General features: G+C 39.2%; 7 protein-coding genes across 11 annotated transcripts; 5 read left to right on the top strand and 2 right to left on the bottom strand.

Annotated features, from left to right (window-relative positions):
- The first annotated feature begins 7,178 nt into the window (after positions 1–7,178).
- On the top strand, positions 7,179–13,347 carry LOC121799870 (N6-adenosine-methyltransferase MT-A70-like). Its single transcript, XM_042199382.1, has 7 exons — positions 7,179–8,353; positions 9,087–9,185; positions 9,457–9,540; positions 9,628–9,983; positions 10,338–10,554; positions 12,153–12,232; positions 12,918–13,347. The coding sequence occupies exons 1-7, from the start codon at positions 7,307–7,309 to the stop codon at positions 13,147–13,149; spliced, it is 2,115 nt and encodes a 704-aa protein (XP_042055316.1). The 5' UTR covers positions 7,179–7,306; the 3' UTR covers positions 13,150–13,347.
- A 1,749-nt stretch (positions 13,348–15,096) lies between these two features.
- Positions 15,097–18,885, top strand: LOC121799869 (metal-nicotianamine transporter YSL3-like). 4 transcript variants are annotated; one of them, XM_042199378.1, is made up of 8 exons: positions 15,097–15,444; positions 15,872–15,961; positions 16,040–16,396; positions 16,488–16,663; positions 16,910–17,004; positions 17,097–17,231; positions 17,310–17,499; positions 17,592–18,885. In XM_042199378.1, exons 3-8 carry the CDS (start codon positions 16,042–16,044, stop codon positions 18,621–18,623), a joined length of 1,983 nt encoding a protein of 660 aa, XP_042055312.1. In that variant the 5' UTR covers positions 15,097–15,444; positions 15,872–15,961; positions 16,040–16,041; the 3' UTR covers positions 18,624–18,885. The 4 variants fall into 4 exon arrangements, with proteins under 4 accessions (XP_042055312.1, XP_042055313.1, XP_042055315.1 ...); XM_042199379.1 differs by lacking the exon at positions 15,097–15,444 and adding an exon at positions 15,722–15,740; XM_042199381.1 differs by lacking the exon at positions 15,097–15,444 and having other exon boundaries at positions 15,761–15,961; positions 16,032–16,396.
- A 3,198-nt stretch (positions 18,886–22,083) lies between these two features.
- Positions 22,084–25,638, top strand: LOC121799868 (granule-bound starch synthase 1, chloroplastic/amyloplastic-like). The gene is made up of 12 exons (XM_042199376.1): positions 22,084–22,211; positions 22,859–23,262; positions 23,330–23,428; positions 23,506–23,595; positions 23,678–23,741; positions 23,811–23,911; positions 23,995–24,354; positions 24,434–24,610; positions 24,691–24,882; positions 24,968–25,054; positions 25,119–25,247; positions 25,326–25,638. Exons 2-12 carry the CDS (start codon positions 22,873–22,875, stop codon positions 25,440–25,442), a joined length of 1,806 nt encoding a protein of 601 aa, XP_042055310.1. The 5' UTR covers positions 22,084–22,211; positions 22,859–22,872; the 3' UTR covers positions 25,443–25,638.
- A 7,164-nt stretch (positions 25,639–32,802) lies between these two features.
- Positions 32,803–35,742, top strand: LOC121799866 (glucan endo-1,3-beta-glucosidase 11-like). Its single transcript, XM_042199375.1, has 3 exons — positions 32,803–33,178; positions 33,255–34,393; positions 35,416–35,742. The coding sequence occupies exons 1-3, from the start codon at positions 33,139–33,141 to the stop codon at positions 35,476–35,478; spliced, it is 1,242 nt and encodes a 413-aa protein (XP_042055309.1). The 5' UTR covers positions 32,803–33,138; the 3' UTR covers positions 35,479–35,742.
- Positions 35,743–36,689: 947 nt separating this feature from the next.
- LOC121799865 (ubiquitin carboxyl-terminal hydrolase 10-like) lies at positions 36,690–44,698 on the bottom strand. Of its 2 annotated transcripts, XM_042199373.1 has the most exons (14): positions 44,453–44,694; positions 44,179–44,341; positions 42,896–43,153; positions 42,436–42,580; positions 41,748–41,807; positions 41,568–41,663; positions 40,348–40,728; positions 40,119–40,259; positions 39,583–39,753; positions 38,838–39,095; positions 38,598–38,746; positions 37,573–38,106; positions 37,205–37,481; positions 36,690–37,127 (listed from the first exon to the last, which is right to left on the bottom strand). In XM_042199373.1, the coding sequence occupies exons 2-14, from the start codon at positions 44,331–44,333 to the stop codon at positions 37,008–37,010; spliced, it is 2,745 nt and encodes a 914-aa protein (XP_042055307.1). In that variant the 5' UTR covers positions 44,334–44,341; positions 44,453–44,694; the 3' UTR covers positions 36,690–37,007. The 2 variants fall into 2 exon arrangements, with proteins under 2 accessions (XP_042055307.1, XP_042055308.1); XM_042199374.1 differs by having other exon boundaries at positions 37,576–38,106; positions 44,179–44,698.
- Positions 44,699–47,105: 2,407 nt separating this feature from the next.
- LOC121799864 (coatomer subunit zeta-1-like) lies at positions 47,106–49,028 on the top strand. Its single transcript, XM_042199372.1, has 6 exons — positions 47,106–47,198; positions 47,777–47,936; positions 48,022–48,169; positions 48,258–48,335; positions 48,523–48,607; positions 48,727–49,028. The coding sequence occupies exons 1-6, from the start codon at positions 47,178–47,180 to the stop codon at positions 48,784–48,786; spliced, it is 552 nt and encodes a 183-aa protein (XP_042055306.1). The 5' UTR covers positions 47,106–47,177; the 3' UTR covers positions 48,787–49,028.
- Positions 49,029–54,581: 5,553 nt separating this feature from the next.
- LOC121799863 (monocopper oxidase-like protein SKU5) lies at positions 54,582–58,501 on the bottom strand. Its single transcript, XM_042199371.1, has 9 exons — positions 58,047–58,501; positions 57,546–57,655; positions 57,176–57,446; positions 56,943–57,081; positions 56,150–56,516; positions 55,693–56,058; positions 55,503–55,581; positions 55,053–55,252; positions 54,582–54,959 (listed from the first exon to the last, which is right to left on the bottom strand). Exons 1-9 carry the CDS (start codon positions 58,185–58,187, stop codon positions 54,869–54,871), a joined length of 1,764 nt encoding a protein of 587 aa, XP_042055305.1. The 5' UTR covers positions 58,188–58,501; the 3' UTR covers positions 54,582–54,868.
- Between the last annotated feature and the right edge of the window lie 4,694 nt (positions 58,502–63,195).

Genomic DNA, 63,195 nt, shown 5'->3' with positions numbered 1-63,195 from the left:
GAAGATGACCTCTTCCTTGGGCAATACGGGATTTTAAATAGCTTTATTTTGTGTGTTAAATGAAGAGAGTAAAGTAAGAGAATGAGAACAAGATACAATGTGTTTCTATTTTTATTAATGAGTCATCTTGATTAAGATAAAAAAAAGGAAAATAAGTCATCTTTAATTGGACGGAGGGAGTAGTGTTTGTTACAATTGAATTGTCATTTACTAGCTCCATTCCGGAGTCAATGCTATTTTTTTTATTTTGTTCACACCTTGGATCTCAAATCTAGGCATATCTCAACGTTTCACCTAGTCCAACTTTCAGCTCATATTTTGTTTTATTATTCTCTAGTAGGAGTAGTAATATTTGTATTCATCAAAATAGCATAAAGAACGAAGACATTTGTGGGGAGGAAGCAGCAGATTATTGGTGGAGTACTCTGTACCATTTATCCAGAAAGTTAAAAAGTACACGTGTCCCATTTTTATTCAAACACAAGTTTTAAGAAATATATTAGTATCACGGTAAGGTGGGTTAAAAAAATTAGGCCATCTACAACGTTGTCTCTTATCCGTCTCTTAACCGTCTTTTAAATTATTATTCATGAGCCTCCTATACTTTTTTACTCCATCTCTTAACTAAGGGACGGAACCTGCAACCCTCCATCTCTTATCCGTCCCTTAACCGTCTATTAAATTAATATTCATTCAATTTCATTTTTTATTTGTATTTCTAACAAATTCAATTAATAAAAAACACACTTCATTAAATAAAATAAAAATACAATTTAAAATCCTAAAAATATACATAATTAAATTCGTAGCAAAATAAATAAAAAAAGACATAATTTAAAATATTAGAAATTAAAATGCAAATTATTGACCATAAAAATTCCACGGACGGAAGAAAGTCTTATTCAAACCATAATAGATGCGTATGAGAAAAAACAAACGTCATCGATCGCTGTTTGATGAAGTCCACGTCAGGTCATTCAACTCTGTATATTTTGATGCTCTAAATTCATTTTCATTTTTTATTTTTATTTCCAACAAATTCAATTAATAAAAACACATTTCATTAAATAAAATAAAATTACAACATTACATTCTTAAAACAATAAAACAAAACATAATTAAAAATCCTAAAAAATGAAAAATACATAATTTAATTTCTACCGGCGGCTTCCTCCCGGTTACGATGGATGTAAGTTCGGGAGCGTCTTTGGGGCTGCGCGGCTTCCTCCGCCTCCCGGCGTCGATCTTCTTCAAGTGATTCTTCCATTATTCGATGCATTTGCTCAAATGGATCCATTAGATCGATTAACTTTGAGAGAAGAATAAACGAGATGATTTGAGATGAAAATTGGAGTGGAAAGAGAGATGATTTGAGAGGATTATATGTGTGTTTGTGTGCGAAATGAGGATCAAATAGGAGTATTTATAGAGTAAAAAATAAAAAAAAATTAAAAAAAGGGAAAACGGTCGAAAACGGTAATATTATCGTTTTCGAATTTTAATTTTTTATTTATTAAATTCTATTTTTTTTAAAAAAATAATTTATTGCGTCAGCATGACGAAACCCACTCGCGGGCCGGCGAGTGGGCGTCGCACGCCACGTAGCGCAAGCGCGTGGCGAGACAGCTCGCGCGCTGTCTCGGCCTGATGCGGGTCTCGGCGGGATGGTGACGGGACGGGACACTGCAACTCGTCCCGCGCCCCGTCTTGTCACGGAGGGACGGGACTCGAGCCACCCGCGTAACGCGTTGCGGGTGGCCTTATAGAAAGATTGGGTATGCAATCCAACTCAATCGTCCAATATCCACATAGGTGGCGTTCGGTTGCCATGACTAATATCATGAGACTATCCATCTAGGATTAAGTTGTGTGATTATTTTAGTTGGAGGGGGGATGATATGACTAATTATTATGAGATTATCCATCTAGGATTAAGTTGAAGGGTTCAATCTTATGAACCAAACATGATACATATTTAATCATGAAATTTAATCTTGCCAACCGAACACCCCGTAGTGTTAACAAAGTTATATGTATTTTTTACCATAAATACATGATTCATTAATGTTAAATTGTGAATTAAGCTCTTACATTGAAAAGTCTCCGAGTAATGAACTAATCCCACAAGTTATCTACTAATAAATTAGTCAAAGTAAACTAGTAACGATTTACGATTGCTACGTTTACGTATCGAATTTAGTTTCTTCATAATTCAGTGTTTATGACTTTTTTGTGTTCGAGGGATACCAACAATTCTCCCAATTCAGAACATTTCCACGTCATAGATTCACACGAGTGTATGCGTGTGCTTTTTATAGCTATAAAATATTAGTATGACACTAAAATAAAATACTAATTTTACTATAATTGTAGATCTAGATTCCTACAAAAGATTGGTTAATTAACCTACGGAATATAGTGTGAGATAAGTGCACAATATGTGCTACGTGAAGTATGAAGATAAAACATAAACAAATAAATAAAAGCAGCTAAACAATGAAAAAAGTCTTAGAATAATTATCATTTAAATTGTAATTTTACATTAACTTCTAGTTAGTCACATAACTTTAATTTTTTTTGCAATCATCCCACAAAGGTCAAAAACGAATATGTCAAAATCAAATACTCCATGATATAATTATAACACCAATATTACGTACGCCGTTTCAATTATAACTTATAAGTATAACAATGTTGTATAGCTGTCATATCATATTGGTTTAAATTAATTTTCATCTTTGACCATTGTGGGATAACTAAAATAAATTTAAAATTTATGATTTTATATTCTAATTTTAATAATTGTTAGATTAACCAAAAATTAACAATAATTGTAATTTAAAATAACAACTGTCCCAAAAATCTTAGTAATTTGTTCGATGCTCAAACACTTGCGTCTGAAAAGTTATGGCCAGTAAAGAAAAACAATTCAGTACACATAACGTAAACATGAGCTTAACTAATTACTTAATCTCTTTATACACAAGAAATTAAAAGTCGTTTACGAGAGATAAAAGAAAACTCAATACAATTCACATCACAAAAACTCCATTTATATATAGCACAAAAGGTGAAAGCGTATCAAGAAAAGTACTAAATTGATAGCACTATGTTCTAAACTTAAATGTTTATGAATATGCCGTGTAAATTTTTAAATTTAAGAAATAAAACTTAAAATGTATTATAGCTTTGCCTTGGCTTTTGAGGCGAAATTTATGTGGTGGGAATTGTTTATTTGATACTATGAGACAATGAATAGTTATATACCATGCATTATGACAAGACGTCATTTTAATTTATTTGTGTCTAGATATGTAACAACTATTTTCAACAACGACGGTAAGAGTATTAAGTTCAATTAGAATATTCCTCAAACACCATTGTTTTCTCATATTCCACTTTTTATCCCTGCAACTTGGTTCAGATGCAACGGATTTATTCATTTATTTACTTAAATACTACTAGTAGTACTACTTATTAATGATGTTTAATTAATTAAATATGTTGTGAATCCGTATAATTAATTGGCATCGGTTATTAATTTGAAAATTAGATCAACATTTTTTTATATGAACGAGCTATATAGAATTAGAATAGTGAAGTTTGTGAAAAGATATATACAAACTAATTCTTCTAAACTTAGTTGAGAAGTTAGAATCACGACTTTTAATTCATTCAACATTTCTGCTTATTAGTTTATGGACCTTTGTTATTTTCTTATTCTTTAGTTATTAATTGTGAGATCACAATCATAATTTGATTTAATAATCATTTAGTCAGACCACAAACATAAGTCCAACATATCATAATTAATTAGATTAAATACTTCTCTGCCAAAAGGTCTCACGAATTCAAATTAATATGCATGTATATGAATAGAGGATATAACAACACCAATATTGTTCTAGAACAAAATTGGTCCTTTCAATATTCAATGCTCATATTTTCTCATAACTTTTAATCTTACTGATAAAAGAAAAAAACAGCTAGGCCAAATTCACTCTATTCGATGCTCCCCAAGTTACTCATCTTCCTGCCCCATAAAATAAATGACAGAGTTGTAACTTAAAAGAGAAAACACACATTTATATATGCAACATGCAGCTGTTGATTTTAAATATGATTTAGTTAATGTCATTGAGTGACAAATAGCCAAAACTATGATTTTAAATATGAATTTTCAGTACAATTGTTTTAATTGCTCATATTTATTTAAACGGAAAAAAGTACTGATTTAATCATGAAAACCTGTTCTTAGGGTATTAATTTATTGAGCCCAATAGAAGCCCATTTGTAGATATTACTTAGACTGATATCACATTTGTTTGGCCCACTTAACTACCTACGCCCCTAAAACAAATTTTATTCTGCATAACTTGTCCACTTCAACGATATAATCTCATTTTTAAATAATTAAACAAAAGAATACAAATCACAGTAGACGAAGTAGTATAAATTGAATTGATATTCCATTACAAATTAACAAGATATACGAACATTGGGTTAACTTTGAGACATTAGTATGCTTTGTTATTTTGGGCAAATTTTAAAACTATTTAAGTTCGCGATTATACATAGTATTACGTTCAAAGTTCATGAAAAAAATAAATTTTTAAAAAGTTTCTTATTATTAAGTGTCAATATATCTACTTATTATTATGATGAATAATTCGTATTTGAATACCATCCATCATAATAATAGTAATATAATTATATATTATTATAATTATAATTATAAATAATATAATAGTAATAAGTATAATTATTATCATAGTTATTTACTGATATTATAACAGAATTTATAATTTTAAAGTTTTTGATAAAATTTTGTTAATTAATTATTAATTTATAAAATAATAAAAATTATTATTTATTATTATATGATTCAAGATTTTAATAATTATTATTATTTTAATTATAATTGTAATTAAAGTTATTTATTATGTTGAAATTAAGCATCATTAATAATTTTAATATTTTTAATTAATAATAATCATTATAATTATATAAAATTATGTCCACTCTGTAAAGTATCTAAACTGTGAGAAATCTAAAAATAGAAAAAAGAAACTAAGAAAAGTTTAGATTCAAAATGTTAGAAAATTTTAATCTACTTACCTTGTTTTTCGGATTTTGATTTCTTTTCCATTTTTATTAAAAATTAAAATATTTACATAAATCTACAAATTAAGAAATCATATTATTTTTGTAAATAAAATTTTGACAATTAAACTAAATTACTAGTATTAATATGGAATCCATAAATAAGAGATGAAATTGCTAATGCCCTAAGGCCACCCGCAACGCGTCACGCGGGTGGCCCGTGTTTCGTTCCGCATTGACGGAATCGGGGCGGGACGCGTTGCAGCGTCTCGTCCCGTCCCCAGCCCGTCACGCAACCAGTCCCACCGCGACGAAATGCGGGACGGCTCGCCAAGCGTCGAGACGACGTGGCGCGCTCCCAAGCCATGTGTGAGGCCCACTCGCCGTCCCGCGAGTGGGCATCGTCACACTGACGCGATAATTCATTTTTTTTTAAAATTCGGATTAAAAAAAATGTTAAACGGTAATATTACCGTTAATAGAGCCGTTTTTCCCCTTTTTATTATTTTTTACTCTATTAATACTCATATTTCATCCTCATTTCGCACACAACTACACATCTACTCTTCCCAATTCATCTCTATTTCCTCTCCAATTTTCATCTAACATCTCATCACAAAATGTCCAGCGGTGGCGGCTCCGACGCGTGGGATCTCAACGCGTTCGGCGACTGGGGGAGCATGTACAATACATTGGGTGGTTCCGGTTCGTCGACGCCGGGCACCCAGGGTTCGTCGACGCCGGGGGGTACCAACCACCCAATTTTGATGTTGATGCATACGCCCGTCCCTCCGCCCCGCGGTATTCGCAGGGATTATCCCAGATTCGGGAGGATTATCCGGTTCAACCCACTCCGGAAGAAGGCCGAGGTGGGGGAGGAGGCCGAGGCGGGGGAGGCTCCAGGGCGGAGGCGGACGCGGAGGAGGAGGATCTAGGCCGGCATCCGTACGGCCCCAAAGAAACTCTGGCGGTGTACAACGCCTGGATCATCGTCTCATACGATCCCATCGTCGGGAATCAACAACCCTGGAAGTGCTTATGGGAAAAGGTCACCGAGGCCTACCACGAGATTAAGCCGAAATAGACCCGCCGCCGCACATATAAGATGCTCCGCGCTCACTTTGACCGAGTCGACAGAGAGGTCAAACGATTCTGCGCCATCTACGAGAATGAAGCGACGCAGTACCAAAGCGGAGCCACGGGAGCCGACATTCTGAGGTCGGCTTTGCGGGTCTACTTCGAAGACACCGGCAAACAATTCAAATATCTCGATGTTTGGGAGCTCGTCAGGGACGAGGAAAGGTGGGCCGGCGGTGTGCGGTCCAGCTCGTGCTCGACCTCGAAGCGCACGAAGCACATGGCGAGTGGCCAATACTCGTCTGGTGAGGGCGGTTCGGGCAGCGGGGCACAAGAGTTTTCCTCGCAGGAGGAGGAGACCCCGACAGACAATGTCGGGGGGTCCTCCCGTGGGCGCCGTCGACCGCAAGGGAGAAATGGGGCGAAGGCGGCTAGAGGGAGGAGGGGCCGAGCCGAATCAAGCCAGGCAGGCTCGGGCTCGGGGGACCCCCCAACTCCCTTATGGCCATGTACATGACCGCCACAATGGCAGGCACTTCCCGCTTTACGCCCGCCCAATATCAAGCCTGGCTTAACGGAGTTGCGTTTATGGCGGCACAACTTGGCATTCCGCCTCCTCACGGCTTCAGTGCACCTCCACCGCCTCTTCCGGGGGATGATTCGCCGGCGGAGTAGTTTTTTTATTTTCTATAAAATTATATTTTAAATTATGTCATTTTTATTTTTTTAGGATTTTAATTATGTGTGTTTTTTATTTTTTTGAATTTTAAGTTGTATTTTTATTTTATATTGTAATGTTATTTTATTTTTAATGAAGTGTGTTTTTATTAATTGAATTTGTTAGAAAAAAATAAAAAAATGAAATTGAATGAATAGTAATTTAAGAGACGATTAAGGGACGAAGGGTTACAGGTTGCGTCCCTTAATTAAAGGACGGAGTAAAAAAGTATAATGACTGCATATAGCGTTTGAAGGGACGGTACAGTGACATGGTCGTGAATGATCTAAACCCTTTTTGAGAGCGAAGAAGAATTAGCTTTTGCCATGAAAATAAAAAGAAAAGAGAACCGTCTCTGAAATTGGAAACCCTCGAGAGAAGAAGAGGCAAAGATCCATTTGTTCAACAATGGAGACTGAGGTTAGCGAAGAATCCATGACAATCATAAAGGAGATGAGGCAGCAGCTCGAATCCCGCGCCGACAGCCTCCACTCCGTCCAGCTCGACCTCATCGCCTCCCTCCAAACCACCAACCTCGTCCCCGGCCTCGTTTCTTCTCTCGACATCTCTCTCAAAGCCATCTCCTCTTTCCATCCCAACAAACCCTTTACCCCTCTTTCCCAGATTCTCCCCTCCCAGCCTCTCCCAACCAAACCCCACCCTATTTCCAAAATCCCATCAGAAAACAATCCCAAATTGTCCTCTTACGCCCCCCTTTCCCGCCCTTCGCCTAGGGCTCTAATCGAGGAGAGCGGCGGCCCTCTCTCCGTCGTCAGGTCTATGGTCGCCGTCTGTTTGCTGGAGAGGGTCCCATTCAATGCCATCGATTCGGCCACTGTGCTGAGGAAGCTCGAGAATGACTCCTCTGCTACGGTGGCCGAGAGGGCGGCGCTCCGGGAGTTGGGGGGCGAGTCGGGGCCCATTTTCGCGGTTGAGATGGCGTTGAGGTCGATGGCGGAGGACAATGGGGGTGTGGAGTTGGATGAGATTGTGGTGAGTGGCAAGTCGGGGTCGATGGTTATGAATATCGATAGGACTAGGCTGTTAAAAGAGTTGCCCGAAACGAAGCAGTTGAATGAGGGGATTTTGAATTCGAATGATGGGCAAATGGTGGGGAAGAGTGGGGAGAGTTTGATTGGTGGAGGCGGTTTTGGTGTGGGAAAAGGGATGCCGGAAGTGTGGATGCCAGGGCCTATGATGATGGGCCCAAGGAGTATGGCGATGAATATGATGGGGGTTCCCAAAGGCGTGGGGGTGCCGCCCCCTATGCAAAGACAGTCCTTGATGCTGCCCTCCCTCTCGATGAAGCCGAGGACGGAGGAGGAGGATATGAAGGATCTTGAGGCATTGATACATAAGAAGAGTTTCAAGGAAATGCAGAAGTCCAAAACTGGAGAGGAGCTTCTGGACCTCATCCACCGCCCGACTGCTAAAGAAACGGCAGTTGCTGCTAAGGTTTGTCATTTCTTAGGAGGAACTACAGTACTTATGCTTGCTTGGTTTGGTTTGGTTGTGCTCTAGGCTTGGTTGTGCTCTAGGCTTATCGTGGTTTTGAATTAGTTGACTTAGGGCAATCAATGACTTGTGATATTTTGATGAATGTCTTTGTTTTATATGTATATGTCTGTGTTTCCTTTCTATTTGAAGAGGTTTATTTGAAATCAGCCCTGATGTAGACTTTGTGTTTGTATGGGAAACTTACATCATTTGAGTCACCTTGATTTGATCTCTGATGCTCACTTGGTTCGTGTTCCATGTTTAAAATGATTATGGATTTGAAAATCGTAATCCATCTATAATGCAAACAATATCTTCTAATATTACCAACACTCATTTGGTTTGCGTACTGTGCTTATGAGTGGATCAAATTAGTTTAGAATTCACATAATAAGTTGTTATCTTTGGAAATTCATAATTTATCTGTTTGTTGATGATTAGCTAATAGTGTTCTCTGCCTAAAAAGATGAAATCCTTAGATATGCCTTTTGTTTTCTCTTCTACATAGGAAAATATGCAATACAAGCCTTGACATGGATCTGTTTGTTTGTCTTTTCATTTCGTAGACTGTATGGACGCTATGCATCAGTTGAGATTTGCAGTTGCTCTAGCTGGTTGCAATGACTTCTCATATGAATCTAATTATTTTTGGTGCTGCTGCTGTTTTTTCATTTTTATTTTATTTTATTAGTTTAAAAGCAAAGGTGGGTCTCAAGTGAAAGAGTACTGTTCGGCATTGACAAAAGAAGATTGCCGGCACCAAACTATTTCTTTCATTGCTTGTGAAAAGGTAAGTACTTCGAATGTTCTGTAGAGATTTCTCCCCTATTATTTTAGTTGATGTCAGTTTACTTTGGAAATTGTATAAGCATTGGTCTTTGGTAAGCGGAGTGATATTTATGTCACGTACATATATTTCATTATAAAAACTGTAGACCTGCATTGCACATTTTCGAATATAAGGGATTTGTCAATTTTTATGTAAGACAATTCAGTTTTTCGACGCATAAGAAGTGACTTTTATATTCTAATATCTAACAGATTTCAATCATTGAACACAGGTTCATTTTCGGCGGATAATTGCTGCACATACTGATGTGAATTTGGGGGATTGTTCATTTCTTGACACATGCCGTCACATGAAGGTGGATTTTTGGTGCCTTTTCATTCCCTTTAGAGATTTATTTGCTTACATGTGGAGTCAGAATACTGACACCTTTTCTCTTTGACAGACATGTAAGTATGTCCATTATGAGCTCGACTCAACTCCCGACGTATCACATATGATGATGGGTCAAACTACTTTACATCCCCAAAAGGCATTAAAGCCTCAAAGTGCTCATTATTGTTCTGAAGTAGAGCTCGGAGAACCACAGTGGATTAACTGTGACATACGATCATTTAGAATGGATATTCTAGGTCAATTTGGAGTTATAATGGCTGATCCACCTTGGGATATTCATATGGAATTGCCTTATGGAACCATGGCTGATGACGAAATGCGTACTCTTAATGTCCCTGCATTACAGAGTGATGGGATGATATTTCTGTGGGTCACGGGACGTGCAATGGAACTTGGACGCGAATGGTATGCTTCACTTTTATTAGGCTTTGTTATCTTATTGTATAAATTTGATAGTAATTGATTATTGCTCTTCCTTTTGATTTCTTTCTTGGTTTACTTTCTTTGCATGTAAATTTTCGAATGTGTAATTTAAATGAAGTCTGATCCTTAAGTACGTGTGTTTTTGTCTCTTATGCAAAAAAACTAGTACAGTACCTTTTATGCAAGAGAGTAATATGTTTAAAAGTGCCCATTTGTAATATTTCTCCATCTCTGGCAAAACTGCCTAATATTATCATCTCGGCAGTTTGAATCGTATGTCAATTTTTGTAGGGCATGTATGTTCACCTTAGCCTGTTTCAATGTTTGTTTGTGCAGTTTGGAACTTTGGGGTTACAAGCGTGTTGAGGAGATCATCTGGGTGAAGACAAATCAGCTTCAACGGATTATTAGAACAGGACGTACAGGCCATTGGCTAAACCACAGCAAAGAGCATTGCCTTGTTGGGGTAAAGGGTAACCCTGAAGTAAACAGAAATATTGACACTGATGTGATTGTTGCTGAAGTTCGTGAAACAAGTCGCAAACCTGATGAGGTTAGTGGATAGGTCTCCTATCTTTCAGTTTCCAAGTCACACTTTTAACTTGTTTTACTATACAATACTCGCTCGACCCCCTCCATCGATGGTCTTTTTCATGTTGATGGAAGTTGGCACTTTTTTTGTTCCTTCCTCCATAATATTCCACTATTTGTTGAATCACTTGGTAATTTTTACATGAAATTTCTTGGTGAAGCTACATTGTCCACTAAAGAGGCATGCTAGCATGTACTTATGTCATGATATATATGATGATTCAATATTCTAATATATTGGACGTATAATGTGTTTTATACGAGGTATACAATGAACTTTACTAGTTCAAGTTTACAATCTTATGCCTTATATTTAGTAGTAGGGGTGTCGAAACGGGTAGCGGCCTAGCGGGTAACGGGTAATTCCCGTCCTGACCCGATACCTGCCGGGTATCGAGTACCCGCTACCCGACAAAAGCGGGAAACGGGGCGGGGCCGGTTAGTATAATTATGAGTGTTGCGGGTATACCCGATAAACCCGACAATACCCGATATTTTGAAAGTTAGGGATTTTGAATTTTAATTTTAGCGTTTTAGGAATGTAGGATTTATTCTCTAATCTCTTTTCTTCCATTCCAATTTCTTCTTCTACCCGCCGGCGTTTGCACAGTACACATATACTATATCATTTTACCGCTAATCCAATCTTCATGGAGATATTAGTTATATCATGTATCTTCAATTTTTTTATATTGATCTATAAACAGTCAGGGAAGGAGTGTGAAATATAGGAGTGTTATATATGTATTGTCAGGGCATACATTGTCACGCGTGTATTATCAAACACATATATGTTTTGACTATTGACAGTACTTGTATATATATATGTGTGTGTGTATCGGGATTGCAGGTGCGGGTTGAGTACCCGCGGCATCGGGTGCGGGATACCCGACTCGGGTAACGGGATTACCCGATAAGGTGCAGGGCGGGTATCGGGACCACACATATGGCTGAAATCGGGTGCGGGTACCCGCGGGTATCCGTTTCGACACCCCTATTTAGTAGTGTGGATAGCCCAAAAAATGTATTTAATGAAATGTACCTGACATGTATGCTAAATTGGTATTCCATATGTTTCATTGTTTATCAACATTTTAGGTAGACGTAGTATACAAGCCTGCACCATACTACAGTTTATATGGGATTTAACATGAAAAGTAGCTGCTGCAGACTTGTTTTGCACATTAGATAATTACAGAGAATCAAATATCAATTTCTGTTTTGCCTTTGTTTGTTTTTTGTTCATCATTATATAATATCACCAGTGCTTTCTTTCAAAGACAACATAATGGGGAGAATGTTCTTAAGCATTCTGAAACTTCTATTACGCTTATTCTAATTAAATTATGTCAATTTCAACCCCCGGAAAAGGTTTGTTAAACCATGAACTGCATCTGTAATTGTTTAAACTTTTTAGCACTTTACATTTTGCATCTCAGGGGAGGATTGCTTAGCTGCTCGTTTTGTCAGTCTAAGGGCCTGGAGTGTTGTTTCACTGTCTTATATCATTATTGGATTTGCTCATATATATGATCATAAGTAACAGAATATATTTCTTAGATGTACGCCATGCTGGAGCGGATAAGTCCAAGAACAAGAAAGTTGGAACTGTTCGCAAGGATGCACAATGTCCAGGCTGGGTATGCTTTATTTGCTTCATTCTATTCAAACTCATGTTAGTGAAGAAAACAAAACCAAAAACAGTAGTTTAGTTTTTAAAACAATTTGGTTGTTGCATCATATGTAAATAAATGTAGAGCCAGAATGCCAGATATTACTATTGTCTGGTCAGAATATTTTTGACAGAGTTTAGTGGGAATAGTATCTTTGTGTCATAGGGATAGAGACATAAAAAATAGCTTTTGGCAATACTCGCATGCCTTAAGACAGATATTTTTTCCATCTGATGCTCTACTTTTTTTAATCCCTAAGTTGAATTCGCAAACTACTTAACTAGGTCTTGAATAGTGAACATTTTAGGAACAAAAGGCCGAACAAGTTTGGTTGTCCCCTGATTCACTCTATTTAGTACAGCGGAATATGACAGAATTGAACGCTAAAGTGGTTGAAGGGCTTGATTATTATGAGAAATCTCATCATTATGGCTTTGCTTTTATACTATAATGATTCCTAGAAAAACTGTTGATGCTGAGGCAAATCATCTCCACCTTGGTATATTATACTGTGCTGAGAAATAATTGAACATGTTTATTAGCCAGTGATGATAGTAATAATTTTGACATATTACATAAAACACCAAATAGTTACTGTGCATTTCAGTTTATCTTATAAGGTGAGATTTGAAGCCTATGAATGAATCCTCAGGTGGTTATCACTCGGCAATCAGCTGCAAGGAGTACGACTGGTAGATGAAGGGCTACGAGCAAGATTTAAGGCGGCATATCCTGATGTCGATGTGCAGCCATCCTCTCCACCGAGGGCAGCTCCCATGGAAGTGGATAGGCCGCCACCTCTGTCTGGATCTGCCAACTTGACCGAGCCTACAGGACCAGGAACAGCCTATACATTGGAACCAAAACCAATGAATGAAGGTTAGGACTTGTTTGACATGAATGAAGTCTTTAGCTAAATTAGGTGGGGGATTGATTAATGCAGTCAGGGTTTTTCCTTTTTGTACTGTACAATTGACAAAACTTGGTTTTAAGGAATGAAAACCAATAGTTTTTTTTGTACTATGACATTGTTATCACATTAATTACTGCTATTATAATTACAGTATTATTGTTATTGTTGATATTGTACATGTACATGTTTTTGGTTCGCACCAATTATGTAAAATTCATGCAGTGATCGGTCAATCTTCAACAATGGAAAAGTTATTCTTTCATGGATGATTCACAAATTCTCTTCATTCCCAACCATCTCCATTTTTTTAAAAAAATATTCTAACTATTTTAGACCTCTACTTTAATATCAACCACTGTCTAGTCTGTTCTCATTATATGTAACACTTCCTTTGGAAATGGTATACTATTGGTTATATACTAAAAACAAAAAAAGATGGTCGACCTATCAAATCAATGTTTTGATTAATTTTCTTAGTACCTCCAATGATTCATGTTTTGTCAGTTTGGATTAAGTTAATGCATGATCTTGATGAAGATGTCATGAATGATCTTGATGAAGCAAATGATGATTGAGAAAATTTAATGTACATGTCATGGCGATGGTTTGGGACTACATTCCATATACATTATGGTCAAATTGCACTAGCTTTAGTTTAATTACATAGTATAAAAATAGTGAACTTTGTCACCTCCTCAAAAGTTAATGCATACATGGGCTTTTAATTTTTATATTTGCGACGAAACAATGAGTTATTTTATGCCAAATATTTTAAATTGATTAGGTAGAAAATTATCTTTATTTTACAATATATCAAGAGTTCCATCAACATCAATGGATAGAATAACTTTTATTTTAAATTGATAAGGTAGAAAACTGTACGACTTAATATAGTTGCTAGTGACAACATGGTTTCTAAATTACACAAAAGTAATATTAGTTGTATGGTAGGCTGATACAGTATATCATTTAGAAATTGACATTATATATACTTTATCGATAATACCAATATGAATAAATATCATATCATTATTTTATCAAATTTGATATATGCACTGAATTTTGATATAATCAAATTCAATACCTATATTATACCAATTTTTTAGATGTTGTACATAAGTTCGGTATACCATATTTTTACAATATACTGATTTCGGTACAACATATTGAAATACAATTATACCAAAATCTTATTTCATCTCAAAAAAATTTACTATTTGGTATGACAAGAAAATTTGGTATATACTGTATTACTGACACATATTAGTATCATAGTATGCCGAAAAAATAAGTATATACCATACCTCATTGTACATACCAAACAAATACTTATATATACCGAATTTTCAGTACCGTTGTGTACATAAAATGCATATGACACCAAATCGAAAATCACAGTATAATGAAATTTCAATATTCTCAATATTATTTTGGCACGATAATACGGTATATTTCAGTATAATATTCCACCCATATGTCGATACATTTTTCCACCAACATGCTAAATTATAAATAAGAAAGACAATACTTCCTGTTTTTATAAAATGCACAACTTATATTAAATAAAAGTATTAAAAAGATAATTCGAACCTGAAACTAAATAAATTAAGTGTTGTTTTAACCGTAGAACACAAATGGTGACAAAGACTTTTGAGCTACCCAAGAGTGAGAATCTGTTTGACCCCTCCAACTAAACATCAATCAATTTCAATTCTCAGCCTTTTGCGATACGTCTAAAACTACATTACAAATATCTTTTCTAAGGTTAATTCTCCACCATATGTATATGCATCACCACATCCAACTTGAAAGAACTTGAATCCGATTCAATTCTTCATTTTCACTGATTTTTACTTTAAATTGCCTTGTATAAAGAAAGCCTAGTATGTATAGAAACTCATTACATGAAGGCTTTTCTAGTGGAGGAATTATTACAACTTCAAACTTTGAATTCGACATCTACCGAATCTATTTTTTTTATTATTTCATATTCGCTTGTCTCCCCTCATGTACATAATTATTTAATTTCAAATTGATTTTTATCATATGAATATTTTTAATTTGTCAACTTCTTTTTCTTTGAAGTATTTTAGCTTTATTATTTGTATTGTGTACGCTCATTTTCTTAAAGGTAAGTATCTCAACTTTGTAGTTATACGAGCGAAAGGGAAGAAAGAAATGACACTGAAGAAAGGAGTTACACGGACCCTCAACCTGTATTATATATGAACAATAACAAATCATATACTATTGTATTACTACAAAGGTGAGATGCCTACCTTTAAGAATCAATTGGTCTAAATTAAGTTGTCCACAAACATAAGCATATAAGATAGAAACACGTTTACCGTTTAAATGGTTGATAAATCTATCGATCTACTAATAGTGCTTTGCTTGTTCCTCCTATTTTAGAAAGTCTGAGATGATAATAGAGGTGAGTTGACAAGCTTTGATTACAAAAAATAAAATAAAATTGTATACATTCATTTAACCTCTATACTTTTATATATATATTCAGACCACTTCTAAGTCACAAGTAGTAGAAAAAGATGTTTGTACAAGGTAAACGGCTACACTTATATTTATATATGTAGACAGGTCATTCTAGGCATGTGTTGAGGAATTGTAAGACTTTGGACTTTAGACAATAATAATTTAGTTTAGAATATTGAGTTTATACATATATATTGCAGCTGCAGCATCACTCATTGGCATTCCTAAGCAATATATTCCACTTTGATCTACTTGAAGAATCTCAAGATCAGAGTGCATTCATATATAAAGTAAGTACACATTTAGTAAATGAATTGTTTACTTTAACTAATCCCCATCTCATCTCCCATGTTACTGGAGTTTTGAAGGTATGAGCAGCGCGGAAAGCGGATCAGACAGGAAGAGGGAGATAGAGGAAGAGGCGCGCGTATTTGAGGAAGAGGATCTCAAGAGGGTCCAGCCATGGCAGAAGCAGATAACTCTGCGCGGGGTGATGGCCAGCGTCCTTATCGGCTCCATCTTCAGTGTTATTGCCATGAAACTCAACCTCACAACTGGGATCACTCCAAACCTCAATGTCTCAGCAGCTCTTCTTGCTTTCATCTTCATCAGGGGATGGACTAAACTCATCCATAGATTCGGCTTCGTTTCTGCGCCTTTCACTAAGCAAGAGAACACCATGATACAGACATGTATTGTTGCATGCTACAGCATTTCTGTTGGAGGTTTGAAATAGTCCATCTCTCTTCTCAATTACTACTGTTCCATTGATAATTAATTAAACTTTTGTGATTTTTTTAAAATGATTTTTTTCAGGAGGGTTTGGATCTTATCTGTTGGGGATGAACAAGAAGACATATGAGCTATCTGGTGGAACCACCACAGTTGGAAACACTCCCAACAGCATCAAGGAGCCCGGGATAGGCTGGATGACCGGTTTCCTGTTTTTAGTCTGTTTCATCGGCCTTTTCGTGCTGATTCCTCTTCGAAAAGTAAGTTGATTATCAAACCAAATAAAACAAGTTTTATACATGATGTTTGTGATCTTTATCTTTATACACTGCTGTGATTTTGCAAGTTTTTATTCTATCTTGACATGTTTGTCCCCTACTCTACCCAACTGTGGGTTAGGACCACATCATAATGTCAATGAAATGGATTATTTTAGTTTGTGACAACTAGTATTTAATTATTTAATTCAACTTTGCACTAAGAGGCTCAAAAAATTGGTCCCCCAGATCTTGATTATTGATTACAAGTTGACCTTCCCGAGTGGCATGGCAACTGCAGTGCTCATTAATGGATTCCATAACAGAGGTGACAAAATGGCCAAGTAAATCATAATCCCTTCAACATACTTATCAACATGACAACAATTAATTAATCTGTCCTAAATCCTAATACACATATAAATCTACTTTGTAGGAAGCAAGTGAAGGGATTCCTCAAGTCCTTCTCTTTCAGCTTCTTGTGGGGTTTCTTTCAATGGTTTTACACAGCAACAGTGGAGTGTGGCTTCTCTCAGTTCCCGACCTTCGGACTTCAAGCATGGAAGCAATCGTACGAACTCCCTTTACGTCTCTTCTTTCCCTTGTTGTTCTTTTTTACATAATCAGCTAATGTAGTGTGGTTTGGCAGATTTTACTTTGATTTCAGCCTGACTTATGTTGGGACTGGAATGATATGTCCCCACATTGTAAACTTATCATTGCTTCTTGGAGCTGTGCTTTCCTATGGCATGATGTGGCCACTTCTACATAAGCTTAGAGGAGACTGGTTTCCTTCTGAAATACCAGAGTCAAGTATGAAGAGTCTCAACGGTTATAAGGTCTCGTTCTTCTTCATCATCCTCGTCTCTTCGCCACCAATAAAAGAACTTCTCTAGTCATGATCACTGATCCCTTTCCACTTTCTTGGCAGGTTTTCATCTCCATAGCCCTCCTTTTAGGCGACGGCCTCTACAACTTCGCCAAGATACTATACATCACAGTAATGAACTTCACCACAAAGCTAAGCAGAAGAAAACTGGATCCAGCCGTGGACAACGCACTCAGCGATCCACGAAAGGACGAGGTTTTCATGCGAGACACCATTCCCCTATGGGTAGCCGCTCTTGGCTATGTAATACTAGCACTGACTTCCGTTGTCGCCATCCCCTTCATAATCCCCGAGCTCAAATGGTACTTTGTCGTGATGGCGTACGTCTTCGCGCCATCATTAGCCTTCTGCAACGCGTACGGAGCAGGGCTGACAGACATAAACATGTCCTACAACTACGGCAAAGTGGGGCTATTCACCATAGCCGCGCTCTCAGGGAAAGAGCACGGCGTGGTGGCAGCGATGGCGGCGTGCGGAATATTCAAGTCCATCGTGAACGTGTCGTGCATACTAATGCAGGACTTCAAAACAGGGCACCTCACCCTGACCTCCCCGCGAGCAATGCTGCTGAGCCAGGCCATAGGGACGGGGCTCGGCTGCATCGTCTCGCCACTGAGCTTCTTCCTCTTCTACAAGGCCTTCGACATAGGCAACCCGGACGGGGAGTTCAAGGCGCCGTACGCCATCATATACCGAAACCTGGCCATCATAGGCGTGCAGGGCTTCTCGGCCCTGCCGCAGCACTGCCTGCAGCTGTGCTACGGCTTCTTCGCGTTCGCGATCGCGGTCAACTTGGTGACGGACGTGTCGCCGAGGAGGGTGGGGAAGTGGATGCCGCTGCCGACGGCGATGGCGGTGCCGTTTTTGATCGGAGGGTACTTTGCTATTGACATGTGTGTGGGGAGCCTTGTGGTGTTTCTGTGGCATAGGTTTAACCCAAGCAAAGCGGATCTGATGGTGCCGGCGGTGGCTTCGGGGTTTATATGTGGGGAAGGGATTTGGTCGCTTCCTGCCTCGGTTTTGGCTTTGGCGAAAGTGACTCCGCCGATTTGCATGAAGTTCTTGCCTGCCTAATTATTACACCCACCTCAACAAAAGCAGATCTTCCTAACTTTTGTTCGTAAAAGTTTATGGAAATTAAAAAAAAAAAAAGGAATTGGGATATGACTTTTGAGTTAGTAGTACAATATTAAATTTCCATTGGATGGTTAAAATATTGTCTTAGTGAAAATTCAAAAGTCAAAACTACTTCCTCCCATTCGGTTTAATCTTATGTACTGACATAATTAGAACATGTTTATGAAATTATGAGAGATCAATCAAACCATTTAATCAATTATATTTTCAATATTTAATTAATCTTTCCATTTTCTTGCACCCTCATCAATATTACAATGATCCTTATACCATGCATATTCTTTTTAGCTAGTTTATCCGTGAATCTCACCCACGCCAATGATAATAAGATTGCTTGTAGTAAAGATAATTAAAACCTTATGTTATTATAAAATTTGTAAAAACAGAAGAAAACGATAAACTACAAAATATAAAATGAACAAATGAAAAAATACAATAGTTAAAATCTAAAATTGAAAATACGCAATTGGTACTTAAAACATACTCCACTATAATGATTTTATTTTAATATTGAATATTATTACTCCAGGAGATAGGGAGACGAGAGACTATATGTTTCTTCTTTATCAATACAGATGAGAGGGAATCATGATCGTTGATATACATATTCATATTTTAGAGTTAAGATCATAACATAAAAGTATGTGGTGGTATTGTGGTTCATTACATATCAAGTATCCACGCTAACAAACAATTCAGTTTTTTTTTAAAACATCTATTTTAGTATGATTACTCAACTATCTTGCACTCATCAATCTTATCAAATTCCCCACCATAAGTTTAAAACATCGTGAACCGAGATACCTAACTCAAATAATGTATTAACAAAAAAATATTACGAGTTGAAATCTTACCAATTCTAAATTTGATATGTCAAACTGGAGAGTGTATATATACTATCGTATATCCCAACCGGTTTATGCACATATTACGATAATGGTATGTATAGAAACAGAAACTTATGGATACATTTGGCTTACCATACGTCCATATTGGAAATTCGACGGTACTCATTTCCTATATTTTTTGCCACCGTTAATCATGAGATTGAGACGCACTTGTCATTATTTTGTATTCATCTAACTTCAAGTGGAGCACGAAGCACCTCTTGTTCAACTTGGAGTAGGCAATCAGTTGATTTTCCCCAGAAATTTTGGATAGAGACATCTTGTACACTGAATTGATTGAAAGTTGAAAGAAAAAAACATTTATGTAATTCTAAAGAATATTCCTATATATATGCGTGAATGATTTGTAACCGTGAATATAACATTTATATTTTTGAATTACTATATTTTGAGGCGGAAAATGGTCAAAAAATGCGTAAATTAAACAAAAAAACATTAATGAAAACACGTCAGAATTTTAGGCTTCAATTTCTTGCATATTCCGATTATGCCCCCGCATCATGTTGCTACTTAGAGCATCTCCAATGGCGGCTAGCAGACCGGCTAGCCGATTACCGGCGTTGGCCGGTCCGCTCGCCGAACCATTGGAGTCGGCTAGCGCCAAATCGGCGAAAAAATCGGTGAGCGGACGCCGATTCTCGGGCGCTGGCCAATCCGCTCGCCGGTCGGCTGGCCGCCATTGCAGGCTCCCGATCGGTGAGCGATCGGCCAGCTCGATTTTTTTAAATTTTTCGAAACACTATATATACGCGATTTGCACATCATTTTCATTCGCACCACTTGTTTTAACGAGTTTTCTCTCCATCTTAATTTCTGTACAAGAGCAACAGCGTGAAATGAGTAACGCGGGTGGTAGTAGTGGTGGTAGTGGTGGGGATGCTGAGGAGTACGAACGGCAAATGAACGAAGAGTTGGAGGCCTATACGTCTCGCGAGATAAACCGGTTGATACAAAGGGCCTTGCAGTCGGCGGTACCTCGACCTCCACCCGTTGTCCACCGAACAACAGTGATTGATCGGGATCACGTAGCTGCAGATCAGCGGCTATATGAAGACTACTTTGCGGAGGAGCCGCGGTTTGGGGCGCCTCTTTTCAGGCGGCGTTTTAGGATGCGTAGGGCAGTGTTTATGCGTATCGTTGATGCTTTGGAGCGTCGATATTTGTATTTCCGGTTCAGGAACGATGCGGCTGGAAGACCCGACCACACACCTATACAAAAGTGCACTGCGGCAATCAGGCAGTTGGCCTACGGAGGCGCAGCAGACATATGGGACGAGTACCTCCACATCGGTGAGACGACTGCCCTGGATTGTCTGAAGTAATTATGTCAGGGCGTCATTGAAATATTCCGTGATCAGTATCTTCGAAGCCATACCTTTGAAGAGTGTCAGGATCTGATGCAGATGCACGGGGAGAAGCATGGGTTCCCCGGGATGTTGGGCAGCATAGATTGTATGTATTGGGAGTGGAAGAACTGCCCCGCTGCCTGGAAAGGGTTCTACACGACCGGCTACAAGGGAAAGAATCCCACGATGATCCTCGAGGCCGTAGCTGATTACCGGTTGTGGATTTGGCATGCATATTTTGGGGTAGCCGGGTCGAACAACGACCTCAACGTTCTCAACTCGTCGCCCCTTTTCAACGTGCAGTGCCAGAGCGTCGGTCCGACCATCAGTTTTATCGCCAACGGGAACCAGCATGATATGGGCTACTACTTGGCGGATGAGATATACCCTAGGTGGCCCGTCTTTGTGAAGACGATCAGATGCGCATCAGATGAGAGGAAATCCTACTTTGCGGAACGGCAGGAGTCGGCACGCAAGGACGTGGAGCGCGCATTTGGTGTGCTCCAGTCTCGATGGGCGGCAATTAGGGGTCCAACGCCTTTGTGGCATGTCGACTGCATTGCCGATATAATGTACGCATGTATTATCCTGCACAACATGATTGTTGAAGATGAAGGTGTACAACTGACTAGTTGGGCCAATGACGATACTAATGAAGCCGGCCCAAGCCACGGCGTGGCCGCCCCCAACGTACGAAGGGGGTACCTCACGATGAAGTCGGCCGCCTCAAGGCACATGCCGACATGCGCCAAGTGGATGCTCATATTCGACTCCAAAAGGATTTAATTGAAGAGTTGTGGGTGCGGAGGACTGCACGTCGTTAGATTTTTTTTAATTAATGTAATTTTTTTAATTAATGTATTTTTTATTTAAATATTATTATTGAATTTTCTCTTATCTGTGTCGTAAATTTAATTCCGTATTTTATGTGATTGTTAATTATTTATTTTTTATAATTTTTTTTATTGTGGCTAGCCTATTACTTGTCCAGTTGATTGTCCTGATATGCGGCAGGAGAAGTTTGTGACTGGCCTATGAGTGACATATTAGCATTGGAGATGCATGTAGCATTGGAGATGCTCTTACTACATGGACGATTGTTTGGTAATCAGCGGCGACCACTGTGGTCACGCCACGTGTCGTGCAGGTACTATTATTTAACTGGGATTCACCTTTTTAGCAATGATGAAACAATTCACTTGCAATTCCCATACATACTGATACTCTGCTGCGCTCAAAGCTCTCAACTCAAAGCTCTGCTCCTAGATTTGGTAACTTCTTTTTCTTCAATTTTGCATCAATTGCTTTCACATCCATTTGTGAACTTTGATCGATTTATTCGTGTGTTTTTGGATTACATTTTTAGTTTTATCTGTCGTGGTTGATTTGCATGCAATTCCTGATGAGATTTCTCGATTATAAGATTCATCCCCTCCACCAATAATTTGAGCAATGGCAGGAAAATTGACTGAAAACATATGCAGGATATAACAATTCCTCACCAATATTGGGCTAGGAAACACTAGTTTGGTGCCGTAACGGCTCAGAAAGGTTCTAGAGAGAGAGAGAGAAGTAGCAAGTCTAGTCGGCCACTGGCTTAGTCAAGGGGTTTTGGGGATTAAGGTTTTTCGATGGCTGGAATCGGGACGATTGAAATGGAAAAGGAAATTAAATTTCCACGTTTAAAAAAGTGAAAAGAAAGTTACAAACAAACGTTCCCTTTACAGATGTGGAGTAAAAGATTTCATTTTTTGATAATAAAAATGTAAAAGAATCCGTTAAATGCTTTGCATATAATTAACTGTTACTCCATATGCGATGATATTCCTAATCCTATTACTATTTGATGTATTCTTATTATCTTGTATTCAATCCATATTTAATATTTTGCATATTCTTTTATAATTATTTGTTTCAGAGTGAGGTGTCGCTATGGCGAGCATACAGTATGCTTCGTATGTCCATGGAGGCGCAACCTCAATGGATTCCAAGTTAAATCTGGCTCAGATTGGGCAGAGGACTCAAGTGATGACGCATACGGGGTTGAGATTAGTGAAGACTGCTGAGGTGCTTCAAATGAGAAACAAGGTGAAAGCCAGTGCTAAACAGTGGAAGAATATAGACACAAAGATCGTATGTGGAACTGGGATGAACTTGGTTTTCGTGTCGGCCGAGTGTGGCCCTTGGAGCAAGACCGGCGGCCTTGGTGACGTTGTTGGTGGACTGCCTCCTGCCATGGCCGCAAATGGACACAGAGTCATGACTGTGTCCCCGCGTTATGATCAGTATAAAGATGCCTGGGACACTAGTGTCACTGTTGAGGTTAGTTACTTCCATTCTTGTTTCTTGTTTTTCATTAATTTGCTTCTAACTTTCGTTCTTGCTCTAGGTACTAGTTGGAGACAAACTTGAAACTTTGAGATTCTTCCATTGCTGGAAGCGTGGAGTTGATCGTATTTTTGTGGATCACCCCATTTTCTTGGAGAAGGTAGAATAAGTTGCTTAGTTCGTCTACTGCTACTAGCTTTGCCTGATCTTATGTTTCTAATCAATGTTGTTTCATAGGTCATCGGAAAAACCAAATCCAAGATTTATGGTCCTTCTGCTGGAGAAGATTATGAGGATAACCAGTTGCGCTTCAGCATGTTGTGCCTGGTCGGTTTCTCTCCTTTATCAAACAGACTTGGAATTGATTATGAAGGAGATAGTAATAAATTGGCTGTTACTCTGTTTTCAGGCTGCTTTGGAGGCTCCTAGAGTCTTGAATCTAAACAGCAACAAGTACTTCTCCGGACCATACGGTATGTTCAACATCAACTCTGGTACACAAAGTGAAAATGTGTGTGATTGATACTGGACTTTGTAAATAGGTGACGATGTTATCTTCGTTGCTAATGACTGGCACACTGCTTTGCTTCCTTGCTACCTGAAAACCCTTTACCAACCTAAAGGAATCTTCACAAATGCTAAGGTGAGAATGAAGCTAGAGAGAAACGAGAATTTGTTCCTGATTTTTCAATTCTCACTTTTGCTTCTCTGCTACTATACATATAGGTTGCCTTGTGCATCCACAACATTGCCTATCAGGGAAGATTCGCATTCTCAGACTTCTATCTGCTCAATCTACCTGATCAACTCAAGAGCTCTTTTGAATTCATTGATGGGTATGAGAAACCAGTGAAGGGAAGGAAAATTAACTGGATGAAGGCCGGGATTATAGAATCTGATATAGTTGTAACTGTGAGCCCCTATTATGCCAAGGAACTTGTTTCTGGTCCCGATAAAGGTGTTGAGTTGGACAACATCCTACGTAGCATTCCTTTTTGTGTGTCTGGCATTGTAAACGGCATGGATACTCAAGAGTGGAACCCATTGACTGATAAACACATCGACTATCACTTTGATATCACCACTGTAAGGATAGTTGATATTAAACTCAGGTCTTACTCATTGAAGAGTAGAGTTAATGTAGTTTTGTTCTGTTATTTTTCAGGTTATGGATGCTAAGCCATTGCTGAAGGAAGCTCTTCAAGCATTAGTGGGCTTGCCTGTTGATAAGAACATTCCTCTCATAGGATTTATTGGCAGACTTGAAGAACAAAAGGGATCAGATATCCTTGTCGCTGCAGTTGAAAAATTTATTGGGATGGATGTTCAAGTAGTCATCCTTGTAAGTATTCTGAGCATGTACGATTTTTTTTATCTTGTCAAGGTCGAACACTGTCTTATGACAATCACTGGTTGCATCAGGGAACTGGGAAGAAGAAGTTCGAGAAGGAGATTGAGAAACTTGAGGAGCTGTACCCTGATAAAGCTAGAGGAGTGGCCAAATTCAATGTGCCATTGGCCCATGCCATAACTGCCGGTGCTGATTACATGTTGGTTCCTAGCAGATTCGAACCTTGTGGGCTCATCCAGTTACATGCCATGCGATATGGAACCGTAGGAATATCCTTGCCTCCCTATATGCTTACATTTCATTTCACATAGATGAAAGTGCTGAATGAATTATCTGTTGTTGGATCAGATACCGATCTGTGCTTCAACCGGTGGTCTGGTGGACACTGTGAAAGAAGGATACACTGGGTTCCATATTGGAGCTTTCAGTGTTGAGGTATATCACACTATCTATTTTTTCCAAGATATATATGTAGTAATTTTTGTGAGCATGGTTGCAGTGTGCTGCGGTTGACCCAGACGACGTGACGAAGATTGTGAACACAGTGGGGAGAGCTCTTAATGTGTACGGCACGCCTGCATTCACTGAAATGATAAACAACTGCATGTCACAGGATCTCTCTTGGAAGGTAAGTCGTTTAAAATACACAAATGATGGAGTATATAAATATATGATATAATGGTTGTATTTGCATTTGGATTTGCAGGGGCCTGCAAAGAAATGGGAAGAGCTGCTACTAAGCTTGGGTGTGGATGGCAGTGAAGCTGGTATTGAGGGAGAAGAAATAGCTCCACTTGCTAAGGAAAACGTTGCCACTCCTTGAACTCAGTTCTCATTTCTTTCATTCCACTGCTAACATATGGATAATGGGTGATCATAAGTTTTGGTGTCAAACTTGCACCACTTCTTCCTCTATACTACTACAAGTTTAGTTGTCTTTTTTGTCCTGTCATAATTTTAAAACAATCTTGGATGACATACAAAATTAAGAATTTTCTCTTATATATTCCTTTTGATGACGTTCGATCGTTCTCTTAAAAAATAGAACTTGGTGAGTGATGGTTCGGCGAATTTTTGATGGTGATGAATGCAGGAAAATGCAGATCACGACACAGAGATTTACGTGGTTCGATTTACTGAGGTAAATCTACGTCCACGGGAAGAAAAGAAGGCAGAGTTGTATTGCTTGATCTGTTTTCTACAGCTTACAATACAGACTTGCTATATGATCTTTTATGTCTCGAGAGATCCCTTTTCCTTCTGATCTAAGTTCTATTTATACATTGAACTAAGATCGTGGCTTGCATCACCACTAACTAGGTCGTGGCTTACATCACCACTAACTAGGTCGTGGCTTACATCACCACTAAGTATGTCGTGGATGTCGTGGATGTCGTGGAGGTCCTGCATGGGTCCACTATCTCCCAGTTCGGTCGAACTATCCTGCATGTGATCCTGCATGAGTTGACTATCTTCCAGTTCGGTCGAATACTGAGACCGAACTGCTGAACTATTGCCGAGCAGCTTTAGCCGATCTGAGAGTAGAGCTTGACTGGTCGGCTTTTACCGAGCTGTAGGCTGGGGCCGAACTCTTTGGTAATGCCGAACTGATACTCTTTCTTGGGCTTTGGGCTGATGGGCCGTCACTGCTGTTGGGCTTGTTTAGTCCGTACCCCATCACTACCCCCCCCGAAAAACGAAGTGAATCACTTCGGCGAAGCGATTCACTTCGGCATTTTGATAAAGGTACGGGGGAGGCTGACGTCAGGGGACGTGCCTTGCGCGTGACTGCATTAAATGCGACAGTAAAATCCGGCCGTTGAATCCTAAAAAGGTGGGATTCGAAACGGTGCGATGATTTTGAAATCTTCTCCGAATCTGATAAATACGCCCTTTCTTCATCCTTTGAATACTTTTGCTGTTGCTTCTTCTGCACTCTGTCTCTTTTGCGTAAAAATTTCCTTCCGCTTTCAAGAATTTCTTCAGAATTTCTTCAGATTTTGCAAAGAGTAAGAACCATGTCTTCTTCTTCTTCTTCTGAGTTGGGTAGCGGTAGGAAAGGGGATAAGGGGTCTTCTAGCCGGAAAGAATCCGGGGAGAAGACCGTAGAGTATTTTCACAGCATCTTGAGCAAGGATACTGTGATATCTCTACACGAAAAATATCTTCTTCCCGGGGGGAAGGCGGTGGTTCCCGACGATGATCATAGGGCTAACGACCCGCCGGAGGGTTATGCCACCGTTTACGAAGCCTGCTTAGAATGCGGGCTTCGTTTCCCTCTTCCCCCACCTTTTGTAGAGCTTCTTGATTTTTTTCAACTCCCTTTAGGTCAGGTGACTCCGAATTCTTGGAGGCACTTGTCGGCTTTTGCTGCCGAACTCCGTAGGCTAGATAAGGATCTGTCTCTGCGGGCAATCCTTAATTTTTTCCAGTTTAAAAGGAAGGGATCTTGGTTTTACTTGATCCCCTTACAGCCTTTTAGGGCCTTCTGCAAAACCAAGTGGCCGAAATGGCAAAACCGTTTCTTTTTTTATAATAGGACTTCGGCTCCGGGCTTTCCTTGGAGAGGGCCGAAGTCTGTGATTCCCCATCCTCGGTTAGAACCGTTGGCAGAGCTCGAGGGCGAGCTCAATAAGATTCCTATGATTAGGAAACAGTACTCGGAAACTGAGCTCGTCAAGGGCGACCTCGTGTTCAATATCTCGTCTTCGGACGAAGAAACTGAGGGTGAGGATTTCTTTTTTATGCTTTACTGCTTTAGCGGCGAAAACTAACCTTGCTTTCTCGCTTTTTGGCAGTGTACATGCTGAATAAGATTAGCCGCAAATCCTCCGAGCTTAAGGAGCCGGAGAAAGAGAAGGCTACCAGCTCGGCGCCTGATGCCGAGAAGAATCCGAAGAGGCAAAAGACCTCTTCGGATCCAAAGAAGCCGGAGTCGACTTCGGCAAGTAGGAAGGGGAAGACCCAGAAACCCCCGAGAGCGCCAGAGAAAGACGTGGTCTTGGCGCCTCCTTCGGAACATATCTGTGAGCCCTTTTTATGGCCCACGGACTTCGCCGAGGTGAATTCTCTTCTTGATTTTCTGGCCTTGTTTTTTTCCTGTATTTTTTGTGGCCCCTCTGTTGACTTTTTGTTTTTTCCATTTTCAGAGGAACGATATGCTCTCCAAGCTCGTCGCCGTCGAACTCTCCAAAGCGTCCAACGACTATGCTGAGATGCAGAGGAAGTTGGCGGCTGCTTGTCACCGGGCCGAGCAGGCTGAGGCAAACTTTGAGAAAGCCAGAGCTGCTAGGATTTCGGCCCAGGATGAAGCTCAGTTTGCCAAAAACCAGCTCGTCATTCAGCGAGAGCAGACAAAACGGAGGGATGCTGCCGCCGTGGTTGCCCAAGGGGAGGTTCTCCGTGCTTTCGCGGAGAAACTCTTTCTGAGCAACCAATTTTCAGCCTTTGTCGGTGATCTGCTGAAACTGATGACCGATAAAGCCGAGCAGGGTCCCGAAGTCATCCTGCCGCTGTACGGCCGAGAGATAGCAGCTCGGCTTCAGAGTCTGCCGGTGCTTGAGGAGCTTGCTTCGTCCTCGGTCCTGCTTTCTGCAGACCAAGTTCGTAGTTGCCGAGCTGACCGCGATGAGAACATGGAGGCTATCTTTGCCTCCATAGGGTCAGTTTCACCCGCTCCAATTTTCCATGGAGAGGGTGAGACCGAGCAGCATGAGCGGCAGACCGGCGATGAGCAGGCCGAGCAGGAGGCGCAACAGATCGGCTACGGTGGCGCCGAACAGGCTGGGGAGAGCAGGGAGGCCGAGGCTGAAGCTGAAGCAGACAAGGAGAAGGAAGCTGAACCTCACCGAGAAGGCGGAGACGAAGCTGGCGGAGTATGATTTCGTCTCCCTTCTCTTAGTTTAGTTTCTTCCTTCTTGTAAAACGGCCTTGAAGCCCTTGTGTAGAAAAATTTTTTTCTTATGAATGAAAAAATTCTTCTTTCTGCTGTTGTGTCTTCGTATAGCCTTTCGTACTCTCTTTTACTCCTGTTGTGGTTTACTACCTGCTCAGTAATCTGAAATGCCGAACTGACATAGCTGCTCTATATTCTGAACTCTTAAGGAGCTGGAGGTACTTCACTGGAAGCGGCTGTACTCTTCGGCTTTAGACGAAGCTGAGAAAAGAGCCATAGCTGACCAGGTGAAGAATGACGAACTCTTGGCTCGTTCAGTGAAGCTGGAGGCCGACAATAAGGACTTAGAGTCCGAAAAGAAAGATCTTGAGGCCGAGCTGAATACCGCCGTCGCTGAGAGGACTGCGTATGAGGATTTCATCTGCAGGCGCGGGGGAATGACCATCTCTGAAGTTCAGGAACGAGTTGACGAACTGTGGGAGGAATATAATGTACTCCGGAGGAACAATGCGCTGGAGAGCTCGGCTTGCCAACAAGTCGTGAAATCATTGCGGCGCTGAGCTTCTCGGTACGACATAGTTCTTTCCCGGCGTCCCTCAATTGAGAGATTCCTCAGGCATTTCCCGCCAACAGATGCTAGTACTCCAGCTCAAACCTCTGATTCACTTGCTCAAAACCCTACTCCAAGTCAGCAACGAACTCAGGGACAACCAGAGACGTCAAGTCGAGGACGGACTGAAGTTCGCAGAGGAGCTGTGGTTATGAGTGAGCAAGATCGGCAAATGCTTCGTGAAGAGACTCTTCGCCGCCGAGGTGCTAGGGCTTCCCGGGCTCAGAGAAGAGGTGGCAGGTCGATTAGAGCATCTCGTCGACCTGCTTATTCTGCAGCTGCCTGGAACGCCCGAACTCAGCTTCACGAGGATTTTGTGAATAGATGGCTCAACTTTAGCAACCCTGGACAGTAGAATAGTCCTTTGTAATAGCGTAACGCCATCTTGTAGGGTAGCGGAGTTGTGTGCCGAACAAGATTTGAAAAATGAAATTTTGTTTTCGCTTCTAACACTGTATTTACAGCTTAGCGAAAAAATTTCATCGTACTTGTCCTCGGTCTTATGAAGTAAACTTCTTTGACCGGACTCGTCTTTGGTCTGATGAAATAAACATCTTTGACCGGACTTGGTCCTTTGGTCTGATGAAATAAACATCTTTGACCGGACTCGTCTTTGGTCTGATGAAATAAACATCTTTGACCGGACTCGTCTTTGGTCTGATGAAATAAACATCTTTGACCGGACTCGTCTTTGGTCTGATGAAATAAACATCTTTGACCGGACTAAGCTTGTGTCCTAATTTGGCGAGTTTTATCGCTTGGATCGGACTTTCCCTTGTCCTAATTCGGCGAGTTTTATCGCGTGGATCGGACTATCCATTTGTTGCAGTTCGTTTCAGACGAACTGCTTATTTTTTAAGCCGAATTGTGGTCTTGTATCTTCTTCAGAAGCTTAGACTCACAATCGTTGGCTTATTGTTGCAGTTCGTTTCAGACGAACTGCTTGTTTCTTAAGCCGAATTGTGGTCTTGTATCCTCTTTAGAAGCTTGGACTCACAATCGTAGGCTTATATATGTTCTAAAAAGGGGATCAGCCTTCGAAGAACAAGATACCTCAGCAACATTTGTAAGAGACGACACGCACATAGACAAAACACACCTAGACAAACAAAACGCAAGTAAAAAACAAAGAAAGCACATACCCCTAGGACCGAACTAGACACAAGACTGACTGACCGGACTGTCTCTTACAAATGGAACTTCATGAGGTTGGAAATGTACCATGTTCGGGGTGCTTGTTCTCCTGACATGTGAGTCAATTTATAAGACCCTTTGCCGAGGACTTCTGACACCCGATATGGACCTTCCCATGTGGGTTCGAGTTTGCCCAGCTTTTCTGCTCGGCTTACTTCGTTGTTTCTCAAGACGAGATCTCCCACTTGAAATTGCAGCTTTTTCACCCTTTGGTTATAATACCGGGCTACTTGCTCCTTGTACTTGGCTGCTTTTATGCAGGCCAATTCTCTTCTTTCTTCGGCCAGATCTAGTTCGGCTCTCAGTCCGTCATCATTCATTTCTGAGGAGAAATTTAGAGTTCGGGGACTGGGCATGCCGATCTCAACCGGAATCACGGCTTCAGTGCCGTACACCATCGAGTTCGGCTCCGGTGTGACTTCGGTCATTTCGCCTGCCTCTGACTCCGGCTGCTGTGATTGCTATGCTTGATGGTGCCGAGCTGATTGCTCGGCACTTTTAAGCGCAATCTGCAAACTCTTGCTCTTTTTTGATCACCTCGGATGACCGCTATCCCTCCTTTAGTGGGGAAGGTGTTCGGCGAGGATGCCTCTGATCGCTATGATCGGGCTTCCTCCTGTCTCCTCGGGATGAGCTGTCTAAAGACCGTTTGCGACGGTCTGCCTCATCGGCACGGGAGAACTGGTCCGCAATGTCCCACATCTCTTGAGCTGTTTGCGGACTGCATTCCACGAGCTTTCTGTAGAGAGCTCCGGGCAGGATTCCATTTTGGAATGCCGAAATGACAAGTAGATCGTTGAGATCATCTACTTGTAGGCATTCCTTGTGGAATCTCGTCATGAAGTCGCTGATCTTTTCGTCGCGACCTTGACGTATAGAAAGCAGCTGAGCCGAAGTGATCCGGGCTTCCGCTTTCTGAAAGAACCTCCTGTGGAAAGCATCCATTAGATCTCGGTAAGATCTAATGCTGCCTTGGGGGAGGCTATCGAACCACCTTCTCGCGTTCCCGATAAGCAGCTCGGGGAACAGCTTGCACATATGGACCTCATTGAGACCCTGGTTCGCCATATTATACTGATAGCGTCCCAGGAAGTCATGAGGATCCACCAACCCGTCATAAGTCATCGACGGAGTTCGGTAGTTCTGTGGCAAGGGAGTTCGGGTGATATCGTCCGAGAACGGAGTCTTCAATGCTCCGTACATGGCGAACCCGACATCTCTTCGGTATGGAGGAGATGGAGATCTCCTGTGATTCCGGTACCGAGGAGGAACAGGAACATGTCGGGGTTGAGGATTCTTCTTCCTGGAAGACACGGCACTACTGCGGTAGTGACTTTCATGTCTGGATGAGGAAGGAGAATCCACCGTTTTCGTCTTCGGCTCTTGGCTCTTTTGCAGGAAGGCTAAGAACTCATCCTGCTTCTCAGCCAAGAACAGCTTGACAGCCTCATTCAAATCAGGCTGCTGGGAAGACTCGGTGTGTGGACCTTTTGAGCGGCTTGTTCCTTCATCGTGAAAACTGGAAGTAGATGTCTCCCGAGGCTGTTTTCCGGACCTGCGGGCTGGACTAGCTTTCTCATGGTTTTTACGAACGGTATTACGGGTAGTGTGTGATCTGGTATGCATTTTTTTGGGGTGGAAAAAGGGTCAAAAATTCGCTTTATCACAAATTTGGTTCTCTGTTTCCCACGGACGGCGCCAGTGATGGTTCGGCGAATTTTTGATGGTGATGAATGCAGGAAAATGCAGATCACGACACAGAGATTTACGTGGTTCGATTTACTGAGGTAAATCTACGTCCACGGGAAGAAAAGAAGGCAGAGTTGTATTGCTTGATCTGTTTTCTACAGCTTACAATACAGACTTGCTATATGATCTTTTATGTCTCGAGAGATCCCTTTTCCTTCTGATCTAAGTTCTATTTATACATTGAACTAAGATCGTGGCTTGCATCACCACTAACTAGGTCGTGGCTTACATCACCACTAACTAGGTCGTGGCTTACATCACCACTAAGTATGTCGTGGATGTCGTGGATGTCGTGGAGGTCCTGCATGGGTCCACTATCTCCCAGTTCGGTCGAACTATCCTGCATGTGATCCTGCATGAGTTGACTATCTTCCAGTTCGGTCGAATACTGAGACCGAACTGCTGAACTATTGCCGAGCAGCTTTAGCCGATCTGAGAGTAGAGCTTGACTGGTCGGCTTTTACCGAGCTGTAGGCTGGGGCCGAACTCTTTGGTAATGCCGAACTGATACTCTTTCTTGGGCTTTGGGCTGATGGGCCGTCACTGCTGTTGGGCTTGTTTAGTCCGTACCCCATCAGTGAGCTATCTGCTTATTAATCAAGCTTCAATTAATATTCTAAATCATTGTAAATAACGGCAGAATGCATCATGCGCGCCCCACACAAGACTTTGTCATTACAAATGACCGTTAATGCGATATAATACAATTGTAGTGTTAATTTAATAAAATAATTAGATCCATCCACATTAAATATTGCGCCTACTCTTCCCTTCCATCAGTCATCACATCAGTGTGGTGTCGGTTCCACCGTTGGCATAGAGATCAGAAATGGCAGTTCCATCTCCACCTTCACCCACATCAAACTCATGGAGTTTTTTTTTTTTTTTTTAATAAAAAAAGAGACACAATAGTACTGAATACAACGTGTTTAAGAGTGAAATAAATGAAGGCAGCACGTGCCAAGTGACAGTAGTCCACAACCCAATCTTCATATCTCCAGCTGTTACACATTCCACTCCATAGTATATCATCACCATCTCTCATCTCCACCTTCACTTCACTCACTTGCCATGGCGTCGGCGGCTCTCACCCTCTCCCTCCTCTTCTCAGGTAATTAATAAGCATCCATTTATCTCACCTTTTAAAACAATTAAAGCTATAGCTAACTAACTAACTCAATGTGCAGCACTATTCTTGACAACAACAACAACAACAACATCAGCACTAGGCATCAACTACGGGCAGATCGCGAACAACCTCCCCCACCCGGAATCAGTAGTCCCCGTGGCGAAATCCATGGGCATCACCCGCATCAAGCTCTACGACGCCGACCCCCACGTCCTCAAGGCCTTCGCCAACACCGGCGTCGAATTCGTGGTCGGCCTCGGCAACGAGTACCTATCCGACGTGGCCGACCCCAATTCCAAAAAAGCCCTCTCCTGGGTCAAATCCAACGTCCAATGCTACCTCCCCGCCACCAAAATCTCCTACATTGCCGTCGGCAACGAGGTCCTCACCTCCAACGACTCCTCCTCCCTCTCCCCCTACCTCCTCCCCGCCATGGAAAACATCCACACCGCCCTCATCTCCCTCAACCTCCACCGCCAGGTCACCGTCACCACCCCGCACAGCCTCGCCGTGCTCGACGTCTCCTACCCCCCCTCCGCCGCCGTCTTCCGCCGCGACATCGCCAAGAAGCTCGCCTGCATCCTCGACTTCCACTGCAAGGTCGGCTCCCCCTTTTTAATCAACGCCTACCCTTACTTCGCCTACAAGGCCGACCCCAAGCGGGTCCCACTCGATTTCGTTCTGTTTGAAGGATCCGGGATCGTCGATTCCGGGTCGGGCCTCCACTACGACAACATGTTTTACGCCCAAATCGACGCCGTGAATTCGGCCGTTGAGAAGATGGGGTACGCTGGGAAGGTGAAGCTGCAGATCTCGGAGACCGGGTGGCCGTCCAAGGGGGACACGGATGAGCCAGGTGCCACGCCGGAGAATGCGTGCAAGTATAACGGGAATTTGCTGAAACTTCTTAACCAGAACAAAGGGACGCCGATGAGGCCGGAGATGAATTTCAATGTGTATGTTTTTGCTTTGTTTAATGAGAATAAGAAGCCCGGCCCGACCTCGGAGAGGAACTTCGGGTTGTTGAAGCCCGATGGGACGCCGGTTTATAATCTCGGCTTCAATCTGACCGGCCTCGGATCGGGCGGTTCAAGCGGCGGCGGAGGCGGCGGTGGTGGAAGCTCGGATGGGACAATGCCGTCGGTGTCATTGCCGGGGGGAAATCCTCCTAACGGCTACTTATCCATTAATGATGGGGTGAGTGCAATTATATGTCACTAATTTTGAATTTATTTAGCTTATGTATATGAATGAAGTATTATTAGTAGTAGTAATGAGTGTTATGGTGGGGTAGGGAGAAATAGAATTAGCACTAGCATTTAGCAAACCATAGGATACCATTTAATTTGGGACATGGAGGGGACACAGAGTATTTTTGGGACATGGAGGGACAGAGAGTATTGATGGTGGAGTTTAAGAATAGGAATGGTGAAAAAAAATAAAGGAGAATAAAGTAAAAAGGAGAATTACTTTTTTTTTGTTAAAGGTAGAAATGACTCAATTAACTTGGAAATTTCTAAATAGAAAAATGTCTCTATTAACATGGAACGGAGAAAGTACGTAATTAATATGTAACGGGACTAGATATTTTCTGAATTGAAACAGGCATAACAAAAATTTTAGTACTACTACTACTCCCTCCGTTCCATAGTAATGGAGACGTTTCTTTTTGGCACGGAGATTAAGAAAAATTGTGTTAGGTGAGTTAAGTAAAGGGAGAATAAAATGAAAAATGAAAAAGATAGAGAGATGAAGAGAGGAAAAAGTAAGAGGGAGTAAAGTAGGTGTGGAAAAATGTGTTGACTTTTACTAAAAAGGGAAATGACTCTATTATATGGAACGTATCAAAATGACAAAATGACTCTATTCCTATGAAACGGAGAGAGTACTGTTTATAAATTATATAGATATGGAGGGTGAATTGCTACGTCCATTTTGAGTAATGTGACTGGTTTGCCATGTGAGAAATGGTCCAGGATTGCAGCCAGCTGGATTAGTGCTTCTTCTGACTTATATGCGTGGTAAATAAAATAGAGACATAGTTTTTTTATTTTATTTTATTTTATTTTGGGGTGGGTGTCTGAAAATATTATGATGGAATCTGTGGAGTGATGTGAATAAAATAAGTGTTTTGAGATTTTTGGCCTTAGGTCAACACATACAGAATTGATTGTTTAGATTTAGAAATGGCAATTAATTAAAGGTGATTTTGGTTGCAGGAGAGGCTTGGAGTTGGAGTATTATCGATTTTATGCATGATCATAATTGCACTACAAATTTGATCTGATGAGAATAGAATTCATCGAAGACGAATAATAGATGAGTTGAGAAAAATGTGTATGCTATGTACTTATTATTTATTTGAATTGGATTCCACAATTTTAGGCTTTTTTATTTAATTAGTGGTGTGAATTCGGTGACTCTTAAATCCAAAATCAGTCGTATCATAAACATGGAACCGCACTTTTAGGCTGGCAATGCCAATAATCATGTCATGCTTCTTGTAATTTATTTTTTGTCTAGAGGATCTTTTCTTTTTCACCAAATTCTAATTTGTCTCATTTCATGTGTCTCATACTAGTAGTATTTTGTTTACTACTCACAGAACCAGAACCAAATTTTACAATGAATATATATGCTGTATGCTTTTAATTAAGTCACTGTTAAATAAAAGGCTACTGATATTTACATAATTGGATGCCTTTTCATTATGTATACACTCTAATTAATAGTAGTAATAATTAAATTTTCGCTTTTTGTACATCCCCTTAATCTCCACATTTATTATATTAAATGTCATAAAAAAATTTATGGGGAGTAACTAGTAATAAGTACAATAAAGAAATAGATTTGAAATTTGCTAAACATCGATAAACTGCTACAAGATACTACTATATCTCGTTCTAATGTTTTTGGGTTTTTATTGTATTGAACAATTACTCAAATTTTAATTAGTTTATTTGAAAGAAATATAATATGTTCTGTTTCCTTACTAGCTAAATAAAACTTCACTAATAAGATGTCATGAAGTATTGGCCTAATTTTCTCAACATATAGTATCATGATGTGGATTTTTTAACATCTCCCTTCACTGTAAATGATGAGGACATTCTATAATGTTGGAAAGAAAAGAAAGATTTGCAGCTAATAGTAGTATAATTTAATGAAATAGAGAATAAAAATAAAATAAAGTCGTAGCTCGATATGCATACATACATACATAAACAGTTTATAGCTTTTAATTGGCACACATTTTAAGAAATTGTTGGTGGATTTCAATGAATAAAAGATTTTACCAAAAGGTCAATGTAAAAAAATGCAAATTGTTTTTAGATGATAAAAAAGAAAACGGTATACTTTTTGGGACAAATAAGGCAATAATGATGTTTTTTTATGCACGGATAAAGTATGCATTATGAAAATTCTTGTGGTAAATATTTTCTTGAAGTTCACATCTATAGTACATACCCTACTCCCTCCCATTGATATAATGTTAAAAAAAACTTAAAATATTTGATAAATATAATTAATCATTACACCGTCAAAATCATTTTGCTCCATTAAAGTTACCTCATTGCTGTATAGAACCCTCCGCATAAAAAAGTTACAGCAATCAAATAATAGGGCCGTTTTCAATCGGCAATACCAAAATTATATTCTTTCTAACATTATGGCTTCTTTGCCACCCACCATCATATCTAATCTCCATTAAGCTTGGCAGCATGGGTGCAAAAAAGCCCAAGCCAACATCGTCATTAGCCATATAAAACGATCAAAATGAGCCCTATCGTCATCTGATGGTTCGCCCACTTCACCGTTGGCTGTTAACTCGTTGGTAGAACAGCACATATGCAGCAGATGTCTTGATTTCAGATTCATTCACCGGGGATACATGAGCGTCATCAAAATGGTACCACTTGCCATCAGTTAACTGCAACAGGATTTAAATTAGTCCAACTGCAACAGAAATTTAGTCATAGGCCATGAATATCAAGCCATGAACTTTACCTTGCAATAAGCAGAATAGTGCCCTCCACCAAGGCCTCCATAGTGGTTGCTTATGGCATACAATTCGTAAGTATGCGACCCTTCAGATGCATCCTTGCTCTTCACATACTTGCTCAAATCGAGATTATGAATAGGAAAATTTACAAATGTATCAAGTTTGTTTTTCAGCCATCTGCTATATGAGAACCGCTTCAAGTGAAAGACAAGAATATCAGGCAACCTCCACAAATCCAACTTTTTACTCGCTTGCCTATGTTCCTTGCATTGAGGACAATACCTGCATTGTTATTTGAGAATGAGGCACATTGTAAGAACAATCAACCTGTTAAAAGAGGCCAAGATAAACTGAAACATTTCAGGGATTATACCACATATCATCAGGGCCTAAGGGCTCCTCTTTCAGAAATGCATCCAGACATGAAAATAAGGAGATAGCCTCTTGCTTAGTCTTCTTTGCAAGAATTCCAGACTTGTGAACCTCAGGAAGATCCTTTAAATAGCTGGAATCATAGAGCTCATGCTCTTTATCAGTCCAGTCCAGCATGACTTTTACCTTACGAGCAGGTTTAACAGATGAATCCTTCAATATCGGCCTGCAGCTATGACCCTTCTCATCAGTTATGCAAAGCTGGAATGACAACTCCTTGCTAGACATTCCTTCTGCATCCATTTCTTCAATTGATTGGATCGCAGGTACCAACTGGGAGCCAGAACTCTTCATCTGCTCATCTAATGCATTAAAAGCAGAGCCATTTTCTCCACTACAGTGACCCGTTGTAGATGTAAAAAATGATTTTCTTCTTAAAGGAGAGAGGATCCTCTTAACAGCAAGATCTATCCCCATCCCAGAAAGTGGGTCCTCCAAGATAGTAACTAAAGGTGTTAGGAAGAGCTTCCTCTCACTGGAATAGAAGTGGTATCTTGGTCAACAACCAAAGCAGTTCAAAATCTCAAGACTAAATCAACATCTACATAATATAACAAGTCATTGGAACACCAAATAAATAAAGAAATATGATCTTTTATCTTCCACTAAAGAGAATAAAAAATGGCTAGAAATCTTCATACACCAAATATAATATTATTGCCTTGGACCAACATTACAAAACAAATTAGTTCAAGAAACATAATCTACACATTCTCCTCCAACTCTGAACTTTTCGAAGAAAAAGTCTACAGTCTTAATTATGTAGCATACCAGTGCAAACTTATCATCCTAAACCATCTTCAAGCATATAAAAGCTTGACCAATAGGAAATCTGACATTTTTATAAGTTCAAGACAATAATGATAAAAAGAAGTATTGGCAGCCTAATGTTACAAATAATGGATGTTCTTTCTAGTTTTCCAAATAAAGACATCTAAGAGTCAGCTGAGGTAAAGGAGAACTCACATATCCTGATACCGATGGCATATCTCTAGTTTTGTTAACTCCACCTCCCTTCTGGGGAGCCTGTAAGCAACAATATGTTCATCATCCTTAATTGTAGCCAAAGGTTCTGATGGATTTTCCAGGTAATGATATATCCGATGTTCATAAACCTGGAGATCAAGGCCTTAAGGTCGGTATATACTGGAAACATATTATTTAATGCAGACTCCTAAACATAAACATCAATTGACCAATAAATACCTCAGCAAGGAGCAAGTATTCATCATTACGTAAACAGCATGCAACACCCAAAGCCTTGTTAAGATCTTTACAGCATCCTTGCTTCAGAACAGTAACTGTGAAGGGCATAGGCAGGCCACTTCCATCACCATAAAACACTGTTACTGTCATTGACCTAGTTGCTGTTGAAGGAAGAGGTAGCGAGAGATACATGAAGGGGTCAAATGTTATTGAAATCTTGTCACAAACAGGGCAAACCAGCGTCGATTTGTATTGGCCCTGTAAAAATTCCCTATTATTAGACAGATGTCACTGAGAACTCACTGATAAAAGTAAACCAATGTCACAATGAAATTTGAGAACAGAGTCACTAACTGAAGGTATCTGGACTCTATTTTCTGGAAACAATTAAGATCAACAACATTTATTGCTGATGAATGAAATTCAATATGGAATGAATGTCATTTCAATTCAAGTGAAAGAGAAAATCAGAAAATTAAGGATAATCTAGGAATATAGCAAGACTGCAAGATTGAAATATATGGCTTTAAGTTCTTAATCTCAGCATAAGGCTTTAACCTTGGACCCATTATACCTTACTATGTGCTTTTGTCAACCATAAAAGAACAAGTACTCCTGTTAAGGAAACAGTGCAGCTCAAGACATCAAATTGTTATTTTTCCTTATATAAGAAACCTTTGAAAACTCATCCTAGCACTACTAATCCAAAGTAGAGAGATGAATGTGTCCAGGCAGAGTTATTAACCTGACAGATATCCACAATTACAGAATCATTCCTCGCCTTGTGATACCTCCACAACTCATCCGCAACATCCTCATCGGGCCGACCACCAGAATCCTTAATTTCAAAATACGGTTTCTGCTTAACACGGTTTAAATCTTCATGCAGCCCATCAAGCAGAAAGGCAAGCAGCTCCTGAGAAAAAAAGTTACATATCATCCTCTAAAGCTGACCAAAACAGGAAAAATGAGGAATAAAGGGTCCTAATATAGTTCATTATATCACTGTACATCAATTCTGCATAAATCTTATAGTACCATTTTTCATAAAAAATCAACATAATGATGTTAACATCACAACATATCAAGATGCAAGATAAAATTTGTCATGTCATGTTCATGGCATATAATCTAAGTCAAGTATTCTTTATGCAGAGCCTTTTTCATGAAGTCATTTGTAAATTAGAAAAAACACTTCACCAAACAACTAAGAAAAGTTTTTTATTCTAGACATGCACATGACATAAAGTATCAGATATTCTATTCAGGAACAAAAGTAACCTGTGAATCATGCTGATTATAGCCACTAAACTGTGGAGCAAAACGTGCAAGTTTCCCCTTAAATGCACGAGGGGCAACTGGAGCTCGACCAGGTGACCAGAGTTTCCTCAACAATTCGCCAAATGAGAGGGCGAGCTCTCCCTGAAACATTGATGTATAGTAAGTAACGACAGATTACTACAAAAGAACGCATCATGAAATCTAGCACTGCAGGCAGAAAAGAAATTACATTCATTCCCAGGGGGTTCTGTCTATTGATTTCATCACTATAATCTTGCAGGAAGTAATCCGCAAGGGGTGGCGTATGAACTAAACACTGAAGTGAACTGTTCATAAAGCAAGTATTCCCCAAATTCTGCAATCCTGCTAAGCCACCCCTGTCTTCTCTTTTCAGAGGCTTCAAACCATCATATGCATCTTCCATATCTCCATTTGTAGAGGTTGATGTACTTCGCTGGTAAGTGGGGTTATAACCAGTTGAATTTCCATTAGACATAGTTGGACCGCCAGCAATTGAAAAGATTGACCTTGAAGGTTCCACTGGAACCAATGCTAAGCCATTCCCAGTTGAATCCATGCCAAAACCATCAGTTGGCACTTCAAGAAGAATCTAAAACAAGGGGGAAAGAGAAAAGAGCGAAGGTTATTAAAAAGATTCCATCATGAAATCTTTTCATTGCCTGTATTAAAACCCATATGAGAAAATATGGACATTCTATATACAAGCCTATTGAAATCGGGATCTTGAGCTTGATAGAGGACATCCTCAGTTCCAAAATAATATGCACCAGTGAAGGGAATGTAGCAATCATTTTCAGAAAGTCAACAAATCAGAAAGAAGAGCTCTTTATTTTCCATGCAAAATGATAAACTTAGGTACACATCAAAATATAGAACGCAAAATGATAAACTTTGGTACCCACCAAAATATCAAAATACCCATTTTCTGCGAACCTAACTATTAGCAAGAAGAGAGAGTCCTGTCTATTGAAACACACCTTGTCACCATATTTTTCTCACTGGTTAAGATAAGTTAAAAGATATTTCATACTGTAAATATTACCCATCCCAGCCCAACAAAAAAATTTAGGAAAAAAAACTCCGTTTTCCACCTATTCGTGAAATGCTGATAAGTTTTTAGAAGAATTCAGTTTCATCAACTAATCATTAGTCAGAAACTCCCAAATGCAAGGCCTCAACTGAAAAGTAACATTTCGATGATAATTAAGTAATGATATTCCTCTTGGGCTGATTAAATTTTTGAAAACCTGACCAATTGACGAACCCCAAAAACTTAAAAGAGAGGAGCTAGACATTAAAAAGAAACTGATAGAATTGCCAGCCAGATTCCAAACCATGATATGATTGTAACAAAAACATACTAATCAGAAAACATACAAATCATTAAAGGAATATTTAGCTATTATTGACAAGGAACAGTGGGCCTACATCTTGATCCATCTGCAAATTAGACTCCTCGAGGGTTTTGCTTGAAGAAAGTAATATAGTTTGCTTCTGCTTATTGAAAAAATCCCAGATTCGTGCCTGTAAAAGACTCACAAGAAAAAACACATTAATGTATTGCCTCTAGGCGCATCATTAAGGATGACATATGTTCCAGTGACAGACCTTTTGAGGGTCCAAACCTTTGAGTTGGCATACTTTGCCATATAGGTCATTTAAAGACGCCTGCAACACATAATCCAAAGGTAATTAGCACCATTATCAGAAATAATGGCAAAAAAGCTTTAAAATCAAGTAATCAAATAATTGGTACAAAGTAGCAACAAGGAAATCTTAGAAAAATACCGAGTTTTGTCAGCTGGCATGCATACAAGGATACAAAAGACTAGGATAAAGAAACTCAGTACTTCATCAACAGCATAATTAGAGTCTATACTTGAGTAAAATATGGTCATTTGCATCTAACACAGATATTCAGTAAACTCTAGCCCCAGTAGTAAGGTAAAATATTTTTTTACTGTATGCAGATAGGCACAGACTATGATCCTGTTACTAAAGGCAAGTGCTCAGCCACACAGTTTGGCAAAAAAAGATTAATAGGAAGGAGGGATGAACAGTTAGCTACCGTGGAAGTACTATATATCTGGGAAGAAAAGGAGAAATGACCAAAATACCAAACATATATGATAAAGATTACAAATGATGTTAATCATGCTACAGATCTCTGGAAAAAATAAATAAATACTAACATGCTAGATAAAACTTGGGAAAAATATCACTAAATAATTCACGAATGAAGTACCAAGCATCTAAAGTAACCTTAGTCCTCAATCAATTACTTGTAAAACTTTACCTTTTTACTTAGCCTTATAGGAACTTCACTCTGGTCTCTAGAATCAATTAGTCTGAGAGAAAGGGGGAACACCTCCACAACAAATTGCTTCTTTTGGGCCCCAACAGAAATCATCTTCCGTGGCAACGCCGGGCCTCCTTTATACCTGGGGACCAAGAAACTCGATACTGAAAACTTATCTAAAAGGTGGCAAACTATTACCTAAATCAAGGGTGAGAGTCAATAAGAAACTTGCTCGAATCCCAAAAAACATATGTTAAGCTCCTAAAATGCCACTACGAATTATTCTCAAAATTGATGTCTGTTATCTTTAAAAAATGAAGACAGCAATCAACTACAATAGAAATTCTAGTTATAATTCTGACAACTTGGATAAATCTGTAGGGAGACGTAAATGAAAATTTGGATTAGAAATTTAGAACATGGAAAATAAAGAAATTCCAGAGAGTAGAATATGTACCATTCTCTTAACTTCTCCCAAACTTCTTGTTGTAGTAAAACGTAATCACGTCCTTCATCCAAAGTTCTGAGAAGCTGAGGGTCATCATCTTTATCATCCCCTCCACTTACAATAATGTCGGTATTGTCAATCACTCCGGGCCTAGGCCTATCTTCTACTGTATTTGACGATGTTACAGATTGAGATTCAAAAGGATTGGCTGCAAAGGAATATAAACCTTCTGTTTGCCCAGTGTACCTCTGCCAGGCTCCGAACCACCTGTACGAATAATTAAGAAGGATATTGAGACAGCCTATCTACAAATGTCCAAGAGTATCACATCGGTAAAGGGGGGAGAGGGGTCATTTCCCATGAAAAGTGTAGTTAAACATAAACCCCACATCTTTGAAGGAGTATGATAACTGCTGGTACTGGCATTCTTAAAGGATACCTTGCAGTATAGTTTGGGCCATCCGCACAACCCCACATAACACAGCTTCAAGTTAGTTAACTATTGGACATGGTTCTTTTATAATTATTATATGCATAGATTAACTACAACTGCATGAAAAGAAGAAATCGGTCTCCTATAAACTAAACTAAAATGAATGCCTTCAAGCTCAATTCAAGCCAAGGAAATCTTCAATGGGATGCAGAATCCTACTAATTTTATTAACTCTCTTCAAACAGGAACGTGAGTACCTCAATCATATAATATAAATATGCTTATGCCATTCCTAATAAATCATGATCATAGGCATCCACTGAAAGGCTGAACTAAAGCATTTGGAAGTTGTAAAGACCAATAAAGCGAAATTTTCCCACATCTCTCCATTTGCTTGGCTTTTATCTTCGATGCAGCAGAATGGCAACCAAAGGTGCCCCCTCAGAAGAAAGAGAGAGAGAAACTACACCCCAGCCCTCCAGTCAATCACCACTATAAAAACATTTCCACAGTCACACAAAATACATAGTATTTGATAGACATGATCACAATTCACAAATGGATCTTATTCAAGAAAAAACATCGGCATAATTCTATTTAACTGGCTAAATACTCGTAGGGTGAACAAAATAAAATGCACATCCTGAAAGAGTTTTCCGAGAAGAACCAAAATTAAGATTAACCATCAAAACAAGAAGTGGTCCCTTCAAACAGCCAAAAATCAAAATCTGTGTTCGTCTATTATTAAATCACAATAAAAAAAAGGAAACAAACAGCAATCAACAAACAACATGAACTAAGGATTAAAATGCAATTACTTAATCGACTATAAGAAACAACAATCAACAGAGCATCTTACCGACTCGAGATGGGGTAGTACAGATTCCCCTCCCGCAAATTTGAATCGGCCTTGGCACTGAGTTCCTGCACAATCCTCCTTTCCTCCTCCGGCTTGCATGGCAATTCTATCGATCCATTTTCCATCATGAAGTGATAAGAATCTGGAATCGTCATGATCTAGACTGCGAGCAATCGGAACAACTCACACAAAGGCTGAACCGCCAAATCAGGCCACTCTAAACAAAAAAAGACTTAAAATCTAAATCGACAAGAATCCGGAAACACAAACTCACGGCGGATCAGAGAGCAGGAAGAGTGCAAATTAGTAAAGGGGAGAGAAAAACCAGATACACGTCAACGTGGAGAGCGGAATCAGGAACCCTAGATTACGGGGAAGAAGAATTGGTGTTCAGATTTAATGTCAGATCGAAAACTTAAAGGGGAAATGACTGAAGGAAGACAAGACAGAGGGATAGATAATTCGAGAGTGAAAGTTCTCCGAATTTTGGTTTTACTAATTACACCACAATAGTGTAAAACACCACAATAGTAGATTTATGTAACGCACGCATAATTATTGTTGGTTGGAATCATTAACTAGGCAATCTCCAAATTTATTATTGTAGAAATGGCACCAATGAAATTAGTAAAATAAAGTTTACTTCAAGATTTGTTCAATCTTTCTAGAGCTTTCCTGTGATGCAAGAATTGCCAGAATCAGATAAGTAACGGAGAAATATAGCCAAAATATTTTTTGAGTCAAAATTGTAATAAGGAATTACACAATCTAAAAAATGCTAGAGTCGTCCAAGCCTAACACTCCATTATATTTTAGTCATAGTAATATTTCATTTGTACTACTTGGCCGACGGCATCTACCCACGGTGGCCAGTTTTCCTAAAGACGGTCAGCTGCCCGATTGGTGAGAAGAGGGTTTTATTTGCGCAAAAGCAAGAGGCGGCGCGGAAGGTATAGAGCGGGCATTTGGGGTGCTCCAATCACGGTGGGCAATTGTGAAATGGCCGGCTCGTTTCTGGTACAAGGAAGTCATCGCCGATGTCATATATGCGTGCATAATCATGCACAACATGATAGTCGAGAGTGAAGGCGGAAGCATCACCGATTGGAATGACGACGACCGTGCATCTAGCTCTGCCGGCACATCAACCGAGACACCCGATAGAGGGTTACCGTTAGGTTTCGATGAGGTTTTATCTAGGCAGGCCTCAATGCGCAACCAACAGGAGCATGCGTTTTTTATTATTTCGCATTGTAATGTATTAATTTTTATTAAATGAATGAAGTTTTTAAAATTCGTATTTTAAATGTATTTTAGTTTTTTTTTAATTCGTATGTATTTTGTAAATATTACAAAATTGATGATGTGGCGCGCCATAGGGCGCGCCTTAGGGCGCCCCACTGCAGGTGGAGAAGGGGGAGGATAAAAATGCTGACGTGGGGCGCCATAGGGCGCGCCTTAGGGCGCCCCACTGCTGATGGTCTTAGGGAGCAATGTAGGGGAAATTTTTCCATGAATAATTTTTTTTCATATCTATGTATGATTTTTTTTGAAATACTCAATATTTTAACGGGATAAAAATTTGAAATTGGTAATTTGTATATGTTGTTCTTTCAATAAGAACAACATATTTAATTAAGTCAATTCTTACGCCATTGAAAATATTATTGAAAAAGCATCAAAATTTGAATGTATATGCAATTCATGATTCATATTAAAAGTGTCGTAAAACCTATCCATAACATTTTAGAATAAAAGATAGTAATAATTATTTAAGTCACATAGTTTTAGCAAATTCTGGTCAAAGACATTAGATTTGAAACACATAATAATAAATCAAAGTTTCATATACAAAATGACATTATTGGTACATACGTTTAGAATATCGCCAAAATACATTGTTTAGTACATGAACAAGACAACTGACAAAAAATAAAAGTTTTTTATTTAATCTGTTTTCAAATCTTACGACCAAAAATTTAGCAGTACTACTAAATTTCTTGATTTATATGGTTAGAGCAGCCACAACCGTGCTCTTGCCAACGAGTACGGTTGTGTGCCCGACCCCACATTTTCTGCCTGCTCTTAGACAAGAGCACAGCACCCACAGTCGTACTCTTTCGCAAGGACGAGCACAAGGGTCCCACCATTCTATTATTCAATTTAAATAAAAACATTTCCATAATATTAAAATTCATTAAAAAAACCGAAATAATATTACAAATTATAAATAAAATAAAAATTACATAATTAAAATCCTACAAAATAAAAATTACATAATTAAAATCCTAAAAATTAAAAATTACATAATTAAATTCATAAGTGACCGAATTTCGTCCAAATGGAAGATGAATGTGTGTATTTATAGATGGTTTTGGGATTAAATTTTTTTAAAACAAATTAAAAAAAATTAAAAAAATGTAATAAAACGGCTATATTTTTGGGAAACCGAAAATATTTTTTTTTATTTTTGGTATTATTTTCAATTTTTTTTTAAAAAAATAAGAAAATGACAACGGCCAATAGAAACATGCCACGTCGCCCTGCTCGCTGGCACGGACGTGCTCTATGCATAGAGCACGTCCGTGCCAGCGGCAAGGCGCAGCGGTGGACAAGCGTGTCCTTGCCAGCAGCAAGGACGGACGGTGAGCTTGTGCTCACCGTTGCAGATGCTCTTAAATCACTCCTAGTACACTAGAATAGAACTAAATTATATTGGGTGTAAAATTTGCAACCCATTGGGCTTATAAAAGATCTCCTAGTATTGGGCTTTTTCTTGGCCCATAAAATACTTGTGGCTTACGACACAAAATCAACAAATGTTGCAACCCATTGGGCTTATAAAAGATCTCCTCGTATTGGGCTTTTTCTTGGCCCATAAAATACTTGTGGCTTACGACACAAAATCAACAAATGTAACTGCAAAGCTTTCATATTCATTGATTTTTAGCTTTCAATCAAAATTTATCTCCATAAAATTAATTTGATCGCTAGCAGCAATGGCCACATTTCTCAGTCATGTAAGTATCTAGCGTTTCAATACGTTGATCCATCCATATTCGTCAATTATTTGATCGCATTTTTCCGATCTGCAAGATCTGTTTCATTTCCTTCTTCCTGAATTTCTAACGTTTATAGATCTCAATAAGAAAGAATTATGGTGGATTCATTTGGTTTATGCGCTTAAAATTAAGGTTACTATGAAATTGATCAGTTTCACTGTTCGTAGAATCGAGCATTTGATCGCACCTCGTTAATGGCGATTCTAGTTTGTGATAGAAGGCTATAATTTTGGGATGATCATTGTAAACTATGAGCATAAACTATTTTGGTATTTTTTGATCTACGCAGCTGGAAATTGTATGTTGTGATTGAATATATAAGTAGGAATTTGTGTGCGTGTGTGTGAATTGTATGATATCCATCATTTGTGTGCATGATCGAATCATTTCCAGCACATTCTTTTCTTTTACTTATGAAATTTATTGTTCGTTTCGAATTCTGACTATAGATTTAACAATGCAAGTAGAAATTTTGGTGATTGGTTTAGTCGTTTTTGAAATTGTTATGTGGTAGTGATGAGATCATTTGAATGTAGGAGACTTGCCCGACTATAAAAAACATACTTTTGCTGGATTCTGAGGGGAAGCGTGTTGCAGTTAAGTATTACTCAGATGAATGGCCTACAAATAGTGCTAAGCTTGCTTTCGAAAAATCTATTTTCTCAAAGACTCAAAAAACCAATGCTCGAACAGAAGGTACATTTCATTTTTATGTCTCTTTTTAATATGTTGCACGAGCAGTGGCTGTGGTCTCGACTCCCTAACTCTTTTGTTGGTGCAGCGGAGATAACAATGGTAGAGAACAACATAATCGTTTATAAGTTTATCCAAGATCTGCACTTCTTTGTGACTGGGGGCGATGAAGAAAATGAGCTGATCCTAGCTACCGTTCTACAGGGATTCTTCGATGCAGTCACCCTACTCCTGAGGTTTATCTCTCAACGCATTTGAAATTGCTTTACATTTCTATCACGACTATCTTCTGAGTGGATTCTCTCCTTCTGATCTGTGCTTTAGGAACAATGTCGACCAAAGAGAGGCGCTTGAGAACTTGGATATGATTCTTTTGTGCCTAGATGAAATCGTGGATGGAGGGTAGGTTATACCTCTCATTCATTTTAGACAAGATATTCATTATGCTTGATTTTCATTCACTCTGTATCCTAATTGCTTCGTCAAACACATCCAAAACTTGATATATGTACAATGCCACTCACTCATGATCAGCTTGTTCGTTTCAAGAGTGAAAATGTCGTTACAGTTGATATATTTGTTCTTGCAGGATTATTCTCGAAACCGACAGTAGTATTATTGCTGGAAAAGTAGCAACCCATAGTATAGACGATGGTGCACCATTGTCAGAGCAGGTGATATCTCTATGCTCTTGATCTTAATTTGTTTTGGTGAATATATGAGGGTGGAGTAATAACATATAATTTCAGTCATTTAAATGCATCTCTTGACATGATGATACACCTCATTGCAGACGATATCTCAAGCTCTGGCTACTGCACGCGAGCATCTAACAAGATCTCTTCTGAAATGATTCAAAAAGCAATCTCCCTTCACACTCTATTATAGTATGATATTCTGTTATACTGAAATTTTTGGTGCTTATGATTCGTTGCTCGAGAACCATATAATAAATCATCTTTGGCCTTCAATACGCAGTACAATGAAAATATCCAAAACTGCTTATCTTAAATATATTGTGTACACAATGACATATACATCATGTTTGTTCATTTTGTAAAGAAAAACCTATTATTCATGAATTTCTTTTGTCTCTCTTCGATTCGCAAACATTTCATTGCCCCCACTAATAAGTTTTAATATACAATAATCTACTATTTGACTGAATCACAATGTGATATAGAACTTCTTACCTCTCATAAACTTGCGTTTTTTTTAGGGTCATGATTATCTCACTATACTATAATGATGATATATATTTATATTAATATAGAGAGAATTTCGAGACTATATATTTTAAAGAGACACTTAATTACTATTGATTGAATTAAAAGTAATAAAAGCTACTAGGTAAAGCCATTATAGCCAATACAATGAAAAGAAATTGACTTCCAAATAAAGCTTTGAACTTTATAAATACCAAATCATTTTGTATGCTTAGTTAACCATTATGCCTAAAATTATTTTCTCTCTCAATTTAAAGTGCTTAGTTTTACATGTCCTTACATATATTTTCTACATGGAGGGCGTATTTATAGCTATTACCAACAATTCAAACCATAAACTCAATAATCAAAATCCCCAATTATATGAATTTAAGACCGGTGTGTGGTTAGTGATTGAATTTCATGTATGCGTAAGTGTTTGTGTAAGATATTTTATTTATTTATCTTTTTTTATTTTTTTAAGTATCCATTAAATGGAGTATAATACATATACAATTATTTGTAAAATTTCACTATATAATATTTTCAATCTAATAATTCTATTAAAATAAAGACATAAATTAATATTCCTAGTTTACTAAGTTCATTTCAAAATTTTCTACTATCACTAGTATTAGTCTATATATTGCATTTTCTTTTCCACCAGTTGCATATATGATCAACTCAATTACTTAGTTGATACCTTTAAAATAGTTTGAAAAAAATAAAATGGTCCGTGCGGGATTAATATTACTCCTCGTAATTAATACTAGTATTTTTACTTTTCTTGAGTTTACAAAGTAATATTGTTAATAATATCAAATATTGATAATGTAATCTACAAGTGAGCTACGTGGTTTAGTTTTATTAGAAGAATCTACAAGTAATTGTAGTACACTGGGCTGGGCCCTTCCGCTAAACCCAACCCCCCATGCCACCACCACTTCTCGCCGGTCAGCCACCGTGTACCGCTGGTGACTCGGCGGGACTCCACCAGTCCACGCCATCCGCCCCAACTCCAACTTTTTCACCAGTTGCATATGATCAACTCAATTACTTAAATGAAGAGCAAAAATTTAGTCTTTTGGTTGGGAATTAAAAAGAGTATATGTGTATATATGTTTTGCCATTGCTTTGCCTTTCTTGGGAATTAATTTTAGCAGCACACAAGCTTTGATTTGTGCTAGACCGATGAGTAGAGCAAATAAATGAGGCAGCCTATAAATTGGTTTGAAGTTTGATTTGAGTTTGAAATTTGAGTTTTATTTCAAATTAGGGGTGAGCAAAAAAAAACCGGAAACCGAATATCCAAACCGAACCAAACCGAAATTTTGAAATTCGGTTCGGTTTTTTCGGTTTTTCGGTTCGGTTCGGTTTTAAAAATAAAAAAATTTCGGTTTTTCGGTTCGGTTCGGTTCGGGCGAAGAAAAAAACCGAAAAACCGAAAAACCGAATTATATATATATTCTATTAATTTAATATATTATATTATATATAATATATATTTCTTTTAATATATTCTACTATATAATATATATTATATGTATTATTAATTTTATATTATATATAAATATTCTATTAGTATATATAAAATAAAATAAAATACACTTATATAAATATATATTTATATTATATTTATTTTTTTTTTCAGGTTTTTCGGTTTTTTTTTTTTCGGGTTTTTCGGTTTTGTTCGGGTGTTTCGGTTTTTTAAGTTTGGTTTTCGGTTTTCGGTTTTTCGGTTTTTCGGGTTCGGTTCGGTTTGGATTTTGAACTAAATTCGGTTTTTCGATTTTGGTTCGGTTTTGGCAAAAAACCGAACCGAAACCCGAATGCACACCCCTATTTCAAATTATCTTGGGAATGGGCTTTCTTGTATAAAATGTATGAACTATACAGAAATAGTTCTCAATTTGAAACGACACGAGTTTAATGCAAAATTGGTAATGTAAGAGAGAGACAGAAAGAAAAAGTGTAGTGAAAAATGAGTCTCACTTCATTAGAGAGAATCGTAAAAGTGAAAGTTTCTATTTTTAGGGGATGGACCAAAAAGGAAGACTTTTTATTTTTAGGAGATGGAGGGAGTAGAGAGAGAGTATTAAATACTAGGGATAACTACCTTAAAAGTTACAAACTTTCACCAAATTTCAGTTTTTCCCACGAACTATAAAATTGGCGTATAATGTCACGAACTTTGCCGGGTTGCTGGTATCTCCCATTTTGACCCGACCCTATGGTTTCCGGATTAAAATTAGCATACGTGGCAAGTCTGAAAGCTGACATGGAGATCGCCGGAAATTCATAAAACGACGTCGTTTTGTACAGCTAAAACGACGTAGTTTTATGTATAAACCCACTGCGGGTGGTAAAAATTTTCCAGCTGAACGGGTGGCGACGCCGCCGGAGGAGGTTGCAAAGAGGGTGGTGAGGGAGGGTGAAGCTTTGAGGGAAGGGAGATCGAGCATGAGATTTTACAAAGATTTGGGTTTGATGAATCTTGTCTGGCCGACCCAGCCGCCTATGCCACCGGCGTAGGAAGCTCCGCTGCCGGAATTCGAAGAAAGTGAGAAACGAAGCCGGGAAAGAGCGCGGTAAAAGTAAGACAAGTAGAAGACATATTTATAAACGTGAAACACAGAAATCTCATCGACGACGCCACCGCCACCGCCACCATCACCACCTCCGCCGCCGGCACAGAAATTCAGTAAGAGTGAGAGAAGACATGGTGACGTATTCAACAAAGTCTTCTTGAATTCTCTCTACAGCAAGAAGAAGAAGAAGAAGTAGAGACAAAAAAGCGTAGAGAATATGGATTCCCTCCTCCGCCGCTGAGTTTCCGAATTTCGCCGCCGTCGCCTCCTCCTCTACCTGCTCCCTCGCTTCAGCAACTGCCGTCTTCCACACTGTTTTTATCCAATAAGCCCATAATAAAAAGAACCATAACTGTCAAAGTGGAGATCCTCCCACCATCTCCACCTTTCCCTATTGCTTACGGTGGCGGTGGAGATTTGGGGGATTTGGGTTTGTAGAGAGAGAGAGTAGGTCAACTGATTCCGGTGATGGTGGAGTCGGTGCCGGGATCGGAGTCCCGGGGTTGCCGACGGCAGTAAGGAAGAGGAGGAAGAGAGTACACGTAGGGATGAGGAGCGATGGAGGATGATAAGACACATCATCTTAAAATTTGGTATCCACGTCATCCACTCAACACACACCTGACAGCCACTTCAGCTTAAAAAGACACATCAGCTGGATTCATAGTCGGAAAACCCGCCATGGGAAAACGGCAACCGATCGTAAAGTTCGTGACATTATACGACAATTTTATAGTTTGTGGGAAAAACCAGAATTTGGTGTAAGTTTATGACTTTTAAGGCAGTTATCCCTAAATACTACTCCCTACGTCCCATCTCAAGTGATTCACTACTTTTTGGCACGTGTTTTGGGAAAATGATACTAATAAATAGTTAAATGGGGAGAAAGTAAAGTAAGTAAGAGAATAATGTAGATACAACAAACAAGAAATCAATCACTTGAACTAGGACGGAGGGAATATAAGTTAGAAGGTTAATTTTATTTTACTATTCTGTAGTTATTCCTTTTATTCAAATTATTGATAAAGTGTCGAATGACCAAGGCAAAAGAATAGACAATAGTTGCAATTAAGGTCAATTTATCAGGGTTCGAGTCAACCCTAATTATATTGCGGGCTATTTGGGTACGAACTCATTGGGCTATAAATTTATTGGGTTAAATTTCCAACTCAAATCTGCTAAATTTGGCACGATATTTGAGTCAGTCCACAAATTATAGAATGAATCAACATTACTATTCCTATATATACAAATAGATATGATACCCATAAAATGATGTTATTCAAATTTAAATGATATAATTTGAAGTAGTATATCATCTCTTATTTCAGGTGTACCAGTTTCGGTTAAAGAGGAGAAATGCATCTATGCATCTCATAATGCTTTCACTTCAACTACTAATAGATTAGGCGTTCGAATCATCTTAACTGTTGAAATATGGTGCGACTAAAAGACATAATCAATCTAGACAAAGTGTGCGCACAATGTGTGAAATACTTAAAACTTACTAAGTACTCCCTCCGTATCATTCAAGATGATCATCTTTCCTTTTTTGTTTGTCCTAATTAAGATGACAACTTTCCAATTTTAAAAATAACCTTCTCTCATCTTTCCTCATTAAAATATTCAACTACCTATTTTCTCTCTACTTTATTTCACCTAACAGCACTTCCTAAAATCTCGTGTCACTCAAGAATGTGGCAATCTTAAGTGGGACGGCCAGAGTAATAAAATATTGGAGTATTACTGTTTTGAATAACTCCATGTGTGGGATAAAATAGAATGTCAATTAACTAGAGACAAAGCAAGTAAGCATCGCACCAGTTGTCCCATGGGCATTGATAATGACCCATTGCCAGATAACACATTTGTGAGAAATGTATAAAATATAAACTCATACTTGTGGTTGAAGGAATAAATCAATGTGCAGATCTATCAGACCAGCCACATGAATACATTATGAAGTTGGTAAAAAAGAAAGAAATATATGATGACAGGTTGGCCATCTTGGCTGTAAAGATTCAATTTGAAAACTAATGTGTCCCTATCTCACATGCAATATATCATCACAAATTGTCTTGCTTCCAAATTTCCAATCTTACAAGTCATAATAGGTTAGGGTTACTTATAAAGGAATCTTCAATGAGCAAAATCTAAACTACAAGTCTTCAATTTATAAAAGAACATATTAGTATGAGTCATTGCATTGTTGTTATGCAACAAATTAGTGTGACAGTGCCAGTTTCTCTCAATTGTCTTATATGTGTAGAAAACAATGTCGTTTTAACCATCACCAAAATACGAAGTACTCCCTCCGTCCATGAAAAATAGGACACATTGTGAATGTCACGGGTTTTAATGTGGAATTGATAAAGTAAGAGAGAAGGGAAAAAAGTATGAGAGAAGTAGTATTAGTGGAACGTGAGGTTCATATTATTAGTAAGAGAGATGAAAAAATGTAAGAGATAAGTTGTTGAAAACTTTCCATTTTTAAATGTGCTCTATTTTTTGTGAAAAACCAAAAATGTCAAATGTGCTATATTTTTCGTGGACGGAGGGAATATGTTTTATAGACAGATATGACAACTGAGGAAACCACGTGGATTAATATTTCATTTTGAAACCTTATGGGACTACAAAATTTGTCCAAAAATCATGATTTAATTGACTATTATTTTATAAAGAGAGATTGTTCTATAAAAAAACCAGTCTTTAACTGTCTATGAGCCCCGATTGTTTTCTAGTAATACCTAGAAGTAGGATTATTTGTATCTAAGCTCATCTACACACAATAGCTGGAGAAATGGAGTAAGCAAGCATATTGTGAATTGCTAAAGCTAAGAAGATATAAAATGTAAGAAAATTTGATGAATCTTCATTACATCAAGAGTTAAATTAAAGTGATAAAAGAATGATAATGAATCCACACAGTTTAAACAAAGACTCCGGGAGCATATAATAATACTACAGCCGGCAATAGAATAATTAAAAAGAAGAGAAAAAAAAGAGGTTAAAACGTCTTAAAATTCCTATCAACAATTACTAGAATCACATAATGAAATCTCATAATAACAGTTCTCAAAACCAAAGGCCAGGCTTCCCCCGCCAGACAGCAACAAACGAGGCGCCAACGAAGAACTTCTCAGGCAAACGCTGAAAACAGCACAGAGATCATCAGTATGAAGCCGGCCAACCACCTCTGCATGCTGCTCGCAGAGGATATATCCTGTGGCCTGCATATGTAGAGCAGATCAAGTTAGAAACGACCAAGACAATGATAAGAAGGTGAGAAATTGTACGAGACAATGGTTGAGGACGGAGCATACTTCTGCATTTTGCTTAGTGCACCACAGAAGAGGGCATTATCTGGCATTGGGAACTCTGTTTTGTTATTTGGCTCTGGATTCACCACCCTCACGTACGTTTCTTGTCCTAGATACCAGGAGTCGAGGTTTTCAGTTCTTAGATTCCAGACTCCGACATTGTCCATGGAGATCAGAATTGCTGTCCATGCTCCAGGATATACCTAAACATTGTAGGAAAAATGAGGTCATGATTGGTGCAATGTATGAGATATTAAAGGAAGGCTCGTCTCTTTTATTGTCTGTGAAGATAATAAGTACATGCAAATCATCATAATATTTTGCTGTATCTGACCATCATAAAGATAGAATCATCAATACTCCAGATTGGATTATTCTTTCTCTTGTATTTTCTATTTTTGATCACTCAAAAAGACCCGCATTTCATATATATAGAGACCAAAAAGTATCTACCTGTGCTGTGCTTCTAGCAATACCATCCCACTTATTGTATGTACCCCTGCTATTCTCTGTCCATTCACCATAGTCCATTCTGCGGTTAAACGACCAATTGCAAGATTAGACCATATATAACCAGACATGTCTCATTTTCATATAAAATATATGATGTGCAGTAGTGAGAAGGGAGCTGTACTGTACATACCCCACGACAAAAAAGGCATATCCACTCATGTGATATGTTTGAACCTTGGTGTCGTTGTTCTGAAGTATCACTTCCATAAATCCCCTGTATGTGCCATTGATAACTGATGTTTCCATCCGAGGTGGCCCTGTAATCGGCTTGGTAGGGAAGTCTAGCTTGTATGTTCCCTTCTCCTTGTACTCATCCGCAAGTCTGATCGGTGTTGCAGGATTAACAAAGGAAATCCCACTAAGTGTTGTTCGTCTTTTCCCATCAATCGTCACCGGAGGCTTGTTCTTGAGAACATACACATCAGTCACATTGATTGAACCATATCTAAAGGAACCTTGAGGATTTGGGCGAGCACCACTAGCAGTCACATTCCACCTGCGTAATCACAGCAAAAGATGAGCTTTTGTGGATAAAGATGTTGGACATTGAATATGTGAAGCTCAAGAAACAAATTATTGCTTGATACCTAATAGATCTCGCCTGGTTCATTGAATATGTCTTATCGAATTGGTCTTGTGGTCCGGGGGGAAGTGGACCAGATGCCTTTCCTTTTGAATTTGAGTAATGCAAGATGCCAACACCAGTGACTCTCTGCCATATGGTCTCGTTGACAAACCTTGCACTAGCAACAATGTAGTAGTCGCTGCTTGCATTTTGATCCATGGTCACCAGAAAGGAGTACGATTGTCCGACATGTATGTCTAAGCTAGTGTAGTTCTGCTGTACTGTATATGAACCCTCACTTTCTGCTAAGAGCAAGTTATGGTTCTGAATCCTGAAATTTAAACTAGTTGAAATTCCAACATTGCTGACACGGAGCCGGTAGGTTTTGCCTGCGAAACATCATAGCATTTAGCTCTCAAATAGACAGAATAAGAAGCAAAACTGCCACATTGACAACAGGAGCTGCTATTAAAAGAGAGCTAATGAAAATAAAGTACAGAAAATCATTGTATGTTCAAACATTTCTTTACAAAATACTATATGCTTCACATTGTTGTGACACACATTTGAAGGATTGATGAAACATAGTGAAGCAAGAGACATGCGCGTGCATATAATTTTGACATTGACTTTGGTTTTAAGGAGCTTCATGTGAAGTTTGTATATTAATGTACTAGATATTTCCATATCTTACTAAGCATTTTCCATGTGACTGAGAAAGTTCCATTTTCCAATAATAGTAGTTCTGAGTAAGCCGAGACTTCAAAAGTGGCAAAACAGACATGTGATACACAAACACCATCTTAAAAACTCACCTGGTTCCACTGAAAGCGTTTCATAGTCAATGCCGGCAGGGACAAGAGTATCATTATACCTATAAGGTCCTTTTCCATTAATCAGGACCCCATCTGGCATCCCAAGATCTTTCCCAGCATTGAGGGTCTTCCTCAGCGCCTAAAACACAAACCAATTATCATCAATAAAGCTAGAACATAACACGCAAACTTCCTCACACTCCTAATTCTCATACCAAGAGAGAAGCACTCACCGTATGATTCTGGATGTACCAGTCACCTATCACAATGGTGATATCCCCATAAGGGGTGTCGAAAGGGATAGGAATAATCGCCCTATTATTCACAATAATGCTCCCAAAACCTCCTGATGCCTTCTGGAAGTTGAGTGAAGGGAAGTAGTAGAAGCTCCCAACTTGGTCCTTGACCTGAAACTGGTAAGTCCAGTTCCACTTTGGTGGGATGGGGCAGTTTGTGCCGAGCAGCCCATCCTGCCATGAACTCCTCCTCTGCTGAATCCCAGACCTAAATTCACACAAAACAAACCACATTTTATCAACATTGAATAATGTGACAAGCTTTTCACAAGAAATCTCAAACCGAGAATCATTTTCACAAACTTACCAATGGATTAAGAGGTTCTCATCTAGTTTGTTTCTCACATTGACAACAACATTGTTGTTGGTTGTTATATTGATTGTGGGACCGGGAAACTTTTTATTCACAGCAATTACCTGCAGCAGCACATTGCATTTCAGTCAAGGAATCTTTAGTCTTAAATCTTCAAAATCTAATCAGCGTCAAAGCTAGATCTAAGCTTCAACTAGTAGCCATAAAGTTTGAATCTTTACTCAAAAAATTAGCAACAAAACAATAGTTTTTCAGCCACATTCCTAGATCTGAAGCTAAAGATTCAAGCTTTGAGAAACAAACCCATTAACAAAAACTAGTACATTATAAACAGGTCCATTGTAGCATCAAAATGGGGTTCTTCACCCACATTCCTAGATCTGAAGCTAAAGACTCAAGCTTTCAGAAATATAAAGCAAACCCATTAACAAAAACTACATTACAAACAAGCCCATTGTAGCAAAATGGGGAAAATGAACTCAAAAAGAAGTATACCTGCTGAGGAACACCAAGTGGGGAAGCAGTAATGTACGAAACCACGAACTCAAAGTTAGCATATGGATCATCAGCAAAAGAAGAGCCCAGCAGCAAGCAGATATTGAGAGCTAAAAGAGAGAAACTGCAGAAACCAACCATGTTCTGTAGTTCGACAACAAGACTTTAAAAATCAATGAAAACAATCGAAGAAGGGGGGGAAAGCCCACTTTTTTCTTGCTTTTTTTGGTTGCAGCGTTTTACATAATCAATTGGAGGAGAAGGATCTCAAGAGAAAGTTACACAGAAAAGAGACAATAATGACACACTATAGAGAGAAAGAGAGTGTTTCAAAAATTAAATATAGATGCAGAGAGAAACGGCTCTATATCTACTACAGTTTAAATTGGGATTGGTTGTGTGTGCGTTGATGAGGTGAAGAAATGGGTGTCGGTCCCCACAGCGTGTGAAGAAATGGAAAAAAGGCACCGTTCAACCTCAGCCCCCTAAAATACAACGGATTTAAAAAAAGAAATATACACACAAGAGTTCAGAATCGGTATACAATGCGTGTGCACGTGACAAAGAGAGGGGTAGTATTGTCAAAGCAAAAGACAGTTCATAAACAACATGAAATTACACTGGATTCCACGCGTATCTTCCGTTTATTGATGTGTAATAAGAGAGGAAGGCTCCACCACACTTAAATGCAATTATTGTGTGCGCACATTGGGGTGATGATGGAATGGGATGGGACCATAAATTTTGAATTTCTTTTTTCAATTTTAACCGCAAATAAATGGAGTATTAAATTGAGTTAGATACTCTATGACTCTAGGGAGGTGGAGTGGACTAAATGCTCATAACTCTAATTGGGTATTTTTATCATCATTAACATCTCTAATTTGACAATTTTAATGAGATTTTGGATAAATGCGATGCGACACTATAATAGTAATTTTTACTTTAATACTGTACACCAAAAATTTAAGAATAATGCTATGCGGCCACATTATGGCCAGCCATAAATTAAGTAAATAACAAAAAAAATTGATTTTTTTTCAAATTTTTGATTTAATACTATTTGATTTTACTTTTATATCATCTTCATTATATGTTGCTCAACATGTTAGTGTTGTTCTTTCGTAGTTTTTGCTCAACTTATTACTACTGTAATTTCTTGATTGTTGCTCAACGTATACAGTAATTCGTGGTATTAATGTGTTTTACGTAATGGAATTCAAAGATAAGTATCAACTCACTAGTCCATTCACACACATATAAGTTTATATCGGTAATTCTAATTTTGTTATACATGTAAATGGACTAAATTAACTTTTTATGGCCGGCCACATTATGGCCATTTAGCATCACTCAAAATTTAATGTAATAGTAATACCCCTAAAACTTAATACACTATTACACGAATTTACAGCATGTAAAAATATTAATTACATTGTTATACAAAATCATAAATTTGAGTAAGAACATCCACGGTAAGGTGGACACTTTCAATAGTCCCGCCACTTTTTTATGTCCACAACCACTTCTTATATGTCTGCGCCCACAAAAAAAAGTGTTCGCGGCAATAGTGGACAAACCACTTTCCATTTTATTTTATTTTTTGTATATTTTGAATAAATGTGGGTGAAAATGTGTGTGGAGGAGTGGTATTTATAATAAAATTTTCAAAAATAATAAAAAATAATAATAATTTGTCTGCCCCCTACCGGCGCTCCTCTCACCGCCGCACTATAGGCCGGCGCGCCAGTAGGCGAGGCGCACCGCGCCCGACGCGTCCTCGGCGCCTAGTCATCGATCGCCCTTCCGCCCCAAAAAAAGCGTCCGCACCAGGGCGGACGCTTCGCCCACTATAGTTAGCCGCGGCGGCTGGCGCGCCGCCCCTATAGTGGATGCTCTTAGCATCCACTATAAGGTGGACACTTCCAATAGCCCCGCCACTTTTTTTGTCCACAACCACTTCTTATTTGTCCGCGCCCACAAAAAAAAGTTCCCGCAGCAATAGTAGACACTTTTTTAGCCACTTTTCATTTTATTTTATTTTTTATATATTTTAATTCAATTCTAATTAAAATTATCGGAATGTAAATAATTAAAAAAGTATTGAGACCAAATATTCGTTGAATTACGGAAACGGTAAAATTATACAACGAACATTTAAAAAAAATAAAAATAAAAACTCTGCCACCGTCTACTCGGTGGCGGAGTCGGACTCAAACAACCCATCATCTGCTTTAGTGCGAATCTATCTGCATCGGTGAAAGGAGATTGGCTGGATTGGAAATGGGTCTCCGATCGCGGTTGGTTAAGAGCGTCCATGCTGGGTCTGTAATCTCCAAATGCCGAGCGACCCAAATTCCTCTGAATAGGGGGAGTTTGACTAGATCCCCACTGCTGGGAAGGAGGATAGTCGTCATATCCTGATTCGTCAGAGCCGGGTGATTCGCCGTTTCCACCGTGCATTTTTAGAGAGTGAAAAATTTGAGAGTGGATGAATGGATGGAGTGTGAAGTGTGTGTGAAGATGTGTGTGGAGGAGTGGTATTTATAATAAAATTTTCGAAAATAATTAAAAAAAAAAAGTGCCCGGCCTCTACCGGCGCGGCCAAGCACGCCCGGCGCGTCCTCTGCGCCTTCTCGCCGATGGCCTTCCGCCCCAAAAAATGTGTCCTCTTCGGGGAGGACGCTTCCCACGCTATAGGTAGGCGCGACGACGGCGGTTCAGGGGCGGTGGATGCTCTAACAGTGGAAATAAGATTGCTACATACTCTTACTATTGTGTCAGAGCAAACTACAAGTAGTAAAAAAAAAGGGCTACAATTTTCACATTTTTATCTATAGGGATATAATTTTCTTTTGCTATAATGAAAAAGGGCTAAACCCTAATGAAAAGTCTTATATATCTCGATTAACTCTTTGGGCTATCCAACATTTCAATCCATCAACAAATGTAAGTCATTAGATTATGCTAATTTTATTTAGAGTTTAACTTTATAATTGGCTCCTAAATTATTGTGTTTGCAATCAGTTCTTTTTCACTTCTATGAGAACTAATTCTCGAAAGCATATATTATCTTTAGATTTATTCATTTTAGCTAGATTTTATTAATTCATGGTAGATTTTACTTAATTAGCACTTCATCCGTCCCCAAAGAATATGCACTTTGGGATCGGTGGGGGTTTTAATGTAAAATTGGTAAAATAAGAGAGAGATAAAGAGAAAAAGTAAATAAAGTATTGTTAGTGGAGAATGAGTCTCACCTTATTAGAGATATAAGACTTTCTAACATTAGAAAGTGCATATTCTTATGGGACGGACTAAAAAAGAAAAAGTGCATATTCTTCGGAGGGAATAGTATTTAGTGTTATCTCCGTACATACATCCTTATGTGAGTACGTCTTTGTCGAGACTACGACTAATTGACAATGAAGCCTTCATTGATGACCATTGTGCTATTATCTAATTCTCTTAAAGGACTAGAATTAGTTACTCCACATTATATTAATTATACATACAAATTAATGAAAGAGTATTCACTATTCAATATGCATGCGTACAATATGTAAGTTCTAACTTGATACATTGAAACTTTAATCATTAAAATGTAAAATTATATCTTCCCCGCAAATCATGGAACTTAGCTCCAACATCAGTTTCTATTTAAAAATATATTTTTTAAAAATATATTTTATTAGAATAAAATTCATTATAAATTCTATATACTCCTATAAAATTTACTTTATTTTATAAACAACAGTATTAATTTTTCTGTGTCAACTAGTATTTACTGAATAAATTACTGCCAATTAACGACCAACAGAAGAAGTATCTGCAAAGTCAAAGTAAAAATGTGATGTTTACAAGAGAACATTTGATACGAGACATATCTTATTATTAAGTTAGTATTGATTTATCATATTTGTTGCTTATGATATTATTAGATTTGATACACTTTATTGTTAAGATATTATAGTATCCCACATATTATAAATACGTGTGGAACCTTTCATATTCATCATTAATGAAATAAGAGAATTCACGTTAGTTTCTTTTTCTTTTACAATTCAAAACCCTAGTTCTTGTCGTTGTTGATCGTCGGGCAAAGGTTCCCGCGACTTCACGGAGGAATTCGTGCGAGGTTAAGGAGTTCGTCCTTAACAACTGGTGCTTTCATTGTCGAACTCACCTTTCATGGCGAATCGAGCGGCAGATCGGACAGAACCAATTGCGGCGACTGCCGCTGGTGCAATTGTCGGGGGAGAGGCGCAATCTGCGTCGTCCCTGGCGATGAGGGTCCCGCTGGGGACTTCATCGTCGTCAACCGGTGCGCTGGATACGACGGCCTTGGCCTTTGAACACGTACTAGCGTCGCCGGCCCGCATAGAGGCGCGGCTGGACGCATCTGAGCGGCGGAACTCCGTCGCGCCGCCACCGCCAAGGCCCGATCCGAAGCCGCCCTATTCTGATTGGCAGCGGGGGAGAGAGGACACGACGCGGCATCAAGCGGTGTTGACGACGGTGACTGGAGTCTCGTCGCAGCCGCAGCTAGGGTTCGACGACGGCCCTGCGTCGCGCAACACGTTTCACGCGAACCCTAATGGAAATTCACCCTGGGATCGCGTTGGTGGTTATGGCGGCGGTCAGTCCTCGCGCGGGCTTCTTCACGCGATCCCTCCTGGATCACCGCAATGGGATCGCGACGGTGGAATTGGCGTAGGGCAGTCATCACGTGGGCCGCAGCACGCGTCGCCATGGGATCGCGTGAACCCTACTGGACCACCGCAGTGGGATCGCGAGGGTAGAGTTGGCATCGGGCAGTCATCACGCGTCGCCGTGGGATCGCGACGGCTACAGCGACGTCGGGAGTCGGGGCAGATTGCTCACGGCGTGGGATAACCCGGTGCTGAGACCGGAAAATCGATCAGGTCGGCCTGTGTCGGCATGGGACGGTGCATGGGGCCGACACGAAGGAGTGGGATACGCGGATATGCCGAGCTTTGATCAGGTTCGTTCAGATCAGCCACGTTATGAGAAGATGAAAGCCCCGCGATTCGATGGTTCTGATGTATTCAATTGGATATCGCGCGTGCCGGTGGTGGTTGGCGGCGACCCCCCAAATCGGGTTGTTTCAGACGATGAGAGATCGGAT

This window comes from Salvia splendens, chromosome 4, assembly GCF_004379255.2.
Source record: "Salvia splendens isolate huo1 chromosome 4, SspV2, whole genome shotgun sequence".
In the NCBI taxonomy this organism is placed as follows: Eukaryota; Viridiplantae; Streptophyta; class Magnoliopsida; order Lamiales; family Lamiaceae; genus Salvia; species Salvia splendens.
This window is presented reverse-complemented; position numbering and strand designations above follow the sequence as displayed.

What these genes read in the sequence shown, in the direction of transcription:
- LOC121799870 (XM_042199382.1), top strand. Translation starts at nt 7,307, where the DNA reads ATGGAGACTGAGGTTAGCGAAGAATCCATGACAATCATAAAGGAGATG. An exon ending in AAACGGCAGTTGCTGCTAAG is followed by an intron (nt 8,354 to 9,086) that starts GTTTGTCATTTC and finishes TTATTTTATTAG; the next exon opens with TTTAAAAGCAAAGGTGGGTC. An exon ending in CTTTCATTGCTTGTGAAAAG is followed by an intron (nt 9,186 to 9,456) that starts GTAAGTACTTCG and finishes CATTGAACACAG; the next exon opens with GTTCATTTTCGGCGGATAAT.
- LOC121799869 (XM_042199378.1), top strand. Translation starts at nt 16,042, where the DNA reads ATGAGCAGCGCGGAAAGCGGATCAGACAGGAAGAGGGAGATAGAGGAA. An exon ending in TGCTGATTCCTCTTCGAAAA is followed by an intron (nt 16,664 to 16,909) that starts GTAAGTTGATTA and finishes TTGGTCCCCCAG; the next exon opens with ATCTTGATTATTGATTACAA. An exon ending in AGAGTCTCAACGGTTATAAG is followed by an intron (nt 17,500 to 17,591) that starts GTCTCGTTCTTC and finishes CTTTCTTGGCAG; the next exon opens with GTTTTCATCTCCATAGCCCT.
- LOC121799868 (XM_042199376.1), top strand. Translation starts at nt 22,873, where the DNA reads ATGGCGAGCATACAGTATGCTTCGTATGTCCATGGAGGCGCAACCTCA. An exon ending in ATGTTCAAGTAGTCATCCTT is followed by an intron (nt 24,611 to 24,690) that starts GTAAGTATTCTG and finishes TGGTTGCATCAG; the next exon opens with GGAACTGGGAAGAAGAAGTT. An exon ending in ATGCCATGCGATATGGAACC is followed by an intron (nt 24,883 to 24,967) that starts GTAGGAATATCC and finishes TTGTTGGATCAG; the next exon opens with ATACCGATCTGTGCTTCAAC.
- LOC121799866 (XM_042199375.1), top strand. Translation starts at nt 33,139, where the DNA reads ATGGCGTCGGCGGCTCTCACCCTCTCCCTCCTCTTCTCAG. An exon ending in CCTCTCCCTCCTCTTCTCAG is followed by an intron (nt 33,179 to 33,254) that starts GTAATTAATAAG and finishes CTCAATGTGCAG; the next exon opens with CACTATTCTTGACAACAACA. An exon ending in ACTTATCCATTAATGATGGG is followed by an intron (nt 34,394 to 35,415) that starts GTGAGTGCAATT and finishes TTTTGGTTGCAG; the next exon opens with GAGAGGCTTGGAGTTGGAGT.
- LOC121799865 (XM_042199373.1), bottom strand. Translation starts at nt 44,333, where the DNA reads ATGACGATTCCAGATTCTTATCACTTCATGATGGAAAATGGATCGATA. An exon ending in ATTTGCAGATGGATCAAGAT is followed by an intron (nt 40,729 to 41,567) that starts GTAGGCCCACTG and finishes CCCTTGTTTTAG; the next exon opens with ATTCTTCTTGAAGTGCCAAC. An exon ending in ATAATCAGCATGATTCACAG is followed by an intron (nt 39,754 to 40,118) that starts GTTACTTTTGTT and finishes TTTTTTTCTCAG; the next exon opens with GAGCTGCTTGCCTTTCTGCT.
- LOC121799864 (XM_042199372.1), top strand. Translation starts at nt 47,178, where the DNA reads ATGGCCACATTTCTCAGTCAT. An exon ending in AACCAATGCTCGAACAGAAG is followed by an intron (nt 47,937 to 48,021) that starts GTACATTTCATT and finishes TTGTTGGTGCAG; the next exon opens with CGGAGATAACAATGGTAGAG. An exon ending in GATGAAATCGTGGATGGAGG is followed by an intron (nt 48,336 to 48,522) that starts GTAGGTTATACC and finishes TTGTTCTTGCAG; the next exon opens with GATTATTCTCGAAACCGACA.
- LOC121799863 (XM_042199371.1), bottom strand. Translation starts at nt 58,187, where the DNA reads ATGGTTGGTTTCTGCAGTTTCTCTCTTTTAGCTCTCAATATCTGCTTG. An exon ending in AACCAGGCGAGATCTATTAG is followed by an intron (nt 56,059 to 56,149) that starts GTATCAAGCAAT and finishes GTGATTACGCAG; the next exon opens with GTGGAATGTGACTGCTAGTG. An exon ending in GCACTAAGCAAAATGCAGAA is followed by an intron (nt 54,960 to 55,052) that starts GTATGCTCCGTC and finishes CTACATATGCAG; the next exon opens with GCCACAGGATATATCCTCTG.